At 43.9% G+C, this 60,948-nt stretch overlaps 1 protein-coding gene across 1 annotated transcript; it reads right to left on the bottom strand.

Annotated features, from left to right (window-relative positions):
• Positions 1–1,906: 1,906 nt before the first annotated feature.
• Positions 1,907–31,947, bottom strand: LOC122463695 (butyrophilin subfamily 3 member A1-like). The gene is made up of 22 exons (XM_043534876.1): positions 31,842–31,947; positions 27,792–27,812; positions 27,355–27,375; positions 26,062–26,082; positions 25,095–25,115; positions 24,658–24,678; positions 23,364–23,384; positions 22,399–22,419; positions 21,961–21,981; positions 20,666–20,686; positions 17,000–17,020; positions 16,563–16,583; positions 15,269–15,289; positions 14,306–14,326; positions 13,869–13,889; positions 12,575–12,595; positions 11,609–11,629; positions 11,172–11,192; positions 9,878–9,898; positions 8,919–8,939; positions 4,064–4,090; positions 1,907–2,965 (listed from the first exon to the last, which is right to left on the bottom strand). The coding sequence occupies exons 1-22, from the start codon at positions 31,945–31,947 to the stop codon at positions 2,436–2,438; spliced, it is 1,062 nt and encodes a 353-aa protein (XP_043390811.1). The 3' UTR covers positions 1,907–2,435.
• Between the last annotated feature and the right edge of the window lie 29,001 nt (positions 31,948–60,948).

The following is a 60,948-nucleotide window of genomic DNA, read 5'->3' as shown; positions in this document are numbered from 1 at the left end:
GACCCCGGTCATTGGCAGGCAGGATCAAAGCGGGGACCTCTGGAGCTTAGTGCATGAGCCTCTACTGCATGAGCTAAAAGCCAACTGGCTGTTAGCTAAGGCTGTAGAGTAGACTCCTTCCCTCTCTCTCTCTCTCTCTCTCTCTCTCTCTCAGTGGTCTTGATGCCACTAGATAGGACAGAACACCACACCCAGAAGGTGCACTTCATCTCTTGCAATTCACCTGTGAAAGACCGTGGGCTTACTAGTTAACATAGGGGGAGAGGGGTGGGAGCTTGAGTCCTAGGCATCTGGTAGTAGACATCAGGTGACTGTATTAAGTCATCAGCACCTTGGCCTTGTAATTGTGGTGCTTGTTCTCTGAGGGTGAGTTGCAAAACTAGAGAGTTCAGGAGTCTTTAGGGGTGACCAGCTTTGACTGTTTGCTACCCAGGTGGGAAGGAGGGAAGGCTCTGACCTCTGCCTGGATGAGGAGGTGATCAGGTCACGAGAGTGGTACATTGGGGACAACTCAAATTTCCAGCCCTAGGCTGAAGCTAGGATTCAGCATATGTATGGAGGCATGTGTAGATCCAGAGACTGTCTGGGAGAGTACCATGTGACCCAGGAGATCACATATCATGGTGCAACTTGTATTGTGTAAGTGAAGCTAGCTGTCCCTGAGGACAAGGAATTTGGGGGATGCCACTGCTGTGCTGGGTGGCAGCTCTGTGAGTTCCTCCTGGGTTGACAGGGTTTCCATTTGGAGGGCTGTACAGCACTAAAGGACTTTAAACCTTCATCCTGCAGATCATATGGATGCAGTCATGTTTGTCTCTTCAGCTATGTTGCCATCACCCACCACTGATGGAGGTGCGTAGTGTGCATGTAGCTACATGCCACAGTGACATGCACACTGCATCCAGAATGCGCTGTGTAGCTACACACGTCAGAGAAGGGCTCTGGCAGTGGGAAAAGGCTTCAGCGGCACTTTCATTGTCACAAGAAAAGGCTCAGGGGAAGGGGTGGGAGACACCTTTCCCCACTGCCTTCTGACTGCCAGAGCCTCACCCTGCTGCCAAACTTGGATTCTTTCCTTGTGGTGAAGAAGTGCTCCAGCAGCAGGGAGCTGGCAGAGCTTTTCCCTGCTAAAAATAGCAGTGTGGACAAGGTGGCCTGGCTTGGGCAAGTAGAGAGCTGTGTAGAGTATGTACTTGGATATATACCCTCACCCTTCAGGTGTGGCTTTACTCCATGTGCCTAAGCCATGCCTCATTAGTTACACTGCTATTTATACCTGTCCTAGGAGGACTAGGTGTGCGTGAACAAAACACAGTGCAAAAGAAGGGGGCAGTGCAGACACATCCATAGTTCAAACATCCTCTATATCAGAAGGGGAACAGGACAGCTACCCCACCTCCTCTGTGCTGCATTTACCTGTGAAGGGTGAAATTGCTTTCAAAGGCTCCTGACTGCTGCTGGCGGTAGTTGAGCTCCTGTTATCCCTGCTCGCAGGGGGTGAGGTGTACACAGAAAGACCTATTCAGTTGAATATAGACCCAGATTATAGTTATTAATCAGACATTAAACTGGTCCATTTATTGTACAGAAATATGTTGAAATTAAATTAGTAATAAACTTGATGTTATTTTGTTTCCAAAGACAATACTAACCAATGATGACATGAGACAGTGTTGGGCTTTCCTCAGTAAAATCCTCAATGTCTATGTCAGAAACTTCATCTTCTTTAATGGCTATGCAGATATCAGTATTTGCCAAGAGGCCAAACACTTATTTGGTGGAAAACATACAGATAAGATGGCACCACAAACAGTAAACAGCTCATCTTTTTTTCCTTCCCTAAAGAAGGATCAGTATAAATTGGTATGGATTAATATTATGAGATGCCAAATAACTAGGCTCAATCAAATTTTATTAATAAAAAATTATTAATCAAAGATTAACACAGCATGATAAAGAAAGGAAAAGTCAATTTGTTACCAACCCATCCTGAAGACAGCAGTGAAGCTGGTCAAATTTTCTCAAGTTTGTGTGCATTCCCCACCTATATTTATACCTGACTCGAAGATTGGTTGTACAATTTAGCACAGATCCATTAGCATAATATATCATTCACTTACTCTTAGCTGCTAATATACCTTATCCAGATAAACTAGTAGTTAGTAATACAAAAAAAAATCCTAGTTTATAGCTCTGTTTGCGAGAGCTCAGTTGTAGATTCCAGTACAGTTCCATGTGTTACACGGGGAGCCACCCCTGCAGCATTAGCAATGTATGTAACTAAAATTTCACAGGCAATGTTTTTCCACTTTGTCTTTCTTCTGGCTGCAAAACATTCTATTGCTTTGGTTCAGTTTGGTCAACCGTGCTATAATGTGTCAGGGGGCTTTAAATTAGACTGGTCAACAAAACTGAGCCTCACTGCCATTATAAATTTATTCCTCTTCTTTAATTGAACAAATTTTCATTGCTGTTTCTTTGTGGGAATTTTTAAAGAATGGATAAACAGCACCTGAGAATGAACAATCGTTAAATGTGAACAACAGAGACATGTCAGTTACATTGAAAAATGTCACCTGCCCTTCTTTGTAACTAAGGTAAACTCCAATTTTCTTGGGCTTCTTCTGCACTATGACCCGGGTCCATGGATCTGTTTTTGCCCAATAATCTCTCCCACTCAGACCCAGAGCCCAGAATCCCTCTTTAGGGGACAGGGAAAGTTTTCCTTGTCTCTGTATGGATTTTCTGGCCACGCCCAGGTCCCAGTCAGTGCTGCTCCTGACATCCACCTCCCAGTAGTGCTTTCCAGAGGAGAATCCTTCAGAGCCCAACACACAGACAGTCGAATCGAACCTCTCTGGGTTATATGAAACTTGTTGAGGTTGGGCTTCATGTTTCAAACTCTTCTTATCCCCAGCAATGGAGAGGTTGGGGTGGGCTGTTCCTGCATCAAGAGTGATGTCATCTGAAAAGAGAGACTGGGTTTTCAAAAGCACTGGTCTAATGTCAGTCTGAGTGGGGATAAGAGGATGTTTACAGGGTGGGCTCCATCCTGCACTCCCTTCAAGGTGAGAGTTTTGCCTGATTAAGGCCTGCTTGACAATGTTTTTGTTCTATGGAAATATTTCAGATATATGAGAGTTGTGTGAGGTTCACACAAAACTGAAAGTGATTCTGAATTATTTGGGTGGCATTCACAAGGGGAGATATAAGCAAATAAGTTCAACATTTAGGTGACATTAAAATTCACAGAATGCTGCCTAACTCTGCATGTCTCTAAATTACCTAGGAATCTAGGCATTGCCTAGCAGTTTGGTACCTAACTCATGCTCAAGCCCCAGCCGGATTCACAAACAAGGTGCTCCCCTGCCTCTATGGCCTGATCCAGTAGATTTGCTCAGATGAGGAGATGGCACTCTTAAATATGCTTTATATTTAGCCCTTGCTTAAATGCCCTGCAGGCCTGGGGCCTTGGAAAAGACATTAATCTCCATACAGACAATCAGACTGTAGAGAAGAAAATTATTGTACCTGTTATGTTGGATCACTGTACTTCCCTATTGTCTTCATTACTGTACTATAAATGTTATAATGGACTATTTTACTAATGAAAATAATGTTTTGCCTAGGGACTATTCCCCTCTTTGACACGGACTCATTGAATGAGCTTGTTCAGTGCTTTTACACTGATCCAAATCCTGAGACCCTGACTTGGCATTTCCTCAGTCCTTACCCAGATCTAACTCTAAATGAGCGCTGACTCTGATCTCACATCTGTGTAAATTAGGAGAGACTCTACATAGATCTATGAACTTACACTGGTGTGAAAGTGGGAGGTGGCCAGCATTAGTTCCTGATATATATCAGGAACTAATGCTGGCCACCTCCCACTTTCACACCAGTGTAAGTATATATATATATATAAAAGAAAAGATGGTGTAAAAACTGAGCATGGCTCTCAGGATTTGTTCTCAGGATAACAGCGTTCTATGATATGCTTCTAGTTTCGTTGTGTGTTAACAAAATGATTTCTTAATCCTGGAAGAAATGTGGAGTTTGTTACCCGTTTCATTGCGAGCCTTTCTCCATTCTGGAATAAAAGTGAGAGAAAACAGACATTGAATTAAAAGAAACCCATACTAAACATTTTCCTGAATCTGGAAATATGATATTAAAATGCACACAAAAAATCTCCCTAGAATGCACACACAGACAGATGTGGTTCACCATACGTACATGTGGGCTTTGCTGAACTCCTGTGATTAGAAACCTGAACAGCGGTCTTGGTCTGCCTAAGAACTGCTTTGTCTGTCTTGCACCTCAAGATAACGCCTCATCTCATCATGTAACCCACTCTTTTTTTGGGTGTGACTCATAGACTTTAAGGTCAGAAGGGATCATCATGACCATCTCGTCTGACGTCCTGCACATTGCAGGCCACCGGATCTCAGCCACCTACTCTTGTAATAGACCCCTAACACCTGGCTGAATTACTGAAGTCCTCAAATCAGTTTAAATTCTTCAAGTTACACATAATCCACCATTTATATTAGTTTAAACCTGCAAGTGACCCATGCCCAGGCCCCATACTTCATAGGAAGGGCGGGGGGTGAGGGGGACTCAAGAAAACAAAAAAGATGGTTTCTGCCAATCTGACCTGGGGGTAAGTTGCTTCCCAATCCCAAACATGGCAATCAGTGAGATCCTGAGCATGGGGGCAAAACCCATCAGCCAGACACCTGGGAAAAAATTCTCTGTAGTAACTCAGAGCCCTCCCCATCTAGTGATAACTGACTGTTGGAGATATTTGCTATTACCAGGTAGAGACTGGCTGCATGTCATTGAAGATAGTCTCATCATACCATCCCCTCCAAAGCTTATCAAGCTCAGTATTGAAGTCAGTTAAGTTTTTTACACCCACTGCTCCCCTTGGAAGGCTGCTCCAGAGCTTCACACCTCTGATGGTTAGAAACCTTCATCTAATTACACATCTAAACTTGTTGATTGCCAGTTTATATCCGTTGTTTTCTTGTGTCCATGTGGGTGCTTAAATTTAAAAAACTCTTCTCCCTCCCTGGTATTTATCTCTCTGATATATTTATAGAGAGCAATCATATCCCCCCTCAGACTTCTTTTGGTTAGGCTAAACAAGACACGCTCTTTCAGTCTCCTCTCATAAGGTAGGTTTTCCGTTCCTTGGATCATCCTACTAGCCCTTCTCTGCATCTGTTTCAGTTTAAATTCATTTTTCTTAAACCAGAATTGAACACACTATTACAGATGATGTCTCACCAGTGCCTTGTATAACGGTACTAGAAATGCATTAGCCTTTTTCACGGCTGTAACACATTGATGGCTCATAGTCATCCTGTGATCAACCAGTACACCCAGATCTTTCTCCTCCTCTGTCACTTCCCCATCTTAGAGCCAAAATTATTTTTCTTAGTACCTAAAAGCATGACCTTTCACTTTGCATTATTAAGTTTCATCCCATTTCTATTACTCCAGTTTACAGGTCATCCAGATCTTCATGTATGATATTCTGGTTGTCCATTGTATTGGCAATACCTCCCAACTTTGTGTCATTCACACAATTTTATTAGCACACTCCCACTTTTTGTGCCAAGGTCAGTAATAAAAATCTTAAATAAGATTGGTTCCAGGACTGATCCCTGAGGAACTCCACTAGTAACCTCCCTCCAGCCTGACAGTTCACTTTTCAGTATGACCCATTGTAGTCTCCCCTTTAACCAGATACTTATCCACCTTTCAATTGTCATATTAATCCCCATCATCTCCAAATTAACTAATAATTTCCCATGTGGAACTATATCAGATGCTTTACTGAAATACAGGTAGATAAGATCTACTGCATTTTCTTTGTCTAAAAAGTCAGTTATCTTCTCAAAGAAGAAGATCAGGTTCGCCTGGCATGGTCAACCTTTTGTAAAAATATGTTGTATTTTACCCCAATTACTGTTTTCCTCTATGTCCTTAACTACATCTCTTTCAAAATTTGTTCAAGACCTTGCATAGAATTGAGGTCAAACTAACCGGCTTGTAATTTCCCAGATCACTTCTCTCCCCACCCCCCGTTCTTAAATAGGATATATATTTGCAGTTCTCCAGTCATAGGGTATGACCCCTGAGTTTACAGATTCATTAAAACTCCTTGCTATTGGTCTTGCAATTTCATGCACTAGTTCCTTTAATATTCTTGGAAGGAGTATATCTCCACCCCATTCTCAGTGTTTAGCAGTCCCAGTTATTCTTTCCTTGCTTTTTTCTTTATTTATATGGCTTTAGAGCATTTTACTGTTAGTTTTAATTCCCTTTGCAAGGTCCAACTCTGCTTGGCTTTTAGTAGTTCTCACTTTATTCCTACACTTTCTGACCTCCAAGGTGTAGCTTTCCTTGCTGATCCATCCCATCTTCCACTCCTTGTAGGCTTTCTGCTGTATCTTAATCCCCTGTTTGAGATGGTTTCTCATCCAGCTTGATCTACAACCCTTTCCTATGAATTTTTTCCCCTTGCTTCGGATGCAGCCTTCAGATAGTTTCTGCAACTATAACTTAAAGCCTCCGGAACATTCAGATCCTTGAGTTCTTCAGTCCAGTCCACTTAGAATCACAGAAGAAGATCAGCATTGGAAGAGACCACAGGAGGTCATCTAGTCCAAACCCTGGCTCAAAGTAGGGCCAACCCCAACTTCCCTAATTAATTCCCTTATTTTTTTTAAGTTATCCCTTTTGAAATTAAGGACCCTACTTACAGATCTATTTTTGTTTATCCTTCCATTTAAACTGAATTAGCTCATGTTCACTCAAATCAAGGCTGCTGTCCTCTACAACCATTTCTTCTATGTGGGCCTCACTACTCACCAATACCAAATCTAAAATGATATCACCTCTTGTTAGTTTAGCAACTATTTCGTGAATAAATTTGTCACCTATCACATCCAGGAAAATCTGGCTCCTACTATTATTAGTAGTACATGTCCTCCAATCTATACGTGGGAAGTTCAAGTCTCCCATAATCACACAATTCCCGGTAGTATTTATTTCATTAAACCATTAAAGAGGTCTCTATCCATAACTAGATCAAATCTTAGTGGTCTGTAGCACACCCTAAGCACTATACGAGGGGTACCTCTGGTATTTCCGTCCAAAAATTGATTTTGGCCCAAACAGGCTCTGTCTTATCCATTCCATCACTTCTAATTTCTTTATAGTCTACCTCATCATTAATATAGAGTGCAACTCCATCAGATTTGCCATTATTTCTGTCTTTCTTGAGCAGCACATACCCTTCAATACCTGTACTCCAGCCATGAATACTATATTACCATGTTTCTTTTATGCCGATAATATTTTGTTTCACTTCCTGCACAGTAGGTCTAGTTCCTCAATTTTGTTACCAAGACTACTTGCTTTGGTATACAAACATCTTAATTGTTGCTGCTTGGCTTTGCCCACCTTTCTCGCCTTATTGGATTCAGTCATTCTACTGCCAATATCAACTATTTGAAAAGTATCAGGACTATCAAAGAGAACTTACGAATTTCCTTTTGGAATTGGCCTGCAAGAGAAAAGTGTGATTTCAATTAGAAATTGGATGAACACTTCTAACATTCCCTCACTCAAGGAGATTTGCTTGCAGAACTGGCCAGTGAGAGATGCCAGTTTTCTTATTCATCCCCTTTCCTACACACACCACACCTGACCCATCAGCCAGATCTTCCTTTCCAGAATTAAACAAAGCAAAGGCCCTGGGCTCGTACAAAACTGGAGACCCAGCTCACACTCCACTAACTTGTGGTTACAAATGCCCATCTCCCAGCTACCCATTGCAACAGACAGCTCATCTACACTGGCTTGAACCCTGAGTCTCTTGACGGAATGATTGTGATACCAACAACCAACCAATAATTTGCGATCAGTCTGATTAACACTAAACTCAAAAATCAAAGCAATCAAAGCAAACCTACCATTCTGCGTCTCAATTTGTTGAAATTCGTAGAGTTCCTGTTCCATAGAGGTGTACAGCATATAAAAGAGATAATGTATGTATCTTCTTCAAATGATTTCCATAATTAATAACACACACCAGATAAGGAAACAGGTTTAATCCTCAAAAAATAAGCACCATAACTATCTTATGCTCCCCTCCTGAACACACTGAAAGTTAATGGACGAGGAGGCACGGCTTTATTATTGTGTATGTGGAAAAGGATACTTAAAATATGTCCTTCAATTTGAGGCCAGAGAGAAAATATGTACAAATATTCTAGGCTAGTTAAATAACTTTCTATGAGCAAGAGCCCTCAGTGGTTCCATTTTGGGGTTGAAAAGCAATCCGATGGGTAACAATCTCGCCGTGGATTGAGGGGAATCAATGAAATGAAGAATTAGGTGCTTTTATTGAACAACAGTCTTCGATAGGGGGAAAAAAACAGCTGAGAAATCTTACAGAAAGATTACCCTTTAATCTACAGAGTTCACCTGCAAAAGAAGAGTGTGATTTCAGTTAGAAATTGGATGAACACTTCTTACCTTCCCTCACTCAAGGAGATCTCCTTGAAGAACTCACCAGTGACAGATGCCAGTTTTCTCATTCGTCCCCTTTCCTACACACCACACCTGACCCATCAGCCAGATCTAGTAACAGCTCAGAAGCTTGCTTTCCAGGATTAAACAGAGCAAGGGCCCTGGGCTCGCGCAAAACTGGAGACCCAGCTCACTCTCCACTAACTCGTGGTTACAAATGCCCATCTCCCAGCCACCCACTGCAACAGACAGCTCATCTACACTGGCTTGAACCCTGAGTCTCTTGACGGAATGATTGTGATACCAACAACCAACCAATAATTTGCGATCAGTCTGATTAACACTAAACTCAAAAATCAAAGCAAACCTACCATTCTGCGTCTCAAGCGCCTCTGAAAAAGTAAAAAAAACCCAGAACATTATTTCAAAATAATGCAAGGCTTTCAATATGCAAACTTGTAGCCAAATTAAAAGTAAGGAACAGAGTCCCTGCCCTCCTTCACTTCCTTTGTGAAACACACCGTATGTCTACAAAGTACCTGGGAGGTGTGATTCAGCACTATGAAATCCAACGTCAAGGGATGTATTGGATGTATGAGACAGGAAAGAGTAGACAAATGTTCTGACATGACGTGAGAGGGCGATATATCTACAATATTTTAATAATGAAAAGGTAGTCTAGAAAACTGATTCTATCACAAATTTTATATTGTATTCATCTCTATAGTGGCTCGATTGAAGAGAAATGGGAGGACTCAGACAGCAACGGGAAGAATGAGACCATGGCACATTGGTAAGAAGATTAAAGGGGAAAGATGGAGAAAACATAAGAATGTGAGAGAAAATTGAAACATGTTTTTTTTTTCCAGAATAAATAATAGAAAAAGGAAAATGAAGGAAAAGGGAAAGGTCTGTTCAGAGTCTAAGCGGAGTTCCCTTTTGCTGTTGCACGTCTTGAAGTTGAATTTGTAAGAGAGGCCCCTGATTTTAAGAGCGTATTTTTGTGACCTTATATGTCCAGATATCCTGTCTCTCCTGTTGAGTGAATTGGGAGTTAGGAGTGCTCAACAACTCTGAAAACCAGACCCACACTCTCTGAGGGTGGGGCTGCAAAATCAAGGGAAAGTATAACAAAAAATGTGATTCCCTAGCCAGTAAAAATTCGTGTTTCAGCTCAGAAAGGACAAAGTTTGACAAACAAATCATAATTTTCTTCCATTACAGAGGGTTTTTTCTTAGTTTTGTTCTTGTTATATATTTATACGTAGATGTATTTCATATCATTTGTTGGGGGCCGGAGAAGCGACTGGACAATCTCATCAGTACTTACTATTCTTTTCTTCCAGTTGCCCTGAGAAAGAAAATCAATATTTCAGCATTCACAAAGAGGCTCCATCCCACCTTGGAGATGTGCAAAGAGCTTACATGAAAATGCGAGGAAATGCAGAAAAGGTCAGTCGCAACAGTGTTGTTCATTTCTTCAGAAATGGACAAAGGATGCAACTGCCGTTCTCAGCTCAAGATCCTCCTACATATGCACACAAGCCGCCTCTAAACCAGGGCCTCTTCTTACGCCACTCACCGAGGAGGTGGGAGGCCCCGTTAGTTCCCCTCTGCCTGAGGTGGATCACGGATTTCAACTTGGATTTCCCACCACTCACCAGAGTGCCCTAATCACCGGCCTGAAGGTTATTAGAGAGATCTGGAGTAGTGGCTAAAAAACGCCCAAGGACGCTCAGGATAGGAGTGGGGAGGAGGAGCGATGAAAGGTTCTGCTTTCATCTTTCCCTCCTATTTTGAGCCGGCTCTTCAGACAGATTTCCCCGCCTTTTGGGCTACAGCATCTTGAGGGATGCGATAAACCAGTTCTCGATACCAACAGATCCCAGGGGTATTCCAGAAGGCAGGTTATATGAATCCCGAGCCACGACCCTTTTTCCTTGCCAAACCCCTCACACTGGGGAAGAAGAAGGGGCAAATGGAGACATATAGACTGGCTCAACACACAGAATGTTTCCCCACTGCAAGGGCATTCCCCTAGAACTCCCATCCTTTATTTATTTATTTTTTTCCCCGTGGGAGGGAATTTGTGTAGCAAGAGCAGTATGAAGAAGCTACAGTGTGGCTGAGAACACGAAACAAAGTATTTGTTGAAATTCGTAGAGTTCCTGTTCCATAGAGGTGTACAGCATATAAAAGAGATAATGTATGTATCTTCTTCAAATGATTTCCATAATTAATAACACACACCAGATAAGGAAACAGGTTTAATCCTCAAAAAATAAGCACCATAACTATCTTATGCTCCCCTCCTGAACACACTGAAAGTTAATGGACGAGGAGGCACGGCTTTATTATTGTGTATGTGGAAAAGGATACTTAAAATATGTCCTTCAATTTGAGGCCAGAGAGAAAATATGTACAAATATTCTAGGCTAGTTAAATAACTTTCTATGAGCAAGAGCCCTCAGTGGTTCCATTTTGGGGTTGAAAAGCAATCCGATGGGTAACAATCTCGCCGTGGATTGAGGGGAATCAATGAAATGAAGAATTAGGTGCTTTTATTGAACAACAGTCTTCGATAGGGGGAAAAAAACAGCTGAGAAATCTTACAGAAAGATTACCCTTTAATCTACAGAGTTCACCTGCAAAAGAAGAGTGTGATTTCAGTTAGAAATTGGATGAACACTTCTTACCTTCCCTCACTCAAGGAGATCTCCTTGAAGAACTCACCAGTGACAGATGCCAGTTTTCTCATTCGTCCCCTTTCCTACACACCACACCTGACCCATCAGCCAGATCTAGTAACAGCTCAGAAGCTTGCTTTCCAGGATTAAACAGAGCAAGGGCCCTGGGCTCGCGCAAAACTGGAGACCCAGCTCACTCTCCACTAACTCGTGGTTACAAATGCCCATCTCCCAGCCACCCACTGCAACAGACAGCTCATCTACACTGGCTTGAACCCTGAGTCTCTTGACGGAATGATTGTGATACCAACAACCAACCAATAATTTGCGATCAGTCTGATTAACACTAAACTCAAAAATCAAAGCAAACCTACCATTCTGCGTCTCAAGCGCCTCTGAAAAAGTAAAAAAAAAAAAAAAACCAGAACATTTTTTCAAAATAACGCAAGTCTTTCAATATGCAAACCTGTAGCCAAATTAAAAGTAAGGAACAGAGTCCCTGCCCTCCTTCACTTCCTTTGTGAAACACACCGTATGTCTACAAAGTGCGTGGGAGGTGTGATTCAGCACTGTGAAATCCAACGTCAAGGGATGTATTGGATGTATGAGACAGGAAAGAGTAGACAAATGTTCTGACATGACGTGAGAGGGCGATATATCTACAATATTTTAATAATGAAAAGGTAGTCTAGAAAACTGATTCTATCACAAATTTTATATTGTATTCATCTCTATAGTGGCTCGATTGAAGAGAAATGGGAGGACTCAGACAGCAACGGGAAGAATGAGACCATGGCACATTGGTAAGAAGACTAAAGGGGAAAGATGGAGAAAACATAAGAATGTGAGAGAAAATTGAAACATGTTTTTTTTTTCCAGAATAAATAATAGAAAAAGGAAAATGAAGGAAAAGGGAAAGGTCTGTTCAGAGTCTAAGCGGAGTTCCCTTTTGCTGTTGCACATCTTGAAGTTGAATTTGTAAGAGAGGCCCCTGATTTTAAGAGCGTATTTTTGTGACCTTATATGTCCAGATATCCTGTCTCTCCTGTTGAGTGAATTGGGAGTTAGGAGTGCTCAACAACTCTGAAAACCAGACCCACACTCTCTGAGGGTGGGGCTGCAAAATCAAGGGAAAGTATAACAAAAAATGTGATTCCCTAGCCAGTAAAAATTCGTGTTTCAGCTCAGAAAGGACAAAGTTTGACAAACAAATCATAATTTTCTTCCATTACAGAGGGTTTTTTCTTAGTTTTGTTCTTGTTATATATTTATACGTAGATGTATTTCATATCATTTGTTGGGGGCCGGAGAAGCGACTGGACAATCTCATCAGTACTTACTATTCTTTTCTTCCAGTTGCCCTGAGAAAGAAAATCAATATTTCAGCATTCACAAAGAGGCTCCATCCCACCTTGGAGATGTGCAAAGAGCTTACATGAAAATGCGAGGAAATGCAGAAAAGGTCAGTCGCAACAGTGTTGTTCATTTCTTCAGAAATGGACAAAGGATGCAACTGCCGTTCTCAGCTCAAGATCCTCCTACATATGCACACAAGCCGCCTCTAAACCAGGGCCTCTTCTTACGCCACTCACCGAGGAGGTGGGAGGCCCCGTTAGTTCCCCTCTGCCTGAGGTGGATCACGGATTTCAACTTGGATTTCCCACCACTCACCAGAGTGCCCTAATCACCGGCCTGAAGGTTATTAGAGAGATCTGGAGTAGTGGCTAAAAAACGCCCAAGGACGCTCAGGATAGGAGTGGGGAGGAGGAGCGATGAAAGGTTCTGCTTTCATCTTTCCCTCCTATTTTGAGCCGGCTCTTCAGACAGATTTCCCCGCCTTTTGGGCTACAGCATCTTGAGGGATGCGATAAACCAGTTCTCGATACCAACAGATCCCAGGGGTATTCCAGAAGGCAGGTTATATGAATCCCGAGCCACGACCCTTTTTCCTTGCCAAACCCCTCACACTGGGGAAGAAGAAGGGGCAAATGGAGACATATAGACTGGCTCAACACACAGAATGTTTCCCCACTGCAAGGGCATTCCCCTAGAACTCCCATCCTTTATTTATTTATTTTTTTCCCCGTGGGAGGGAATTTGTGTAGCAAGAGCAGTATGAAGAAGCTACAGTGTGGCTGAGAACACGAAACAAAGTATTTGTTGAAATTCGTAGAGTTCCTGTTCCATAGAGGTGTACAGCATATAAAAGAGATAATGTATGTATCTTCTTCAAATGATTTCCATAATTAATAACACACACCAGATAAGGAAACAGGTTTAATCCTCAAAAAATAAGCACCATAACTATCTTATGCTCCCCTCCTGAACACACTGAAAGTTAATGGACGAGGAGGCACGGCTTTATTATTGTGTATGTGGAAAAGGATACTTAAAATATGTCCTTCAATTTGAGGCCAGAGAGAAAATATGTACAAATATTCTAGGCTAGTTAAATAACTTTCTATGAGCAAGAGCCCTCAGTGGTTCCATTTTGGGGTTGAAAAGCAATCCGATGGGTAACAATCTCGCCGTGGATTGAGGGGAATCAATGAAATGAAGAATTAGGTGCTTTTATTGAACAACAGTCTTCGATAGGGGGAAAAAAACAGCTGAGAAATCTTACAGAAAGATTACCCTTTAATCTACAGAGTTCACCTGCAAAAGAAGAGTGTGATTTCAGTTAGAAATTGGATGAACACTTCTTACCTTCCCTCACTCAAGGAGATCTCCTTGAAGAACTCACCAGTGACAGATGCCAGTTTTCTCATTCGTCCCCTTTCCTACACACCACACCTGACCCATCAGCCAGATCTAGTAACAGCTCAGAAGCTTGCTTTCCAGGATTAAACAGAGCAAGGGCCCTGGGCTCGCGCAAAACTGGAGACCCAGCTCACTCTCCACTAACTCGTGGTTACAAATGCCCATCTCCCAGCCACCCACTGCAACAGACAGCTCATCTACACTGGCTTGAACCCTGAGTCTCTTGACGGAATGATTGTGATACCAACAACCAACCAATAATTTGCGATCAGTCTGATTAACACTAAACTCAAAAATCAAAGCAAACCTACCACTCTGCGTCTCAAGCGCCTCTGAAAAAGTAAAAAAAAAAAAAAACCAGAACATTTTTTCAAAATAACGCAAGTCTTTCAATATGCAAACCTGTAGCCAAATTAAAAGTAAGGAACAGAGTCCCTGCCCTCCTTCACTTCCTTTGTGAAACACACCGTATGTCTACAAAGTGCGTGGGAGGTGTGATTCAGCACTGTGAAATCCAACGTCAAGGGATGTATTGGATGTATGAGACAGGAAAGAGTAGACAAATGTTCTGACATGACGTGAGAGGGCGATATATCTACAATATTTTAATAATGAAAAGGTAGTCTAGAAAACTGATTCTATCACAAATTTTATATTGTATTCATCTCTATAGTGGCTCGATTGAAGAGAAATGGGAGGACTCAGACAGCAACGGGAAGAATGAGACCATGGCACATTGGTAAGAAGACTAAAGGGGAAAGATGGAGAAAACATAAGAATGTGAGAGAAAATTGAAACATGTTTTTTTTTTCCAGAATAATAATAGAAAAAGGAAAATGAAGGAAAAGGGAAAGGTCTGTTCAGAGTCTAAGCGGAGTTCCCTTTTGCTGTTGCACATCTTGAAGTTGAATTTGTAAGAGAGGCCCCTGATTTAAGAGCGTATTTTTGTGACCTTATATGTCCAGATATCCTGTCTCTCCTGTTGAGTGAATTGGGAGTTAGGAGTGCTCAACAACTCTGAAAACCAGACCCACACTCTCTGAGGGTGGGGCTGCAAAATCAAGGGAAAGTATAACAAAAAATGTGATTCCCTAGCCAGTAAAAATTCGTGTTTCAGCTCAGAAAGGACAAAGTTTGACAAACAAATCATAATTTTCTTCCATTACAGAGGGTTTTTTCTTAGTTTTGTTCTTGTTATATATTTATACGTAGATGTATTTCATATCATTTGTTGGGGGCCGGAGAAGCGACTGGACAATCTCATCAGTACTTACTATTCTTTTCTTCCAGTTGCCCTGAGAAAGAAAATCAATATTTCAGCATTCACAAAGAGGCTCCATCCCACCTTGGAGATGTGCAAAGAGCTTACATGAAAATGCGAGGAAATGCAGAAAAGGTCAGTCGCAACAGTGTTGTTCATTTCTTCAGAAATGGACAAAGGATGCAACTGCCGTTCTCAGCTCAAGATCCTCCTACATATGCACACAAGCCGCCTCTAAACCAGGGCCTCTTCTTACGCCACTCACCGAGGAGGTGGGAGCCCCCGTTAGTTCCCCTCTGCCTGAGGTGGATCACGGATTTCAACTTGGATTTCCCACCACTCACCAGAGTGCCCTAATCACCGGCCTGAAGGTTATTAGAGAGATCTGGAGTAGTGGCTAAAAAACGCCCAAGGACGCTCAGGATAGGAGTGGGGAGGAGGAGCGATGAAAGGTTCTGCTTTCATCTTTCCCTCCTATTTTGAGCCGGCTCTTCAGACAGATTTCCCCGCCTTTTGGGCTACAGCATCTTGAGGGATGCGATAAACCAGTTCTCGATACCAACAGATCCCAGGGGTATTCCAGAAGGCAGGTTATATGAATCCCGAGCCACGACCCTTTTTCCTTGCCAAACCCCTCACACTGGGGAAGAAGAAGGGGCAAATGGAGACATATAGACTGGCTCAACACACAGAATGTTTCCCCACTGCAAGGGCATTCCCCTAGAACTCCCATCCTTTATTTATTTATTTTTTTCCCCGTGGGAGGGAATTTGTGTAGCAAGAGCAGTATGAAGAAGCTACAGTGTGGCTGAGAACACGAAACAAAGTATTTGTTGAAATTCGTAGAGTTCCTGTTCCATAGAGGTGTACAGCATATAAAAGAGATAATGTATGTATCTTCTTCAAATGATTTCCATAATTAATAACACACACCAGATAAGGAAACAGGTTTAATCCTCAAAAAATAAGCACCATAACTATCTTATGCTCCCCTCCTGAACACACTGAAAGTTAATGGACGAGGAGGCACGGCTTTATTATTGTGTATGTGGAAAAGGATACTTAAAATATGTCCTTCAATTTGAGGCCAGAGAGAAAATATGTACAAATATTCTAGGCTAGTTAAATAACTTTCTATGAGCAAGAGCCCTCAGTGGTTCCATTTTGGGGTTGAAAAGCAATCCGATGGGTAACAATCTCGCCGTGGATTGAGGGGAATCAATGAAATGAAGAATTAGGTGCTTTTATTGAACAACAGTCTTCGATAGGGGGAAAAAAACAGCTGAGAAATCTTACAGAAAGATTACCCTTTAATCTACAGAGTTCACCTGCAAAAGAAGAGTGTGATTTCAGTTAGAAATTGGATGAACACTTCTTACCTTCCCTCACTCAAGGAGATCTCCTTGAAGAACTCACCAGTGACAGATGCCAGTTTTCTCATTCGTCCCCTTTCCTACACACCACACCTGACCCATCAGCCAGATCTAGTAACAGCTCAGAAGCTTGCTTTCCAGGATTAAACAGAGCAAGGGCCCTGGGCTCGCGCAAAACTGGAGACCCAGCTCACTCTCCACTAACTCGTGGTTACAAATGCCCATCTCCCAGCCACCCACTGCAACAGACAGCTCATCTACACTGGCTTGAACCCTGAGTCTCTTGACGGAATGATTGTGATACCAACAACCAACCAATAATTTGCGATCAGTCTGATTAACACTAAACTCAAAAATCAAAGCAAACCTACCATTCTGCGTCTCAAGCGCCTCTGAAAAAGTAAAAAAAAAAAAAAAACCAGAACATTTTTTCAAAATAACGCAAGTCTTTCAATATGCAAACCTGTAGCCAAATTAAAAGTAAGGAACAGAGTCCCTGCCCTCCTTCACTTCCTTTGTGAAACACACCGTATGTCTACAAAGTGCGTGGGAGGTGTGATTCAGCACTGTGAAATCCAACGTCAAGGGATGTATTGGATGTATGAGACAGGAAAGAGTAGACAAATGTTCTGACATGACGTGAGAGGGCGATATATCTACAATATTTTAATAATGAAAAGGTAGTCTAGAAAACTGATTCTATCACAAATTTTATATTGTATTCATCTCTATAGTGGCTCGATTGAAGAGAAATGGGAGGACTCAGACAGCAACGGGAAGAATGAGACCATGGCACATTGGTAAGAAGATTAAAGGGGAAAGATGGAGAAAACATAAGAATGTGAGAGAAAATTGAAACATGTTTTTTTTTTTCCAGAATAAATAATAGAAAAAGGAAAATGAAGGAAAAGGGAAAGGTCTGTTCAGAGTCTAAGCGGAGTTCCCTTTTGCTGTTGCACGTCTTGAAGTTGAATTTGTAAGAGAGGCCCCTGATTTTAAGAGCGTATTTTTGTGACCTTATATGTCCAGATATCCTGTCTCTCCTGTTGAGTGAATTGGGAGTTAGGAGTGCTCAACAACTCTGAAAACCAGACCCACACTCTCTGAGGGTGGGGCTGCAAAATCAAGGGAAAGTATAACAAAAAATGTGATTCCCTAGCCAGTAAAAATTCGTGTTTCAGCTCAGAAAGGACAAAGTTTGACAAACAAATCATAATTTTCTTCCATTACAGAGGGTTTTTTCTTAGTTTTGTTCTTGTTATATATTTATACGTAGATGTATTTCATATCATTTGTTGGGGGCCGGAGAAGCGACTGGACAATCTCATCAGTACTTACTATTCTTTTCTTCCAGTTGCCCTGAGAAAGAAAATCAATATTTCAGCATTCACAAAGAGGCTCCATCCCACCTTGGAGATGTGCAAAGAGCTTACATGAAAATGCGAGGAAATGCAGAAAAGGTCAGTCGCAACAGTGTTGTTCATTTCTTCAGAAATGGACAAAGGATGCAACTGCCGTTCTCAGCTCAAGATCCTCCTACATATGCACACAAGCCGCCTCTAAACCAGGGCCTCTTCTTACGCCACTCACCGAGGAGGTGGGAGGCCCCGTTAGTTCCCCTCTGCCTGAGGTGGATCACGGATTTCAACTTGGATTTCCCACCACTCACCAGAGTGCCCTAATCACCGGCCTGAAGGTTATTAGAGAGATCTGGAGTAGTGGCTAAAAAAACGCCCAAGGACGCTCAGGATAGGAGTGGGGAGGAGGAGCGATGAAAGGTTCTGCTTTCATCTTTCCCTCCTATTTTGAGCCGGCTCTTCAGACAGATTTCCCCGCCTTTTGGGCTACAGCATCTTGAGGGATGCGATAAACCAGTTCTCGATACCAACAGATCCCAGGGGTATTCCAGAAGGCAGGTTATATGAATCCCGAGCCACGACCCTTTTTCCTTGCCAAACCCCTCACACTGGGGAAGAAGAAGGGGCAAATGGAGACATATAGACTGGCTCAACACACAGAATGTTTCCCCACTGCAAGGGCATTCCCCTAGAACTCCCATCCTTTATTTATTTATTTTTTCCCCGTGGGAGGGAATTTGTGTAGCAAGAGCAGTATGAAGAAGCTACAGTGTGGCTGAGAACACGAAACAAAGTATTTGTTGAAATTCGTAGAGTTCCTGTTCCATAGAGGTGTACAGCATATAAAAGAGATAATGTATGTATCTTCTTCAAATGATTTCCATAATTAATAACACACACCAGATAAGGAAACAGGTTTAATCCTCAAAAAATAAGCACCATAACTATCTTATGCTCCCCTCCTGAACACACTGAAAGTTAATGGACGAGGAGGCACGGCTTTATTATTGTGTATGTGGAAAAGGATACTTAAAATATGTCCTTCAATTTGAGGCCAGAGAGAAAATATGTACAAATATTCTAGGCTAGTTAAATAACTTTCTATGAGCAAGAGCCCTCAGTGGTTCCATTTTGGGGTTGAAAAGCAATCCGATGGGTAACAATCTCGCCGTGGATTGAGGGGAATCAATGAAATGAAGAATTAGGTGCTTTTATTGAACAACAGTCTTCGATAGGGGGAAAAAAACAGCTGAGAAATCTTACAGAAAGATTACCCTTTAATCTACAGAGTTCACCTGCAAAAGAAGAGTGTGATTTCAGTTAGAAATTGGATGAACACTTCTTACCTTCCCTCACTCAAGGAGATCTCCTTGAAGAACTCACCAGTGACAGATGCCAGTTTTCTCATTCGTCCCCTTTCCTACACACCACACCTGACCCATCAGCCAGATCTAGTAACAGCTCAGAAGCTTGCTTTCCAGGATTAAACAGAGCAAGGGCCCTGGGCTCGCGCAAAACTGGAGACCCAGCTCACTCTCCACTAACTCGTGGTTACAAATGCCCATCTCCCAGCCACCCACTGCAACAGACAGCTCATCTACACTGGCTTGAACCCTGAGTCTCTTGACGGAATGATTGTGATACCAACAACCAACCAATAATTTGCGATCAGTCTGATTAACACTAAACTCAAAAATCAAAGCAAACCTACCATTTCTGCGTCTCAAGCGCCTCTGAAAAAGTAAAAAAAAAAAAAAAAACCAGAACATTTTTTCAAAATAACGCAAGTCTTTCAATATGCAAACCTGTAGCCAAATTAAAAGTAAGGAACAGAGTCCCTGCCCTCCTTCACTTCCTTTGTGAAACACACCGTATGTCTACAAAGTGCGTGGGAGGTGTGATTCAGCACTGTGAAATCCAACGTCAAGGGATGTATTGGATGTATGAGACAGGAAAGAGTAGACAAATGTTCTGACATGACGTGAGAGGGCGATATATCTACAATATTTTAATAATGAAAAGGTAGTCTAGAAAACTGATTCTATCACAAATTTTATATTGTATTCATCTCTATAGTGGCTCGATTGAAGAGAAATGGGAGGACTCAGACAGCAACGGGAAGAATGAGACCATGGCACATTGGTAAGAAGACTAAAGGGGAAAGATGGAGAAAACATAAGAATGTGAGAGAAAATTGAAACATGTTTTTTTTTTCCAGAATAAATAATAGAAAAAGGAAAATGAAGGAAAAGGGAAAGGTCTGTTCAGAGTCTAAGCGGAGTTCCCTTTTGCTGTTGCACATCTTGAAGTTGAATTTGTAAGAGAGGCCCCTGATTTTAAGAGCGTATTTTTGTGACCTTATATGTCCAGATATCCTGTCTCTCCTGTTGAGTGAATTGGGAGTTAGGAGTGCTCAACAACTCTGAAAACCAGACCCACACTCTCTGAGGGTGGGGCTGCAAAATCAAGGGAAAGTATAACAAAAAATGTGATTCCCTAGCCAGTAAAAATTCGTGTTTCAGCTCAGAAAGGACAAAGTTTGACAAACAAATCATAATTTTCTTCCATTACAGAGGGTTTTTTCTTAGTTTTGTTCTTGTTATATATTTATACGTAGATGTATTTCATATCATTTGTTGGGGGCCGGAGAAGCGACTGGACAATCTCATCAGTACTTACTATTCTTTTCTTCCAGTTGCCCTGAGAAAGAAAATCAATATTTCAGCATTCACAAAGAGGCTCCATCCCACCTTGGAGATGTGCAAAGAGCTTACATGAAAATGCGAGGAAATGCAGAAAAGGTCAGTCGCAACAGTGTTGTTCATTTCTTCAGAAATGGACAAAGGATGCAACTGCCGTTCTCAGCTCAAGATCCTCCTACATATGCACACAAGCCGCCTCTAAACCAGGGCCTCTTCTTACGCCACTCACCGAGGAGGTGGGAGGCCCCGTTAGTTCCCCTCTGCCTGAGGTGGATCACGGATTTCAACTTGGATTTCCCACCACTCACCAGAGTGCCCTAATCACCGGCCTGAAGGTTATTAGAGAGATCTGGAGTAGTGGCTAAAAAACGCCCAAGGACGCTCAGGATAGGAGTGGGGAGGAGGAGCGATGAAAGGTTCTGCTTTCATCTTTCCCTCCTATTTTGAGCCGGCTCTTCAGACAGATTTCCCCGCCTTTTGGGCTACAGCATCTTGAGGGATGCGATAAACCAGTTCTCGATACCAACAGATCCCAGGGGTATTCCAGAAGGCAGGTTATATGAATCCCGAGCCACGACCCTTTTTCCTTGCCAAACCCCTCACACTGGGGAAGAAGAAGGGGCAAATGGAGACATATAGACTGGCTCAACACACAGAATGTTTCCCCACTGCAAGGGCATTCCCCTAGAACTCCCATCCTTTATTTATTTATTTTTTTTCCCCGTGGGAGGGAATTTGTGTAGCAAGAGCAGTATGAAGAAGCTACAGTGTGGCTGAGAACACGAAACAAAGTATTTGTTGAAATTCGTAGAGTTCCTGTTCCATAGAGGTGTACAGCATATAAAAGAGATAATGTATGTATCTTCTTCAAATGATTTCCATAATTAATAACACACACCAGATAAGGAAACAGGTTTAATCCTCAAAAAATAAGCACCATAACTATCTTATGCTCCCCTCCTGAACACACTGAAAGTTAATGGACGAGGAGGCACGGCTTTATTATTGTGTATGTGGAAAAGGATACTTAAAATATGTCCTTCAATTTGAGGCCAGAGAGAAAATATGTACAAATATTCTAGGCTAGTTAAATAACTTTCTATGAGCAAGAGCCCTCAGTGGTTCCATTTTGGGGTTGAAAAGCAATCCGATGGGTAACAATCTCGCCATGGATTGAGGGGAATCAATGAAATGAAGAATTAGGTGCTTTTATTGAACAACAGTCTTCGATAGGGGGGAAAAAACAGCTGAGAAATCTTACAGAAAGATTACCCTTTAATCTACAGAGTTCACCTGCAAAAGAAGAGTGTGATTTCAGTTAGAAATTGGATGAACACTTCTTACCTTCCCTCACTCAAGGAGATCTCCTTGAAGAACTCACCAGTGACAGATGCCAGTTTTCCTCATTCGTCCCCTTTCCTACACACCACACCTGACCCATCAGCCAGATCTAGTAACAGCTCAGAAGCTTGCTTTCCAGGATTAAACAGAGCAAGGGCCCTGGGCTCGCGCAAAACTGGAGACCCAGCTCACTCTCCACTAACTCGTGGTTACAAATGCCCATCTCCCAGCCACCCACTGCAACAGACAGCTCATCTACACTGGCTTGAACCCTGAGTCTCTTGACGGAATGATTGTGATACCAACAACCAACCAATAATTTGCGATCAGTCTGATTAACACTAAACTCAAAAATCAAAGCAAACCTACCATTCTGCGTCTCAAGCGCCTCTGAAAAAGTAAAAAAAAAAAAAAACCAGAACATTTTTTCAAAATAACGCAAGTCTTTCAATATGCAAACCTGTAGCCAAATTAAAAGTAAGGAACAGAGTCCCTGCCCTCCTTCACTTCCTTTGTGAAACACACCGTATGTCTACAAAGTGCGTGGGAGGTGTGATTCAGCACTGTGAAATCCAACGTCAAGGGATGTATTGGATGTATGAGACAGGAAAGAGTAGACAAATGTTCTGACATGACGTGAGAGGGCGATATATCTACAATATTTTAATAATGAAAAGGTAGTCTAGAAAACTGATTCTATCACAAATTTTATATTGTATTCATCTCTATAGTGGCTCGATTGAAGAGAAATGGGAGGACTCAGACAGCAACGGGAAGAATGAGACCATGGCACATTGGTAAGAAGACTAAAGGGGAAAGATGGAGAAAACATAAGAATGTGAGAGAAAATTGAAACATGTTTTTTTTTTCCAGAATAAATAATAGAAAAAGGAAAATGAAGGAAAAGGGAAAGGTCTGTTCAGAGTCTAAGCGGAGTTCCCTTTTGCTGTTGCACATCTTGAAGTTGAATTTGTAAGAGAGGCCCCTGATTTTAAGAGCGTATTTTTGTGACCTTATATGTCCAGATATCCTGTCTCTCCTGTTGAGTGAATTGGGAGTTAGGAGTGCTCAACAACTCTGAAAACCAGACCCACACTCTCTGAGGGTGGGGCTGCAAAATCAAGGGAAAGTATAACAAAAAATGTGATTCCCTAGCCAGTAAAAATTCGTGTTTCAGCTCAGAAAGGACAAAGTTTGACAAACAAATCATAATTTTCTTCCATTACAGAGGGTTTTTTCTTAGTTTTGTTCTTGTTATATATTTATACGTAGATGTATTTCATATCATTTGTTGGGGGCCGGAGAAGCGACTGGACAATCTCATCAGTACTTACTATTCTTTTCTTCCAGTTGCCCTGAGAAAGAAAATCAATATTTCAGCATTCACAAAGAGGCTCCATCCCACCTTGGAGATGTGCAAAGAGCTTACATGAAAATGCGAGGAAATGCAGAAAAGGTCAGTCGCAACAGTGTTGTTCATTTCTTCAGAAATGGACAAAGGATGCAACTGCCGTTCTCAGCTCAAGATCCTCCTACATATGCACACAAGCCGCCTCTAAACCAGGGCCTCTTCTTACGCCACTCACCGAGGAGGTGGGAGGCCCCGTTAGTTCCCCTCTGCCTGAGGTGGATCACGGATTTCAACTTGGATTTCCCACCACTCACCAGAGTGCCCTAATCACCGGCCTGAAGGTTATTAGAGAGATCTGGAGTAGTGGCTAAAAAACGCCCAAGGACGCTCAGGATAGGAGTGGGGAGGAGGAGCGATGAAAGGTTCTGCTTTCATCTTTCCCTCCTATTTTGAGCCGGCTCTTCAGACAGATTTCCCCGCCTTTTGGGCTACAGCATCTTGAGGGATGCGATAAACCAGTTCTCGATACCAACAGATCCCAGGGGTATTCCAGAAGGCAGGTTATATGAATCCCGAGCCACGACCCTTTTTCCTTGCCAAACCCCTCACACTGGGGAAGAAGAAGGGGCAAATGGAGACATATAGACTGGCTCAACACACAGAATGTTTCCCCACTGCAAGGGCATTCCCCTAGAACTCCCATCCTTTATTTATTTATTTTTTTCCCCGTGGGAGGGAATTTGTGTAGCAAGAGCAGTATGAAGAAGCTACAGTGTGGCTGAGAACACGAAACAAAGTATTTGTTGAAATTCGTAGAGTTCCTGTTCCATAGAGGTGTACAGCATATAAAAGAGATAATGTATGTATCTTCTTCAAATGATTTCCATAATTAATAACACACACCAGATAAGGAAACAGGTTTAATCCTCAAAAAATAAGCACCATAACTATCTTATGCTCCCCTCCTGAACACACTGAAAGTTAATGGACGAGGAGGCACGGCTTTATTATTGTGTATGTGGAAAAGGATACTTAAAATATGTCCTTCAATTTGAGGCCAGAGAGAAAATATGTACAAATATTCTAGGCTAGTTAAATAACTTTCTATGAGCAAGAGCCCTCAGTGGTTCCATTTTGGGGTTGAAAAGCAATCCGATGGGTAACAATCTCGCCGTGGATTGAGGGGAATCAATGAAATGAAGAATTAGGTGCTTTTATTGAACAACAGTCTTCGATAGGGGGAAAAAAACAGCTGAGAAATCTTACAGAAAGATTACCCTTTAATCTACAGAGTTCACCTGCAAAAGAAGAGTGTGATTTCAGTTAGAAATTGGATGAACACTTCTTACCTTCCCTCACTCAAGGAGATCTCCTTGAAGAACTCACCAGTGACAGATGCCAGTTTTCTCATTCGTCCCCTTTCCTACACACCACACCTGACCCATCAGCCAGATCTAGTAACAGCTCAGAAGCTTGCTTTCCAGGATTAAACAGAGCAAGGGCCCTGGGCTCGCGCAAAACTGGAGACCCAGCTCACTCTCCACTAACTCGTGGTTACAAATGCCCATCTCCCAGCCACCCACTGCAACAGACAGCTCATCTACACTGGCTTGAACCCTGAGTCTCTTGACGGAATGATTGTGATACCAACAACCAACCAATAATTTGCGATCAGTCTGATTAACACTAAACTCAAAAATCAAAGCAAACCTACCATTCTGCGTCTCAAGCGCCTCTGAAAAAGTAAAAAAAAAAAAAAAACCAGAACATTTTTTCAAAATAACGCAAGTCTTTCAATATGCAAACCTGTAGCCAAATTAAAAGTAAGGAACAGAGTCCCTGCCCTCCTTCACTTCCTTTGTGAAACACACCGTATGTCTACAAAGTGCGTGGGAGGTGTGATTCAGCACTGTGAAATCCAACGTCAAGGGATGTATTGGATGTATGAGACAGGAAAGAGTAGACAAATGTTCTGACATGACGTGAGAGGGCGATATATCTACAATATTTTAATAATGAAAAGGTAGTCTAGAAAACTGATTCTATCACAAATTTTATATTGTATTCATCTCTATAGTGGCTCGATTGAAGAGAAATGGGAGGACTCAGACAGCAACGGGAAGAATGAGACCATGGCACATTGGTAAGAAGATTAAAGGGGAAAGATGGAGAAAACATAAGAATGTGAGAGAAAATTGAAACATGTTTTTTTTTTTCCAGAATAAATAATAGAAAAAGGAAAATGAAGGAAAAGGGAAAGGTCTGTTCAGAGTCTAAGCGGAGTTCCCTTTTGCTGTTGCACGTCTTGAAGTTGAATTTGTAAGAGAGGCCCCTGATTTTAAGAGCGTATTTTTGTGACCTTATATGTCCAGATATCCTGTCTCTCCTGTTGAGTGAATTGGGAGTTAGGAGTGCTCAACAACTCTGAAAACCAGACCCACACTCTCTGAGGGTGGGGCTGCAAAATCAAGGGAAAGTATAACAAAAAATGTGATTCCCTAGCCAGTAAAAATTCGTGTTTCAGCTCAGAAAGGACAAAGTTTGACAAACAAATCATAATTTTCTTCCATTACAGAGGGTTTTTTCTTAGTTTTGTTCTTGTTATATATTTATACGTAGATGTATTTCATATCATTTGTTGGGGGCCGGAGAAGCGACTGGACAATCTCATCAGTACTTACTATTCTTTTCTTCCAGTTGCCCTGAGAAAGAAAATCAATATTTCAGCATTCACAAAGAGGCTCCATCCCACCTTGGAGATGTGCAAAGAGCTTACATGAAAATGCGAGGAAATGCAGAAAAGGTCAGTCGCAACAGTGTTGTTCATTTCTTCAGAAATGGACAAAGGATGCAACTGCCGTTCTCAGCTCAAGATCCTCCTACATATGCACACAAGCCGCCTCTAAACCAGGGCCTCTTCTTACGCCACTCACCGAGGAGGTGGGAGGCCCCGTTAGTTCCCCTCTGCCTGAGGTGGATCACGGATTTCAACTTGGATTTCCCACCACTCACCAGAGTGCCCTAATCACCGGCCTGAAGGTTATTAGAGAGATCTGGAGTAGTGGCTAAAAAACGCCCAAGGACGCTCAGGATAGGAGTGGGGAGGAGGAGCGATGAAAGGTTCTGCTTTCATCTTTCCCTCCTATTTTGAGCCGGCTCTTCAGACAGATTTCCCCGCCTTTTGGGCTACAGCATCTTGAGGGATGCGATAAACCAGTTCTCGATACCAACAGATCCCAGGGGTATTCCAGAAGGCAGGTTATATGAATCCCGAGCCACGACCCTTTTTCCTTGCCAAACCCCTCACACTGGGGAAGAAGAAGGGGCAAATGGAGACATATAGACTGGCTCAACACACAGAATGTTTCCCCACTGCAAGGGCATTCCCCTAGAACTCCCATCCTTTATTTATTTATTTTTTCCCCGTGGGAGGGAATTTGTGTAGCAAGAGCAGTATGAAGAAGCTACAGTGTGGCTGAGAACACGAAACAAAGTATTTGTTGAAATTCGTAGAGTTCCTGTTCCATAGAGGTGTACAGCATATAAAAGAGATAATGTATGTATCTTCTTCAAATGATTTCCATAATTAATAACACACACCAGATAAGGAAACAGGTTTAATCCTCAAAAAATAAGCACCATAACTATCTTATGCTCCCCTCCTGAACACACTGAAAGTTAATGGACGAGGAGGCACGGCTTTATTATTGTGTATGTGGAAAAGGATACTTAAAATATGTCCTTCAATTTGAGGCCAGAGAGAAAATATGTACAAATATTCTAGGCTAGTTAAATAACTTTCTATGAGCAAGAGCCCTCAGTGGTTCCATTTTGGGGTTGAAAAGCAATCCGATGGGTAACAATCTCGCCGTGGATTGAGGGGAATCAATGAAATGAAGAATTAGGTGCTTTTATTGAACAACAGTCTTCGATAGGGGGAAAAAAACAGCTGAGAAATCTTACAGAAAGATTACCCTTTAATCTACAGAGTTCACCTGCAAAAGAAGAGTGTGATTTCAGTTAGAAATTGGATGAACACTTCTTACCTTCCCTCACTCAAGGAGATCTCCTTGAAGAACTCACCAGTGACAGATGCCAGTTTTCTCATTCGTCCCCTTTCCTACACACCACACCTGACCCATCAGCCAGATCTAGTAACAGCTCAGAAGCTTGCTTTCCAGGATTAAACAGAGCAAGGGCCCTGGGCTCGCGCAAAACTGGAGACCCAGCTCACTCTCCACTAACTCGTGGTTACAAATGCCCATCTCCCAGCCACCCACTGCAACAGACAGCTCATCTACACTGGCTTGAACCCTGAGTCTCTTGACGGAATGATTGTGATACCAACAGCCAACCAATAATTTGCGATCAGTCTGATTAACACTAAACTCAAAAATCAAAGCAAACCTACCATTCTGCGTCTCAAGCGCCTCTGAAAAAGTAAAAAAAACCCAGAACATTATTTTAAATAATGCAAGTCTTTCAATATGCAAACCTGTAGCCAAATTAAAAGTAAGGAACAGAGTCCCTGCCCTCCTTCACTTCCTTTGTGAAACACACCGTATGTCTACAAAGTACCTGGGAGGTGTGATTCAGCACTATGAAATCTAACATCAAGGGATGTATTGGATGTATGAGACAGGAAAGAGTAGACAAATGTTCTGACATGACGTGAGATGGCGAAATATCTACAATATTTTAATAATGAAAAGGTAGTCTAGAAAATGGACAAAGGATGCAACTGCCGTTCTCAGCTCAAGATCCTCCTACATATACACACTAGTTGATTTGTGTCCCCCAATTTATTCCTGTTTGAGTTTGACTTCCAACTCAAAATGTGAATAATTTCTACCTCTATATCCTTCTTCCCATTTTCTATCTTGCCATTACTCCTAAATTCTCTATTATCCTAATTAAAAACTGACTTAAGTATTTGTTTAGGTGTTGGACCATCTTTAGATGATCTTTATTCTGTACCCCATTCTCAGTGTTTAGTAGTTCCATTTCTTTCCTTGCTTTTTTCTTATTTGTATGTCTTTATAGTATTTTGCAATTAGTTTTAATTCGTTTTGCAAGATCCAACTCTGTTTGGCTTTTGGCAGTTCTCACTTTACCCCTACACTTTCTGACCTCCAAGGTGTCCCTGCTGATCCATCCCATTTTCTATTCCTTGTAGGCTTTCTGCTTTCTCTTAGTCCCCTCTTTGAGTTGCTTTCTCATCGAGCTTGATCTGCAACTCTTCCCTATGAATTTTTCCCCTTGGCTCAGGATGCAGGCCGATGACAGAACAAGGAGTAATGGTCTCAAGTTGCAGCAGAGGAGATCTAGGTTGGATATTAGGAAAAACTATTTATTTCACAATGAGGGTGGTGAAGCACTGGAATGGGTTATCTCGGGAGGTGGTGGAATCTCCAACCTTAGAGGTTTTTAAGGTCCAGCTTCACAGAGCCCTGGCTGGGATGATGTAGTTGGGTTTGGTCCTGTTTCGAGCAGGGGGTTGTCTAGATGCCTCCTGAGGTCTCTTCCAACACTAATCTTCTATTATTCTATGATTACTCAAACAAAGGTTGCTGTCCTCTACAACCACTTCTTCTATGAGGTCCTTGATACTCACAAATACCAAGTATAAAATGACGTCACCTCTTTTTAGTTTAGCAGCTATTTGTTGAAGAAATTAATCAGCTATCACATCCAGGAAAATCTGGCTCCTACTATTATTAGTAGTACTTGTCCTCCAATCTATATATGGGAACTTAAAGTCTCCCAGAATCACAAAATTGCCAGTCATATTTATTTAATTAAAATCATTATAGAGGTCTCTATTCATATCCAGATCAGAACCTCTTTTAATCAGTTGTGCCAAGAAGTCTAATTTCCTCCCTACTCTGGTGGAGTCCATCACATGAGAACAGTCCTCTGTCCCTGAATGCCTCCCAGTGGTCAAACATACCAAACCTTCCTTATAGCACCACTGCGTGACACAATCTTGTCTTGCCTTTGCTCTCCTCCTCTAGGGACAAGTAGTATCCCACTGAAGATGACCTGAGCCTCCCTTTCTTTAAGTGTCTTCCCCAGTCTTCAATAGTCTCCCTTGATGAATTCAAGCATCTATCAGTATCATTTTTTCCCATGTGAAGGACAATAAGTGGATTCATTCCTGGTCCTGTTAGGCTTCTGATCAGCCTCAGGTCCACATCCCATATCTTAGCTCCTAATAGATAGCACACCCTTCTGTTCTCCGGATCAGCTCTGGTGACAGGCATGTCCTTCTTAAGTTGGGAGTCACCAATCATTTAGACCCTCCTTTTCCTGGTGATAGTGTGATTCTCTTCATGTCCTTTCTGGATGCATATCCTCTTGTCTTTGATTCTCTCATGCAATCTTCTGCAAGTTATCCTGTATCCTCCTGGGGCTTCGAACTCTCTGTATCTTCATTGGCTCTTCCCCTCTTTTTATAGGACTGGCCCATCTTCTCTTCTTCCCTGCCCTTCCGCCTTAAGTTATGGCCTGCTACACTCCTTCTTCATTTCCTAACTCAGCAAACCTAGTCCTGAGCTCTATTTCTCCTTCACTAGCTGGTCTCTTCCTGGTTCTCGTAGTCACATGCTTTCACTCACCACTTTGCTCACTCAGCAATCTCCCCTCAAGAGATCTTCAGTCCAGCTTGCATATGCAAGTCTTGACTTTTCCCTTCAGCTTCCTCTTGCCTTTGCTGCATCATCTGCTCGAATCCCCTTTGAAACTCAACCATAGTTTCCACCTGCATCGCCAAGCCTCGGATCTTTTCTTCCATCAGCTCTATCAGGTGGCACTTCATACAAACAAAGCTCTTTTGAGATACCGGCTCCAGTATAATGTATATGTATAATGTACATCCTGCAGCTTCCATATCTTTATTAAAACAATGAGGAGTCCAGTGGCACGTTAAAGACTAATAGATTTATTTGCGCATAAGCTTTTGTGGGTAAAAAAGCCACTTCTTTAGATGCATGGAGTGAAAATTATAGATACAGGCATAAATATACTGGCACATGAAGAGAAAGAAGTTACCTTACAAGTGGAGAACCAGTGTTGACAAGGCCAATTCAGTCAGGGTGGATTTGGTCCACTCCCAATAATTGATGAGGAGGTGTCAATACCCAAAGAGGGAAAATTGCTTTTGTAGTGAGCCAGTGACTCCCAGTCCCTGTTGAAGCCCAAATTAACGGTATTAAGTTTGCAAATGAATTGTATCTCTGCAGCTTCTCTTTGAAGTCTGTTTTTGAAGTTTTTTTGTTGAAGGATGGCTACTTTTAAATCTGTTATTGAGTGTCCAGGGAAATTGAAGTGTTCTCCTACTGGCTTTTGTATGTTACCATTCCTGATGTCTGATTTATTCTTTTATGTAGAGACTATCTGGTTTGGCCAATGTACATGGCAGAGGGGTATTGCTGGCACATGATGGAATATATCATCTTAGTAGATGTGCAGGTGAATGAGCCCCTGATGGTGTGGCTGATGTGGTTGGGTCCTCTGATGGTGTCACTAGAGTAGATATGGGGACAGAGTTGGCAACGGGGTTTGTTGCAGGGATTGGTTCCTGTGTTAGGAACCATAAACTCACTGAACATTAAATCCCACCAAATGAGGGTAAATCCATCCTCATCATTGTATCCACTCATTATACTCCACACCTGAACATAGCCATTATATGAACAACATACCTCCATATCTCAATGTCTGTACTGTGACCCGTTAACCTTTTACCTCCAATCGGGGAGATTGCAGATTATGTATTCCTTACGCCACCCGCTAAACTGTATTTCGCACCCCTTGATAATCTGTACCTTATTCCCTGATAACCAGAAACTTCTATGTTTAAACTCTGTGGAAAGGGGCGGGACACTCATAACTCCAGGGAACTTCCTTACCTCTGATCTACCTAGCAAGGTTACACCAGCAGGGCGTTGTCTGCTGGGTCCCCAGGACACTCTGGGATTGGGTTTAAGGCTGCAACCCAATTACCGTCCCTCTTGAGGGACCTTACAGCTGCTTCAGAGACCCAGGGACTGAGGCTGAACTCTGGAGACTCTGGAGGTACTGTGATGACAGGGTAAGGTGATTTGGAAGCTCTTTTAGCTTCCAAATCACTTCACCCTGTCATCACAGTACCTCCCCTTCAGTTGCTGCTAGTAACCTCATCAGATCTATCTGTGAGCTGGAGTGCTCCTGCCTGGCTACTAAATATATTCCCAATGCATATTATAACCCTGACTGGGGTAGCAGCTTTGTCCTTAACTATACTGTTAAAAAGGGCACACACACAAAACACAGAATCAAATCTCACAGTCAGCCTGAAATTAGGAGAAAACTTGTTAGCAGATTTCAAAATATATTAAGCAGTTGAAAGATCTTAAAATATACTGAAGCGCTCGTTACACTATTGCCTACATCTGGATGGGAAGCATACTGAACTATTTACTGTGTATGTGCATATACCAGGTGTTGGCAACCTTTGGCTCCTGGACCATCAGGGTAAGCCACTGGAACGCTGGGACAGTACATTTATCTGGATTGTCCACAGGCATGGCTGCTCGCAACTCCCACTGGCTGTGGTTCGCCATTCCTGGCCAATGGGTGCGAACTGTGGACAGTGGGAGCTGCGAGCAGCCATGCCTGTGGTCGCTCCAGGTAAACAAACCATCCCAGCCCATCAGCAGCTTACCCTGATGGGCCAGGAGCCAAAGGTTGCCGACCCCTGGCATATACAAACAAACACAATAGTAACAGTCTCTCCTGGGAATGGTGAAACTTAGCTCCTTGGTTTGATAGCCTCAGAAAGGAAGGGGGTGGGGGGCTATGGCATCACACAGATTACTGCAGCCGTGTCTGCTCATGCCCCTCCATAGCGAAGAGTTGACTGAAAAGGAGAGAAACTGAGAAAAGATAACCCCCTCCTCCTCGGAACCTCAGATGCTCTGGCCTGCTGTGAGGTGGGGCTGCCTTTTTCCAGACTGTGCACAACTCACATAGGGCCTTGCCTCAGGACCAGACTGGACAAGCCTCTCCCTGGCTCAGGGGCTGCTGGGAACCTCCCAGTCGGGGCTAGTCATGGCTCCCTGTCTGGCAGATCTGAGGGCAATATGGGAGGGGTTACTGGGGTCCCACATTTCAGCCTCTCCTGGCTGCCCCACTCACTCCCCTCTCTGTGCCTGTCTCTAGCTCCCTCACAGAGGGGCCCTGATCCCCCAGGCCCCACCTGCGGCCCCCAATTCTGCTGCTTGGTTCGCAGCAGAAAAGATAAGCCTTGTAAACAGATTCTGTCTAGATTTTTATCTTGTATTAATTGTTATATTATCTCCAAGGATGAGAAGTGAGAGGACTAAAACAGCGGCAGAGAGAGAACATGGCATGTGGAGAGTTTAAAGGGAAATAATGAAGAAAACACTGGAATGTGTGGAAAAAGTAAAAACAGGGTTTGTAGAACAAATAAGAGAATTATGAAAACAAAGGAAATGGAAAGGTCTATTCAGACTCAAAGGTAACCACCCTTTTGCTGTTGCACATCTGGGTCTTAAATTTTCAATAGCAGCTTCTGAGTTTCAGTATGTAATTTGAGCCCTCTTGAGTCTAGAGAACCTGTATGTCCTCCGCACTTCACTTGGAGTTGTGGGTGCTCAGCCACTTTGAAAGTCTAAAGCTGGAGATGCAAAATCAATGGCAATTAAAAAAATACATCGATATATGATCCCTAGGCAGTAAACATATTTCTGAGCTGAGGGAGGAAGGAGGCAGAAGAATATATATTTTCCCCGTTATAGTGGCATGTGTTGATATCTTTCTTCCTTGCTTGCTTTCTTTGCATATTTCAAAAAGTAGGTAGTATGGATGCCAAGCTTTTTTCTGTCCACACCCCTGGCACTGAGATATAGGGGCATGTATAGCATCTGTACACCATAGAAAAATTCCATATGATGTGGGACATTGTCAAAAGTCTTATTAAAATCCAGAGATATCTGTTCTACTACTTACAATTTACAGATTAGTAGGATCTTCCCACAAAAGGTTTGTATGGAAATCTGACCATGAGTCATCAGCATGATGTTGCAAAACTACCAGAAACACTGCCAGTTCTTGAACACTATATTTCTGATAACAGTTTGAACCCTCAGTCTCTCGAAGGAACAATGTTATGTATTTCAAGTTTATCCAAAAACATAAGAAATAAAATTAATTTCAAAATTATACTCCTAATTCAATACACACTAACATTCCAGTTTAAAGTAATGAACTGATTCCCTGTCCTGCTCCACTTCCTTTGTGACAGACTGCACAATGGCAGAAGACACCACCCACATTTTTCTGGTTTAGAATGTTCCACAAACCCATATACTCACAGATACAAGGACACGTGAAAACTTGCAGTCTGAATGCATGGCTCTCTAGCTACCCTTGCTGACAGATAGCCCTTGCTTGACTATTGCCAACTGTTGTATTTTAAAGCAGCTTCCCCACAACTAACTGTCTTTTTTACATTCCCATCAGCTGTGTTTTTCTTAGTAGATCAAGACTACAGTAGAGAAACTGTCCCTAAAACTCTTCCAATCACATGAAATGACAGATACTAACTCAAATGATACTAACTCGAAAAAGATTCTGGTGCTCTCAAACCAGCATGTTTTCTCCAAAACCACATCTTAAGACTCATATATCCTGATCCAGCTAACCAGACTCACAGAAGTAACCCCAGTAGGAGTTCCATATGAAAAAGGAGACCTCATGTGTGAAACCTCAAGATTTGACTAGCATTTGTATCATGAGACTTCTAATGAAATCTGCCCTCTTCAGTACCATTTACATCGAAACAGAGAATTGTAGGACTGGAAGGGACCTCGGGAGGTCACCCAGTCCAGTCCCCTGCACTCACGGCAGAACTAAGCATTATCTAGACCATCCCTGACAGGTGTTTGTCTAACCTGCTCTTAAAAATCTCTATTGATGGAGATTCCACAACTTCCCTATGCAATTTATTCCAGTGGTTAACCACCTTGTCAGTTAGGAAGTGTCTTCTAATGTCCAACCGAAACCTCCCTTGCTGCAATTTAAGCCCATTGTTTTTTATCCTATCCTCAGAGGTGAAGGAGAACAATCTTTCTCCTCCTCTTTGCAACAACCTTTTATGTTCTTGAAAATGTTCATCATGTCCCCTGTCAAGGTTCCTTCCCCACTCCGAACTTTAGGGTACAGATGTGGGGACCTGCATGAAAGACCCCCTAAGCTTATTCTTACCAGCTTAGGTTAAAAACTTCCCCAAGGTACAAACTTTGCCTTGTCCTTGAACCCTATGCTGCCACCACCAAGTGTCTTAAACAAAGAACAGGGAAAGAGCCCACTTGGAGACATCTTCCCCCCAAAATATCCCCCCAAGCCCTACACCCCCTTTCCTGGGGAAGGCTTGATAAAAATCCTCACCAATAGGTACAGGTGAACACAGACCCAAACACTTGGATCTTAAGAACAATGAAAAATCAATCAGGTTCTTAAAAGAAGAATTTTAATTAAAGAAAAGGCAAAAGAAACATCTCTGTAAAATCAGGATGGTAAATACCTTACAGGGTAATCAGATTCAAAACATAGAGAATCCCTCTAGGCAAAACCTTAAGTTACAAAAAGCCCCCAAAACAGGAGTATACATTCCATTCAGCACAACTATTTTACCAGCCATTAAACAAAAGAAATCTAATGCATTTCTAGCTAGATTACTTACTAACTTTTTACAGGAGTTCTGAGCTTCATTCCTGATCTGTTCCTGGCAAAAGCATCACACAGACAGACAGACCCTTTGTTCCGCCCCCGCCCCTCCAGGCTTTGAAAGTGTCATTGGTCATTTGGGTCAGGTGCCAGCCAGGTTATCTGAGCTTCTTAACCCTTTACAGGTGAAAGCGCTTTGCTTCTGGCCAGGAGGGATTTAAAGGTGGTTACCCTTCCCTGGTTGCCCCAGCCCGCGCAGCAGTTCCCATTGGCCGGGAACGGTGAACTGCGGCCACTGGGAGCTGCGAGTGGCAGTACCTGCTGATGCTCAGGTAAACAAAGCGTCTCGCAGCCTGCCAGGGGCTTACCCTGAATAAGCTGCGGCCCAAGGTTGAGAACCCCTGTGCCAGGCCTTGATTTTTTAGATGAAGCAGGTAATCCAAAATGGCCTATAAGGAAGAATGTGAGGGGGAAATGACCCGCTCAGCTGCCCAGTGTGAAAATCTCGTTCACTTCACCAGGTACGTCTGTCTGGTCGAGGGCTTCTGACTCCCGGGAAGGACCTGTTGCACCCTTTCTGAACAGGACTGTTCCTCCAGATTCAGCCACACAGCATCCACACTGTGCAGTTGAGCGACGCGAGTCTGGGGTGCAACAGGCGACCGTGATCTTGGGACAGCGGGTCCAGACATTTTGGCAGGGGCTACAGGGGGAGCGCTGTCAACTCAGCAGTGTGCTGAACCAATGTTGGTGCAGCCACGCTGGAGCAATCATGATGACCTGAGCCTTGTCTTGCTTGATCTTCAGCAGGACCTTGTTGACAAGAGGGAGAGGGAATGCGTACATCAGCCGGCCCCTGCCGTACCCAGGGCAGAAGGAAGGCATCAGAGAGGGAACCTTTGCCCTAACCCTGCCTGGAATAGAACCTGTGACACTTCCTGTTCCATCTGGTGGTGAACAGAGACACTTGGAGAATTGCCCACCTCTGGAAGATTGCGGAAGTTACCTCTGGGTGGAGTGCCCACTCATGGTGAGACGAGAAGTCTCTGCTCAATCGATCTGCCAGCGAGTTCCTGGCCCCCAGGAGATGATTCTCTTCCAGATGGTTGATCCATGGTTGATGCAAAAGTCCCAGAGACAGAGCGCCTCCTGGCAGAGATTTGAGGCTTGCGATCCCCCTTGCCTGTTGATGTAGAACATCAAGGCTGTGTTGTCTGTCAAAACTCTGACCACTCTGCCTGACTGGTCGGGGAGAAAGACCGCACACACCCTGCAGAGCACTCTGAGCTCTTTGACATTTATGTGTAACACCATCTCCTCTGGGGACCATGTACCTTGGGTCTGGAGATTGCCAAGGTGGGCCCCTCAACCAAGATCTGAGGCATCCAAGACCAGCTTGATCAAATGGGGAGCGTTGTGGAATGGAAAGCCTTCTAGAACATTCTTTGGATCGGACCACCAACTGAGAAAGGTACGTACCATCACCGGGATAGTCAAGACCCTTTCCTAATGCTGTCTTGACTGGGAGTAGACAGTCGCCAGCCATTGCTGTAGAGGTTGCATCCTGAGCCTGGCATGGCATACCACATATCTGCATGCCACCATATGACCCAGAAGGCGGAGACACACCCTGGCCATCGTCAGGGGAAACACAGAGACCTTTGCAATGAGATTCGCTAATGACCGGAATCTTTCCAGAGGCAGGAACACCCTGGCCGAGGTCGAGTCGAGGACCGCTTCAATGAACTCTATCCCCTGTATTGGAACTAATGTAGATTTAGTGTTGTTTACCAACAGGCCGAGGCAATGACACATGGTAAGCAGCAGCGTGATGTCCCTTCAGACCTTGGACCTGGAGCTGCCGTTGACTATCCAGTCATTCAGGTACAGATACAGCAGGACATCCCGCTGCTGAAGGTAAACTGCTACCACTGATATACCTTTGGTGACCACCCATGAAGCCATAGCCAGGCCGAACTGGAGGTCCACAAACTGATAGTTGTTGAGACCTACCATGAAATGGAGGAAAAGTCTGTGTCCCTCAAAGATGGCAATGTGGAAGTATGCATCCTTGAGATTGAGGGTGGCGTACCATTCTCCCGTATCCAGGGAGGGGATGATAGAGGCCAGAGAGACCATGCAGAACTTCAGTTTCACTAAGTAGCGGTTCAGGCCCCATAGGTCCAAAATAGGTCAGAGCCCGCCATTAGCCTTTGGAATTAAAAAATACTGGGATTAAAAGCCCTGGTTCCTGTACTGCGCAGGACCCTCCTCCACTGCACCTATCTGCAGTAATCCCTCTACTTCTTGCATGAGAAGACTCGCGTGAGAAGGGTCTCCCAAGAGGGATGGGGAGGAGGGGTGGGAAGGCAGACCAGAAGCCAACCAAAAGGTGTAACCATGCACCACCGTACTGAGAGCCCATTGGTCCAATGTCATGGCCTACCAAGCTGGAAGGAAGGGCAACAAGCAGTGGGCAAACAAAAGGGAGGAAGGATCTGGGGAACAGTCTGGTATGTTGACCTTGGGCATACCCTCAAAATGGGCGTTTGCCCGATGATTTGGAACAGGTCAAGCCTGATTGGGTGGTAGACTGGGGCTGTTGACCCAGATGCCTCTTAAAGCCATCTGGGGTGGCTCCTGATGGGAGTGGCTCCCTTGACCCTGGGAAGGATGTGGTTTGAACCACTTGCAGGACGGGTTGGGGACATATAGCCCCAATGTCTTCAGGGTCATACAAAAATCCTTAAGTCCATGGAGTTTAGTGTCAGTCTGCTCTGCATATAGGGCGTGCCCATTGAATGGGAGATCTTGCATCAACCGATGAGCCCTCCAAGGAGAATCTTGAGAGAAGCAGCCAAGAAGCCCGTTGCATAGAGACAGCTGATGCCATGGTAAGATTGGCAGTATCAGCCATATCCGATGCTGCCTGAAGCACAGCACTAGCCACTGTGGAGCCTTCATCCAAGATCGCCCGGAATTCCTTCCTTGAGGCCTCGTGGAGGGCGAACTCAAACTTGGAGATGGCCTGCCACATATTGAAGTCAGACCGGCCTAAGAAGGCTTGATGATTGGCCACCCGCAGATGGAGACTGGAGGATGAATAAACCTTTTGTCCAAATGAGTCAAATCTCCTAGAGTCTTTATTCTTAGGGGTGGCACCTGGTTGACCCTGTTTCTCCCCGTGGTTTGCTGCCTCCACCACCAGGGAATTGGGAGCTGGGTGGGTATATAAATACTCATGCCCATTAGAGGGGATGAAGTACTTACATTCTGCCCTTTTTGAGATAGGGGGAAGGGAGGATGGCTTCTGCCATAGAGCATTTGTAATTTTTGCAACCCCCTCATGTAAGGCAGAACAACCCTGGCAGGGGCCACCAGGCAAAGAACATCAAAGAGGGCTCCTTTGGCTGTTCTGCCTGCAGGCTGAGATTGGCAGCCACGCTCTTCAGAATCTCTTGATGAGCTTTCACGTCATCCTGGCAGACCAGTGAGGGAGCTTCCATTATGGCCTGATCTGGCGAGGACGAGGAGGATGCGCAAGATAAGAGGTCCTCCCCTACCATTGGTGGCACAGTGGCCTGCTCGCCCACCTCCTCTGGGGCTGGTGGGGTACCCATTGTCCAGGCCTCCAGTTCTGGAGAGCGGGAGAGGGAGGCTGATGGTCTCTCTCAATCCCCGGTTACCGAGTGGGCTACTTGGGAGGGCTGGGTGAACCCCCACGGAATCCAGGGGTACCTTTGTGTGGGCCACAGAGTTTGAGGCAACAGGCCCGTTTGCAGCACCAATGATGCAGACTGCACCACCTCTACTGGAGCTTCTACTGCAGGTAGGTAACCTTGCTCTGAGCCCAGGCTGGCAGAGTGATTGCTGCCTTGCAACCAAGAGTAGGTTGAGCAATGACTCCTCTCCTACCAGTGCTGGCCACTCCTAACTGAGGTGGACCTGCATGACCCCAAGGAACGCCTGGAGCGGGGTCTTGGTGACAGGCAGTGGTCAGCAGATCTGCAATAGCCATGGGCCGGCGATCAATGCTGAGCACTCGACAACCAGTGCTGAGACACAGAGTAGGACTGAGAGGAAGAATAGGCTTGGACCCATGCAGATGAGTGCCGTGGCAGAGTCAGCCTGGGAGAACAGCTCCAGTCTGGGGAACGGTACCAGCGGCCAATCGATCTGTCCCTTAAGCAGTACTGGGGTCACGGAGAGTCTCTGCTTTCTCTCTGGTACTCTTGCCAGGGGGCGTATGCCTCACAAGGTGTCAAGGTATCCTCCCCCACACTCTGAACTCTGGGTTACAGATGTGAGGACCCACATGAAAGACCCCCTAAGCTTATATTCTACCAGCTTAAGTTAAAACTTTTCCAAGACACAATTTTCCCTGCCTTAAACTGATATTGCTGCCACCACCAAGTGATTTACCAAAATTCAGGGAAGGGTCACTTGGAATCCCTATCCCACAATATATCTCCCCAAGTCCCTTCACCCCCTTTCCTGGGGAGGCTTGAGGATAAAAATACCAATCAATTGACTTAACAATGTGAGCACAGACCAAACCCTCTGTCTTCAGGACACTGAAATCAATCAGATTCTTAAAAGAAGAACTTTTATAAAAAGAAAAGAGTAAAAACATCATACCTGCAAAATCAGGATGGAAGGTAACTTTATAGGGTAATAAAAAGATGTAAAACACAAAGGATTCCCCTCTGGACTCAACTTTAACATTACAAAAACAGGAATGAAACTACCTCTCTAGCATAGGGAAATTCACAAGCCAAAACAAGAGATAACCTAATGCAGTTCCTTGCCCTACTCACAGTTTTGTGGTTTTAGATGGTTAATTTCAGGTATATTTTTAGGAGTTATTGTACTTCCTGACTTCTCCTCTCAGTCTGGAGCAGGAACAACAACAGAACACAAAACAATCCTCCCCCCCAGATTTTGAAAGTATCTGCTTTCCTTATTGGTCTTTCTGGTCAGATGCCAACTCAGTCATTTGAACTGCTTAACCCCTTACAGGTAAGGCAATGCGGTACAGCTGCCAAGGAGGGATTTTATGCTACTGAATGGCTGGCATACATAAAGGTTGTTACCCTTCCTCCTATATTTATGACACAAGGTCTGAATCCCGTCACCGGTGAGCCACACCTTGAGCCTCTCTGCTCTGCTGTCAAGTCCAGGGACCATGCTGGGCTGAGGAACTTCTGCCTATCCTGGTCAGAAGTATGTTGGCTGCTAGGGGGTGATTGTTGGCGTGACATCCCCTGTGATGGGGCGCGCTGCCTCGGTGGGGATCATGGTGGTCCGAGAGCGGGTTTACCCCTAGACTGGGGCCCCCTGGTGTTTGGCATGGGTGGTACCGGTAAAATCATAATGTCCTGCACCACTTGTAAGGTCTCTGGCATGGATGGCACACGGAGCTGGCGAGGACCCCCGCCGCTGTCTAGGGTGCCTGTGGGGAATGGGGATGGGCTTCATTGCTTAGCCTCAGCAGGGGCCCTGAAGCCTGGCTGAGGTGGAGAAATGCCTGGTGTAGGGCCTTGATCTCCGCCAGGCTTGTCCTTTCCCTTACGGGAAACTGGAGATCTTCCTCTCCCAATCTTCTTAGGCTTTTTCATCAGAGCCATGGAAAGGGACTGGTGCTGGCTGTTGGACGGTACCCACAGTGTGCTGCACACTGAAGTTACGGTGCTTAGTGCCAAATGGGAGCACTGATCCAGTGTCGGGGCGAGGGCGGACTCCATAAGGAGGGCTTTCAGGTGAATGTCTGTCCTTTTTTGTCCTGAGCCTGAAGGACTTCCGAATTCTACACTTATTGCTAATGTGACCTTCACCCAAGCACTGTAAACAGCTAGTGTGTGGGTCGCTAATGGGCATGCGTCTCTTGCAGCGATCACACAGCTTAAAGCCTGGGGATCGGGGCATGACCCATCCTGAGGCAAAGTCCCAAAGGGGGACCTAACAAGTCTCTAAATACTAGGGAGAACCAACAACAGAGGGAAACTTATCTACCAAAACTATTCTAAATGAGAAGCAACAGCTTTAGTTGCAGCAGCACAGTTCCAGCACCATCACTGGCTGCAAAAAGGAACGGAGGGTGGGGGGAGCTGGCAGCTCCCTATATACCATGGTATATGTGCGCTACTGCAGAGGGTGCCAGACCCAGACCCCTATGGATGCTGCTGAGGGGAAAAGCTTCTGGCACCGTTGCATGTGATGAGCACACACACCTAAGTTGAATGGAAATGAGCAATCGCTTGAAGAAGAACTGATCTATCTTGATTTTTATACTACATTCATCACTATATTGGCTTGCTGGATGAGAAATGGGAGCGATGAAGAGTGAGAACATGGCACATAGGTCACAGGATTAAAGGGGAAAGCTGCAGAAAACATTAGAATGTGTGACAAAGTTGAAACATGTTTTGCAGAAGAAAATAACAGAAATAGTAAAACTAAGTAAAATGGAAAGGTATACTCAGAGTCTAAGCTCTGTACCATTTTTCTGTTGCAAATCTTGAAGTTGAATTTTTAACAGTGGCCACTGATTTGCAAAGCATACAGTTGAGACCCTATGTGTCCAGAGATCCTGTATCTCTTGTCAACTTAATAGAGAGTTGGGGGTGGTCAACAACTTTGAAAATGAGACTCACACTCTCTGAAGGTGGAGATGCAAAATCAATGCCTTGTATAACAAAAAATGTGATCCCCAGGCAGTGGGGAATCTTTCTGTGGTGTACAGCCAGTATAGACATCTCCATTTTCCCCTCCTTCTTCCCCAGTGTAAGGGGAATGGTCAGAAAAAAAAAGGGGCTCAGCTTGGCATTCATAGAACCTGCCTTCTGCAATACCCATGGAATTTATTAGTATAGAGAATGGTTTAGTGCATCCTTCAGGATGCTGTTTCCTGCAAGGTGGGAACATTGGACTGAAGAACTGACTCAAAATTGGAGGGAATGATGAAAACAGAACCTTTCACGCTTTCTCCTCTCAACCCCTACCCTGAGCATCCTTGAGTTGGGACTGAACCAAAACAGGTGATGTTTGAAATCCTAACCCTGATATGGATTCATATTTTGCAAATTATCTCATCATTATCTTATCATATATTTACCCTTAGCCAGCTCCTAGAAAGAGCGAGGGAATACAAACTCCCACTGTGCATTGCTTTCGTCGACTATGAAAAGGCCTTTGATATCGTCGAGTTTAATGCAATATTAAAGGCGCTCACAGAGCAGGGCATTAACACGCAGTACATCAGTTTGTTGAAGGAAGCGAATACTGGATGTACAACAGATATTACTCTCCTCGAAACTCCCCTCCACATCCCAATTGAGAAAGCCGTGAAGCAAGGAGATACGATTTCACCAAAACTATTCACCACCTGCCTCAAAATGGTTATGAACAAGATCAATTGGAGGAGGGGTGTCAACATAAACAGAGAACGATTATCTCATCTCAGATTCGCAGACAACATCGTGCTAATTGCTGAAAGCACCAACCAACTGCAGAGCATGCTACTAAGACTAGACAAGAAAAGCAGTCAGGTCAGCCTGAAAATGAACCGCTGCAAAACGAAATACATGTGATCAGATGTCTTACGAAAAGCCCAAATAACGGTAACAGGAGAAGAAATCGAAGAAGTGGAACAGTACATATATTTGGACGAAGAAGTTAATATGCACCAAGACCTGAACGGAGAACTCTCGCAAAGGATTCGGGTAGGATGGTGTGCGTTTAATTCCATCAAGGACGTCCTCAAAGGAAAAATCGACAAGACCGCACATACAAATATCTTCAATTCAACAGTGCTGCCAGCCATGCTGTATGGCAGTGAAATGTGGGCATTGACGAAGAGAGAAGAGCAGCGGTTGTCAGTAGCCGAAAGGGCAATGGAACGAGCTATGTTGGGAATTTCCCTTCTGGATCATATCCCAAATGAAATTATCAGAGAAGACAGCGGTGTGGAAGATATTGTCGTGGAAAGCAGACATAACAAGATGCGATGGGTGGGCCACACAGCACGGCTCACGGACAATAGGTGGACTGCAATCATTGCTGAGTGGTACCCGCGAGAATAGAAAAGACTGGTCGGCCTCCAAGAAGATGGGAAGATGACATTGTTAAACGTTTCGGACGAACGTGGAGAAGAAAGGCAAGAGTGCAAGAAGAATGGCGGAAGTGTTGTGATCGGCACAGTCTTAAGGACAGCTGAAGACCGATCGATCCAGGTGATCCAGATGATCTCATCATTATAATAAGATGGACAAAGACCCTGGATGGAAGCTCAAACTAACTATAACATATGAGTTATTTAAAAAAAAATCATTTTCCTCCTGAAATTTGACATACTTAGAAGCCTCAGAAATATTTGGCATATTTTCTAAAATTCATGAACCAGATACTTTTGGTGGAAGCATATTACAAACTCTGCAGGTATAACCAATGCAGTCTTTAAGCTTTTTAAACTAAAGAGGTAAAGACAATCACTGAATATTATTACTATTTATGTGTATAATGCTACCACCTATAGCACTGCGATCAGTGCCCTGCTTTGCAAGACTCTGTCCATACACATAGTAAGAGGAAGTCCCTGCCCCTAGAGCTCCCAGTCCCCATTGTTAAGGCAGAAACAGGGTGGGAGAAAGGAAGAGCTATTAGTCCAACTTCATAGGTGTCAGTAAATTGTCAGGATTCCATTCAAATTTCATGGAATTCAGTGAGAGTGGAGGACACTTAGCCTCTCACAGGGTCAAACCCAAACAATAACTCCTCTCTTTTCAATCAAAGGATTTGGTAAGATATCATATACATGGCAAAAAAGTGGTGTAAGAAATAAATACTTACCTTTCCATATCTATTGTTCTTCAAGAAGCGTTGCACATATCCATTCCACTGTAGGTATGTGTGCACCTCTTACACAGATGTCAGAGATTATTTTTCCCTCACCAGCACCTATCATGGTGACTTGAGCACCTTCTTTTGCCAAGCACCACTGAAGGCTGGTGTAAGAGGGCGGAGCCACCCCCTTCATCCTTCAGGTCTTTCGTTCTGGTCTGAATCCCACATAGAGAGGAAGGTGGGTGTGTCGTGGAATGCAAATGTGCAACACATCTCGAAGCACAATAGTAATGGAAAGGTAGGTAAATATCTCTTCTTCTTTGAGTCATTGCACATGTCACTTCTACTATAGGTAACTCACAAGCATACAGCTATGGAAGTGGATTCGGAGTCTATCTGAACAGTGATTGCAAAATGCACCTGGCTATTTCTGGGTGTAACAACCACTAATATTGATCAGTGAAGGATTTGCTCAGCTTATCTGCCAGTGTGTTCTGTTTTTGCAGAAGGTAAGAAACTTCAAGGTAAATGAAATGGATTATACAGAAGTCCCAGAGGCAAACTGCCTCCTGGCAGAGTTGGTTTGACTGTGCCCCTCCTTGCCTGTTTATATAGAACATGGTGGCCAAACTGTCTGTCATCATCAAAATATTTTTTCCCCACTATGTGGGGAAGAAAGGGTGAGCAGACTAGACATGCTGCTCCTTAACCTCCTAACATTTAAGATGTCCAAAGATCTTACGTCTTCAGGGACCCAATGTAAGCCCACTCGTGTCAACCTAGAGATCATGGGAAAAGCATAGAGAAAAAAGTCTCAATAGCCATTTTGGTAAAGGAATAGTGAAAAGAGAGACAAGGGGAATGAATCATGAACCATAGGCCTTGCTGGAGCACTAGGAATAACTGAGAGTGTGAACCAAAGCCCATGAATCACAGTAGGCCTGACCTTGGAAAAATAGCAATGCACCAGCTATTAGTGAACACCAAGCAATCACATTCCTGATCTGAGAGAATGGTACAGGAATGCCCAGAGATCTCAAGTAGTGGCATAAATGCATTCCTAGGTGATGGAACAGGGACACACAGACCCCAAGTAAGATAAGGAGGGGATGACAGGATAATGGATGGAGCTCATTTGTTCAAATGAGCAGGCACACACTACAGTACAGTAATGGAAAAATTATTGAGTGTAATATGTAACTTGTTTGTATCAATGTATAAAAGGAGAATTCATAGGAAGGGCACATTTGTATTCCCTAATGGGATGGCATTATGGTGCACTGAATGAGTGGGTACCTTGTCATGGGCATATATGTGTTAGTATATCTGTAGCTTATATCAGGCACCAGGACCATGCTTTGTTGACAATAAACCTGGCTGAGTGCCCTCACCAGTGACTGAAACTGAGGTTTTACATCAGGAATAACATCAAGGTCTGCTGAATCCGCTGTTTGTGCAGCTAACACCAGAGCTCCAACAACAGCAGCACTGAGCAGCCTTAATGGTATTTCTGTAGCAATGACATTCCACAGCACTAAACAAATGGGTGACACCAAATGCTGACTGGGTAAGTGGCAAGCTGCCCACTCTCTGGGTCATGACCTATGATGGCAGAAAACTCCAAGCTACAAAGTCATAGAATCATAGAATATTAGGGTTGGAAGAGACATGAGGAGGTCATCTAGTCCCATCCCCTGCTCAAAGCAGGACCAACCCCAACTAAATCATCCCAGCCAGGGCTTTGTCAAGCTGGGCCTTAAAAAACCTCTAAGAATGGAGATTCCACCACCTCCCATTCCAGTGCTTTATCACCCTCCTAATGAAATAGTGTTTCCTAATATCCAACCTAGACCTCCCCCACTGCAATGTGAGACCATTGTTCCTTGTTCTTTCATCTGCCACCACGGAGAACAGCCAAGCTCCATCCTCTTTGGAAACCCTTTCAGGTAGTTGAAGGCTGCTATCAAATCCCCCCTCACTCTTCTCTTCTGAACACTAAATAAGACCAGTTCCTTCAGCCTCTCCTCGTAAGTTATGTGCCCAAGGCCCCTAATCATTTTCATTGCCCTCTGCTGGACTCTCTCCAATTTGTCCACATCCTCTCTGTAGTTGGGGGACCAAAACTGGATGTAATACTCTAGGTGTGGCCTCACAAGTGCCAAATAGGGCATGTAGGAGTGAAATCAGGAAGGCTAAATCACACCTGGAGTTGCAGCTAGCAAGAGATGTTAAGAGTAACAAGAAGGGTTTCTTCAGATATGTTAGCAACAAGAAGAAAGTCAAGGAAAGTGTGGGCCCCTTAACTGAATGAGGGAGGCAATCTAGTGACAGAGGGTGTGGAAGAAGCTAATGTACTGAATGTTTTTTTTGCCTCTGTCTTCACAAACAAGGTCAGCTCCTAGACTACTGCACTAGGCAGCACAGCATGGGGAGGAGGTGACCATCCCTCTGTGGAGAAAGAAGTGGTTCGGGACTATTTAGAAGAGCTGGACGTGCACAAGTCCATGGGGCTGGATGCGTTGCATCCGAGAGTGCTAAAGGATTTGGTGGATGTTATTGCAGAGCCATTGGCCATTATCTTTGAAAACTCATGGTGATTGGGGGAAGTCCCAGACCACTGGAAAAAGGCTAATGTAGTGCCCATCTTTAAAAAAGGGAAGAAGGAGGTTCCTGGGAACTACAGGCCAGTCAGCCTCACCTCAGTCCCTGGAAAAATCATGGAGCAGGTCCTCAAGGAATCAATTTTGAAGCACTTAGAGGAGAGGAAAGTGATCAGGAAGAGTCAACATGGATTCACCAAGGGCAAGTCATGCCTGACTAATCTAATTGCCTTCCATGACGAGATAACTGGTTCTGTGGAAGAAGGGAAAGCAGTGGACATGTTGTTCCTTGACTTTAGCAAAGCTTTTGACACTGTCTCCCACAGTATTCTTGCCGGCAAGTTAAAGAAGTATGGGCTGTATGAATGGACTATAAGGTGGGTAGAAAGTTGGCTAGATTGTCGGGCTCAATGGGTAGAGATCAATGGCTCCATGTCTAGTTGGCAGCCGGCATCAAGCAGAGTGCCCCAAGGGTTGGTCCTGGGGCCGGTTTTGTTCAATATCTTCATTAATGATCTGGATGATGGTGTGGCCTGCACCCTCAGCAAGTTTGCAGATGACACTAAACTGGGAGGAGAGGTAAATACGCTGGAGGGTAGAGATAGGATACAGAGGGACCTAGACAAATTAGAGGTTTGGGCCAAAAGAAATCTGATGAGGTTCAACAAGGACAAGTGCAGAGTCCTGCACTTAGGACGGAAGAATCCCATGCACTGCTACACTAGGGACTGAGTGGCTAGGCAGCAGTTCTGCAAAAAGAACCTAGGGGTGACAGTGGACGAGAAGCTGTATATGAGTCAACAGTGTGCTCTTGTTGCCAAGAAGGCTAATGGCATTTTGGGATGTATAAGTAGGGTCATTGCCAGCAGATTGAGGGACATGATCGTTCCCCTCTATTCGACATTGGTGAGGCCTCATCTGGAGTACTGTGTCCAGTTTTGGGCCCCACACTACAAGAAGGATGTGAAAAAATTAGAAAGAGTCCAGTGGAGGGCAACAAAAATGATTAGGGGGCTGGAGCACATGACTTATGAGGGACCTGGGATTGTTTAGACTGCAGAAGAGAAGAATGAGGGGGAAATGATAGCTGCTTTCAACTACCTGAAAGGGGGTTCCAAAGAGGATGGCTCTAGACTGTTCTCAGTGGTAGTAGACGACAGAACAAGGAGTAATGGTCTCAAGTTGTAGTGGGGGAGGTTTAGTTTGGATATTAGGAAAAGCTTTTTCACTAGGAGGGTGGTGAAGCACTGGAATGGGTTATCTAGGGAGGTGGTGGAATCTCCTTCTTTAGAGGTTTTTAAGGTCAGGCTTGACAAAGCCCTGGCTGGGATGATTTAGTTTGAGATTGTTCCTGCTTTGAGCAGGGGGTTGGACTAGATGACCTCCTGAGGTCCTTTCCAACCCTGATATTCTATGATTCTAACTGAAAGTCCTGGAATAGTCAAGGAATTTTGATGTGATTGGAATAACAGAGGCTTGGTGGGATAACTCACATGACTGGAGTACTGTCATGGATGGTAGTAAACTGTTCAGGAAGGACAGGCAGGGCAGAAAAGGTGGGGGAGTTGCACTGTATGTAAGGGAGCAGTATGACTGCTCAGAGCTCCGGTATGAAACTGCAGAAAAACCTGAGAGTCTAGGATTAAGTTTAGAAGTGTGAGCAACAAGGATTATGTCGTGGTGGGAGTCTGCTATAGACCACCAGACCAGGGAGATCAGGTGGATGAGGCTTTCTTCCAGCAACTAACAGAATTTCATAGATCACAGGCCCTGGTTCTCATGGGAGACTTCAATCACCCTGATATCTGCTGGGAGAGCAACACATCAGTGCACAGGCAATCCAGGAAGTTTTTGGAAAGTGTAGGGGACAATTTCCTGGTGCAAGTGCTGGAGGAACCAACTCGGCCAAGAGCTCTTCTTGACCTGCTGCTCACAAACTGGGAAGAATTAGTAGGGGAAGCAAAAGTGGATGGGAACCTGGGAGACAGTGACCATGAGATGGTCGAGTTCAGGATCCTAACAGAAGGAAGAAAGGAGAGCAGCAGAATACAGACCCTGGACTTCAGAAAAGCAGACTTTGACTCCCTCAGGGAACAGATGGGCAGGATCCCCTGGGAGAATAACATAAGGGGGGATAACAGGAAAGCAGGCTGTATTTTAAAGAATCATTATTGAGGCTGCAGGAACAAACCATCCCGATGTGTAGAAAGAATAGTAAATAAGGCAGGAGACCAGCTTGGCTTAACAGTGAAATCCTTGCTGATCTTAAACACAAAAAAGAAGCTTACAAGAAGTGGAAGATTGGACAAATGAGCGGGGAGGAGTATAAAAATATTGCTCAGGCATGCAGGAGTGAAATCAGGAAGGCCAAATCACATTTGGAGTTGCAGCTAGCAAGGGATGTTAAGAGTAACAAGAAGAAAGTCAAGGAAAGTGTGGGCCCCTTACTGAATGAGGGAGGCAACCTAGTGACAGAGGATGTGGAAAAAGCTAATGTACTCCATGCTTTTTTTGCCTCTGTCTTCACAAACAAGGTCAGCTCCCAGACTGCTGCACTGGGCAGCAGAGCATGGGGAGGAGGTGACCAGCCCTCTGTGGAGAAAGAAGTGGTTCGGGACTATTTAGAAAAGCTGGATGAGCACAAGTCTATGGGGCCGGATGTGGTGCATCCAAGGGTGCTAAAGGAGTTGGTGGATGTGATTGCAGAGCCATTGGCCATTATCTTTGAAAACTCATGGCGATTGGGGGTGGTCCCAGATGACTGGAAAAAGGCTAATGTAGTGCCCATCTTTAAAAAAGGTAAGAAGCAGGATCCAGGGAACTACAGGCCAGTCAGCCTCACCTCAGTCCCTGGAAAAATCATGGAGCAGGTCCTCAAGGAATCAATTTTGAAGCACTTAGAGGAGAGGAAAGTGATCAGGAAGAGTCAGCATGGATTCACCAAGGGCAAGTCATGCCTGACTAACCTAACTGCCTTCTATGATGAGATAACTGGCTCTGGGTTGAGTGGAAAGCAGTGGACATGTTATTCCTTGACTTTAGCAAAGCTTTTGATACGGTCTCCCACAGTATTCTTGCCAGCAAGTTAAAGAAGTATGGGCTGGATGAATGGACTATAAGGTGGATAGAAAGCTGGCTAAATCATCAGGCTCAACGGGTAGTGATCAATGGCTCCATGGGAGGATGGCTTCATGCAGAGGATGGATCTAGACTGTTCTCAATGACACCAGATGACAGAACAAGGAGTAATAGTCTCAAGTTGCAGTGGGTGAGGTCTCAGTTGGATATTAGGAGAAACTTTTTCACTAGGAGGGTGGTGAAGCACTGGAATGGGTTACCTAGGGAGGTGGTGGAATCTCCTTTCGTAGAGGTTTTTAAGGTCAGGTTTGACAAAGCCCTGTCTGGGATGATTTAGTTCTGATATTCTATGATTCTACGATTCTATGGTCAGGGCCAGGACTGGACCATAGGTGCCATGTCTTTTCCTCAACTCTGCTCCGGTTATCTTGCAAGAAATCCTCGAAATCCAGAGCCATTTGTTGAAGTTACCAAAGATTGTGATACCCACAAAATACCAGTAATGTGTGCTCAGTCTGATTAACAATGAATTAAAAAAATAAATGTAAACCTACTCTTCTGCTTCTCAAGTGTCTCTGAGAAATATAGAAATAACATTTGTTAGAAAATAATACAAATCTTTCAATATGTATAGCCTGTGCATGTGGCATACCATTTATCTCCTCAAAACAATTTCCCAAATTAATAACACACAGCATATCTTGAAAAAATATTAGATCCTAAAAAGGGAGCACCAGAAATAGCTTATGCCTACCTCCTGCATACATTGAAAGTGAAAATTAATTGAAGTGGTGGTATGGCATTTTTACTTTATATACTGTAAAGGGATATTGAAAATGAGTCCCTCAATTTCAGGTTAGAAAGTAAATAAGTACATATATTCTAGGTTGGTTAAATAATGTTCTGTTTGTCAAAATTTCTGTTATGGGGTTTAAAAGCAATCTGATAGATAATGAACTCTCCTTGGATTCAGGGTAGTGAAATGTAGAAATATCTGTTTTTATTTAAGAATGTTTTTCAAAAGGAATAAACAGTTGAGAAATCAAAGAGAAGTTACCACTTTCCCTCAGGAGTTCTCATGAACAGTGTGATTTCAGTAAAAATTGGGTGAACACACTTTACCTTACCTCATGCCGCGAGATCTGCCTGTACACCTCCCCCGTCACAGGTGCCATTTTTCTCATCCATCCCCTTTCCTACACACCACACTTGATCCATCAGCCGGAGCTCGTAAGAGCTCTGAATCTTGCATTCCAGCCCTAAACAAAGCAAAGTCCCTGGGCTCGCACAAAACTGGAGACCCAGTCCACCCCGCACTGACTCCTGGTTTGAAATGCATGTCTACCAGCCACCATTGCCACAGACACCTTATTGTCAATTTCTTGAACCCGTACTTTGTTGAGGGAACGATTGTCAAACCCACAAAGTAATAAAAGTCTTTCAATATGCGAAAGAGTAGCCAAATTTCAAGGAAGGGACTGACTCCCTACCATGCTCCATTTCCTTTTTGGCACTCCAGGTACATCTTTATAGCAGTTGGGAAGTGTGATTCCCAGATTTGGTGGATGAACAAACAACAGTTCTGCTCCAGTGTGTGTGCCTGAAAAGAGTGTGGTGGCAGTGGTCAGTGGTGGGGGCTTGGGCTATCTGCCCAAATAGCTACACAGTGGGTAGGGTGGCGTTGTCTTTGGGTGACTAGCCTGAGTTGCTGTTTCTGCCATCGTATCCACACTGCTCCTTTTTAGCATGCTCCTTGGAGCAAGAGAAATAACTGCAAATGTTTACCCCCTTTTTGGCTTCTGTGGGCTGTCTGAATAAAGGCTTATTTTTTAAGGGATTGTTTGATGAATGCATTGATGGCTCTGCAATTCACACAGTGCCTGCTTCTGTATGAGTGAAATGGTTCACAATCTAGCTTAATCATTTTCTGCTGGAGATCACAAAATGACAATCTAATCAGCAATCATACACAATGTGAATTTGACTAACAACATCTTTCTGTGGAGTGTGAATACTGCTAAAGCACAGTTAAAAGTGAGGTGTCAGAGGGTCAAAGTCCAAAATTAATTTGATGTATCTTGTGCTTCAACACTGTGAAATCCAACATTAAGGCAAGCATTTGATATATGAGACAGGACAGAGTACTCAGATGTTCTGACATCTATGTGAGGGTGATACATGTATACAGTATCTTAATAATGAAAAGATAGCCTTGAAAACTGATCTAAAACTAAAAACTGAATCGAAGTGGTGTGTGAGGTACTTCAATAACATCTTCATATCATGGGTTCACTCAGGTTGTATAACTTCAGAGAGTGGAACCGTATACAGAAAGTGGCTCTATGTGTGACTGATTACCTTCATCTAGCCATGGATAAATGTCCTTCTTGCATTTTTAAAAATGTATCATCAGCATTTGATAGGAACCCCGGGCTTGTCAGACTGGATCGGATCAGAGGTCCATCCTGTGGCCAGCATGAGATGCTTCAGAGGAAGGTGCAAGAAAGAAACACTTCAGGAGGCAGATGTGGAATAAATATGTCCAAAAGGGAATTTTCTTCCCAACTTTATCAGTGAGAGGTTGGCTTTTTCCCTGAAGCAAGAGGGTTCATACCGTGTGTACACCTTTATCTTATTTAATGTAACTGTGAGCATACTTATTAAGCAGTGGCCCTAAGTTTCTTCATAGCGCAGACCATGTCTTCATGGAGATATTATCCCATGGACACCTCTCCTCAATAGCAATCAAATAACAGCCATGCAACAATCACAGTAATTGCTCACATGGAAAACTAATTTTAGGGATCTAATTTAATATATTTTAGCTATTTTCAGTGGGATTTAGCAGCTGGAAACAAAGAGGCGACTCAGAGTCAAGTGGCCAGTCCACCAGCTAGTGCTCCAGGGACCACTGTTTGAGAAGTATAATTATTCCGATGAGTATATACTCCTTTCCTAGAAACCAACTAAGCTTTTTCCCTCATCATATTTTGTGGCAGTGGCTACAACAGTGGCATGCTGAATGCCTCACGTGCACTCAGTTTAGCCAGAGGATCCAAGTAGTTTGCTGACTGGCTGTCCAGCCCCCTACACATATTTTCTTCATTGTTGTGGGGAGAGCTGCAACATATAAGTGCTCTGCTACAGGCAGGATTTTGGAGTCTCCTGTATAGCTTCTCTGTTGCCTGTCCCCTCCTGCAGGAGAATACCAGTAATTCCTCAGCTTTAAGGGCCTGTTGTTCCTGCACAGTCTAGGAGGCAGCAGAGAGGTCTGATTCACCACACACTGGGTTGGGGCACAAGGAATTTTCAATTTTCCAATTCTGACATTACGTAGATTCAGCAATATACAATGTTAGGGCACAATCTCTATTTATGTGAGGAGCCCCAGTAGTAGTGTAACAGCCTAATCACATGAGTAAAGAAATCTCTGGATTAATTTTTCAATCTCTGTTATGCAGGTGTACATTTAAAGAAATGAATGCATATTGCCGCTCCCACTATAGAATGTCTTGATGAAAGTTTAATTAGGTTTTGTTTGTGTATTTGTTTTCATGATTGGGATAATAATACTTGTCCACCTATACCATGGGAGGAATGTGAAGATTAATTAATGTCTGTGCAGTGCTTTGTTTAAGTCCCCATAAAATGTAAATATTTTTATAACATATGCAAATAACCTATATATACAAACTAGCTGAAAACCCATGCTCTTGCTGTTTTACAGGTGTAATTCGTTGGCTGAGGACTAAAACAGGCTGTGATCCCAGTGATGATTGAACCTGGTGATATTCTGAACAAAAAGAGCTCTGTCAAACTTACATGTAGCAATTTCCATCATGTCACTCAGTCTCAACAGATATTCTACGCTTCAGAGTGACACACAGGCAGAATGACAATTCTGGAGTCCTCTCATATGTTATTATATATATTTGTCAAGGTTCCTTCCCCACTTTGAACTCTAGGATACAGATGTGGGGACCTGCAGGAAAACCTCCTAAGCTTACTTTTACCAGCTTAGGTTAAAACTACCCCAAGGTACAAACTATCTTACCCCTTGCCCTTGGTTTTCCACTGCCACCACCAAACATCTCTCTGGGTTCCTGAGAAAACATTGTTTGGAAACATCTTTCCCCCCCAAAATCCTCCCAACCCTTGCACCCCACTTCCTGGGAAAGGTTTGGTAAAAATCCTCACCAATTTGCATAGGTGACCACAGACCCAAGCCCTTGGATCTTAGAACAATGAAAAAAGCATTCAGTTCTTGAAAAGAAACATTTTAATAGAAGAAAGAGTAAAAGAAAAGGATCACCTCTGTAAGATCAGGATGGTAAATACCTTACAGGGTAATTAGATTCAAAACATAGAGAATCCCTCTAGGCAAAACCTTAGGTTACAAAAAGACACACAGACAGGAATATTCATTCTATTCAGCACAACTTATTTTCTCAGCCATTTAAAGAAATCATAATCTAACGCATATCTAGCTAGATTACTTACTAAGTTCTAAGACTCCATTCCTGTTCTGTCCCCGTCAAAAGCCTCACCCAGACAGACACAGACCCCTTTGATGTTCTCCCTCTTCCCAGCTTTTGAAAGTATCTTGTCTCCTCATTGGTCATTTTGGTCAGGTGCCAGTGAGGTTATCCTAGCTTCTTAATGCTTTACAGGTGAAAGGGTTTTTCCTCTGGCCAGGAGGGATTTTAAAGTTGTGTACCCTTCCCTTTATATTTATGACACACCCCCTAAATCACAGCTAGGGTGAAACACTGGCTGGGATTTCTTCCTGGAACTCTAGGAAAAACAGAATTAATAAGACACATGCACCTCCAAATATACTACTAACGGTATAAAGACTAACAATATTTTCCACATCTCAAGGATGATTTTAACCAGTTGATTCTGGGAAACTTTCACGGGAGAGTGCATCAGCCACTTTGTTAGAAGCTCCTGTGATATGTTGGATATCAAAATCAAAATCTTGGAGAGCTAAACTCCACCGAATACATTTTTTGTTATTTCCCGTGGCGGTATGAAGCCACTGTAGCGCAGCATGGTTGGTTTGCAGGTGGAAATGCCATCCCCAAACATATGGGCGTAGCTTTTCCAGGGCGTAGACAATGGCGTAACATTCTTTTTCACTGACTGACCAGTTGCTTTCCCTCTCAGACAGGCTTTTGCTGAGAAACACTACAGGGTGGAATTCTTGATCCGGTCCTTTCTGCATTAAAACTGCTCCCACACTACGGTCGGACGCATCTGTGGTTACTAGGAACGGTTTGTCAAAGTCTGGGGCCCTTAGTACAGGGTCAGACATGAGTGTCGCTTTAAGCTGGTTAAAGGCCTTCTGACACTCTTCGGTCCACTGAACGGCATTTGGCTGTTTCTTTTTGGTTAGGTCTATCAGTGGGGCGGCGATTTGGCTGTATTGTGGTACAAATTGTCTGTAATAACCAGCCAAGCCTAAGAAGGATTGAACCTGTTTCTTTGACTTTGGGACAGGCCACTTTTGGATAGCATCCACTTTGGCCTGTAGGGGGTTGATAGTTCCTTGACCCACCTGGTGTCCAAGGTAAGTCACTCTGTTTAGGCCTATTTGACACTTCTTAGCCTTAACAGTTAGTCCTGCCTCCCTTATGCGCTCAAAGCCTTTTTGTAGATGTTCCAGGTATTCTACCCAGGAATCCGAAAAGATGGCCACATTGTCAAGGTAGGCGACTGCATATTCTCCCAATACCGCTAGGAGACCATCTACAAGTCTTTGGAAGGTGGCGGGTGCATTCTGCAGCCCGAAAGAGTACATTAAATTCATACAGCCCGACATGTGTGGTGAAGGCTGACCTTACCTTGGCGGATTCATCTAGCGGTACCTGCCAGTACCCCTTGGTTAAGTCCAAGGTAGAGATGAACTGGGCCCGTCCCAGTTTCTCTAATAGTTCATCTGTGCATGGCATTGGATAGTTGTCTGGGCGAGTTACTTTTTTGCGTGGACTACCGTAAGCTAAATGCTGTATCTCCCCATCTGGTTTGGGAACTAGAACCACTGGAGATGCCCATGCACTGCCAGAGTGGCGGATTACCCCCAGCTGTATCCTATCCTGGATCTCCCGTTCTATAGCAGTTTTAGCTTGAGGAGACACCCGGAAAGGTTGGACTTTAATTGGGTGAGCATTACCTGTGTCAATGGAGTGGTATGCCTGTTCAGTCTGTCCTGGGGTAGCTGAGAACACCGGCGCGTAGCTAGTGCACAGCTCCTGGATCTGCTGTCACTGCATACGCCCAAGGGTCATGGAGAGGTTCACCTCTTCCACACCACCAGCACTTTTCCCTTCATAGTAGACACCTTCAGGCCACTCAGCGTCGTCTCCTCCCTGGGCTGTAAACTGACAAACCTTTAATTCTCTGGAATAAAAGGGCTTTAGAGAATTAATATGGTACACCTTAGGCTTTCGGTTGGAGGTGGGGAAGGCTGTGAGATAATTAACAGCTCCCAGGCGCTCCTGAACCATGAATGGGGAGTGGCTGGAGAGGGGCTTTGACCTGATCTTGGGGTTTTCCCACTGTTTGGCATACTTCACAAGACCGGACATAGGTAGAAACATCCTTGTCCATTCCCTCCCAGTGGAATGACCCCCCCAAACGGTCTTTGGTCCTGTTCACCCCAGCATGGCCACTAGGGTGATCATGGGCTAAGCTCAAGAGCTTGGCCCAGTATTTAGTTGGAACTACCAACTGTCTCTGAGGATGCCAGTCTTCCTGGTGTCCACCAGAAAGAGTTTCCTTGTATAAAAGTCCTCTTTCTACAATAAACCTGGATCGATTAGAAGAGCTGAGAGGCGTTGGTTTGCTCCGTGCTGCCATCCAAGCTCTTTGGAGGCTTTCATCTGCTTCCTGTTCGGTCTGGAACTGTTCCCTTGATGCTGGAGACATCAGTTCCTCATTGGATTGTGGACCTATGCTTGGTCCCTCTGGAAGCGATGTAGGGGATGGGTCTGTTTCTGTTGACTGAACCGCTCTCCACGGGGACACTATGCTGGGGTTCAGGCTCCATCTGAGCCTCTTGTGTAGGGTTATGGGCTGCTATCGGTTCAGGTTCGATGGGGCCCTCTGGTGTTGGGGTTGCAAGTACTGGATTCAGTGCTGGCAATGGGTCTGGTGCTGGTTGTTCCGCCAGTTCCGGTTCTGGGACTGGCTCTGTCTGGGTCTCTGGGACTGGATCCACTACTGCTCTTGCAGACCTTGGCCTGGGGTCCGGGTCCATCACCTCCGACCAGGTCCTGGTAGAAGTTTCCGGAACAGCGCTAGGCGTGACGGCTGGTTTAGTCTGGCTGCGGGTGACCATTGCCACCCTTTTGGCTCACTTCACATGTTTGGCCAAGTCTTCCCCCAACAGCATGGGGATGGGATAATCATCATAGACTGCAAAAGTCCACGTTCCTGACCAGCCCTGGTACTGGACAGGCAACTTGGCTGTAGGTAAATTGAAAGAGTTGGACTGGAAGGGTTGAATCGTCACTTGGATCTCCGGGTTGATTAAATTGGGGTCCACTAAGGAAGCATGGATAGCTGACACTTGTGCTCCGGTGTCCCTCCACGTGGTGACCTTCTTTCCGCCCACACTCACAGTTTCCCTCCTCTCCAAGGGTATCTGGGAGGTATCTGGGCCTGAGGACCTCTGGTGTGATTCCGGTGCAATGAACTGTAATCTATTGGGGTTCTTGGGGCAGCTGACCTTTACATGCCCCGGCTCGTTACATTTAAAACATCGTCCAGCTCACGGGTCACTGGGGCGAGGTAGGTTGCTGGAGAACAGTGTGGCGGGATGATAAGGTGTCTGGAGGGTTCCTTGGGGGGTAGGTGGGGCCTTGGGCGGCCCCCGGTAATAGGGGGTGGTCTGAGCTTGTCCCTTCTTGTATCCGCTCCTACTGCGATCAGTTTTTTTTTCTTGTCTGCCACCTCCACCCATCTGGCTCCAATCTCCCCTGCCTCGATTACAGTTTTGGGCTTCCCATCTAGGATGTATCTTTCTATTTCCTCAGGAACACCCTCTGGGAACTGTTCCATTTGCATTAGGACGGGCAAATCTACTGGAGACCCACCATTTGCTCCTGATATCCAGGCATCCCAATGTTTCACAATGTGGTAGGCATGTCGGGTAAATGACACGTCTGGTTTCCAAATTAGGGCTCTAAATTGCCGACGGGAATGCTCAGGTGTTAGCCCCATTCTGACTCTCGCCTTGGTTTTAAACAGTTCATACTTGTTCATGTGTTCCTTCGGCATTTCAGCCGCCACCTCAGCTAAGGGTCCACTGAGCTGTGGACTCAGCTCTACATGTATTGGTCTGTAGAGATGCTGTACCCAAGGCAGGCCCTTTCGAAGTTTTCTAAGAAGGCCTCAGTATCATTGCCTGCCTTGTAGGTGGGGAACTTTCTGGGATGGGAAGTGGTACCTGGAGAAGGATTGCTAGCGTTTGTTGGTATATTCTGCTGAGCCCTTGCCTTCTCCATCTCCAGTGTATGCTTCCTGCCTTTTTCCTTCTCCTCCTCCACATGCTTCCTCTCTTTTTCTTTCTCCTCCAGTTCTTTGGCCCTTGCCTCCAGTTCTTTTTCCTTTGCCTCCATAGCTCTCCTGTGAGCAGCTTCTAGGGCTTTTTCTGATTCTTTCACTGCCTTCAATTTTGCTAACTCCAATTTTTGTGGTGCCTTGGTGTCTGTCATCTTTACCTCTCTGTTTTTAACCAACTTTACACCCAAGGGTTAGAACTAAAACAAAGAAAACTTGGCTTGTAAAATTTTGTTGTGCTGTAATAGGATACCTATTCTCTGATAGTGATTGTCAGCCTACAGAAAAATTAAAAAACCCACAAACCCAACAACAATAAAAAAAAATTTAAAATAAAAGCCAAACACTCTAATACCTTTGTCTCCAGGCAAAGAGGTAGAAAACCTCTAGTTGCTCTTAGGAGAACAAAAAAACTTCAGGTTTGTGAAGACTTGTGAATTTCCCTGCAGGAGGTTAACTACTCTGCCTTTAGGAAGAGAAACTGCAGCTCACAAAGACAATTCACTTTTGTCTCTGCTCTGGCCCCAAAGCAAAGCAAAAAACCTCCAACTATTTCCAATTGGGAACTTGCTTTCTAGCAGCCCAAAGGAAGAAAAAAATCCCTTTTAAAATCTGTTTCTGGTTCAAAAAATCTCAAATTGATCTCAAAATGATTTCAAGTTGATCCCACCACTCTGCCACCATGTGAATGTTCCTTCCCCACTCTGAACGCTAGGGTACAGATGTGGGGACCTGCATGAAAACCTCCTAAGCTTACTTTTACCAGCTTAGGTTAAAACTTCCCCAAGGTACAAACTATTTTACCCTTTGCCCTTGGACTTCCGCTACCACTACCAAACATCTAAATGGTTACTGGGGAAGAGCTGTTTGGAAACATCTTTCCCCCCAAATCCTTGCACCCCACTTCCTGGGGAAGGTTGGGTAAAAAGCCTCACCAATTTGCATAGGTGACCACAGACCCAAGCCCTTGGATCCTAAGAACAATAAAAAAGCATTCAGTTTCTGAAAAGGAGAATTTTAATCAAAGTAAAAAAGAATCACCTCTGTAAAATCAGGATGGTAAATATCTTACAGGGTAATTAGATTCAAAACATAGAGAATCCCTCTAGGCAAAACCTTAAGTTACAAAAAAGACACACAGACAAGAATATTCATTCTATTCAGCACAACTCATTTCCTCAACCATTTAAAGAAATCATAATCTAACGCATATCTAGCTAGATTACTTACTAAGTTCTAACACTCCATTCCTGTTCTGTCCCTGGCAAAAGCATAACACAGACAGACTCTTTGTTTTTCCCTCCCCCCAGCTTTTGAAAGTATCTTGTCTCCTCATTGGTCATTTTGGTCAGGTGCCAGCGAGGTTATCCTAGCTTTTTAACCCTTTACAGGTGAAAGGGTTTTTCCTCTGGCCAGGAGGGATTTTAAAGGTGTTTAGCCTTCCCTTTATATTTATGACAACACGACTTGTGCCTCAAACTCCTTTATCCTTCTTCCCAGAGCCACATAGTCTGCAGTGACCTGCTCAAAGTAATTGTTGACAATATCATTGGTGCCCACATGGAGAAGTAGGAAGGGGTAGCAGTCCGAGGTCTTGATCAGTCTCGGCAGACACTCCGTCACATCCTGGATTCTAGCTCCAGGGAAGCAGCACACTTCTCAACTCTCCCGGTCTGGTCGGCAGATGGATGACTCCATCACCCTTAGGAGGGAATCCCCGACCACCACCACCCGTCTCAAAGGACAATGAATATATAAACATGAAAGCTTTACGTTCTCACAAGAAAACTAGAGAGGATATATAATTTCTTTTACACCATGAATAAGGAAAATTATGCTTCTTTTCATATGAATAAATGAAATAATGTTGGATTAATTTTGTTAGAGAGATACAAAGTTTATCCAGACTATATATAAAATAAATTTATAAATGTTTATTCCAATTTAATTTTCAGTATGAAACAACAAATTGTTGGGATTTTCTTCTGCCATACTATAAAAATATAGTGAAGGTTTCCAAAAGTGACAGAGAGAAGCCAACACCTATTTATCCCCATCAAGATCCACTTGACCCAAGTCCATAAGACAATCACCTGCAAACTCAATCATGTGAAGCATGGATAGCACATGAAACAGAAATAAGTGTACACACTAAAATACACAATTGCATGTATATACAGATCAAAAGAATAAAGAACACACTAACACTTAAGAAAACAAAGAAAATCAGGAGTGAAGGCACTCTATGAATAAGCTTGCTGGACTGTAAAGAAAAGATGGCGTCCTTCCAGTTACTATTAGCCAAGGGGGACACTATACATGACTTCACTCCTAGGACTAGTCCTATATGAGTATGAATTTGGCAGGATTGCTTCACGGTACTGCTGTCTCCGACGTCACATTTTTCCTGATTTTATTGGCAGTGAGATTATTTATGTATTTATTTATTCAAATACGTTATGAAGGCATGGTCAGAATTTTACCAGTAGCAGGTGGCCAACAAAACACTGCATGAGGAGACTGATAGCAGACTTACTCATAGAAATACTAATATTACAAGTGAAATTATCATCTTTTTTCCCCTCAGCCCTAGCCTCCCGCCTGTCAATAATGAAAAATGAGTGAAGGGTAAGTGTAGGGGAAGGGTATTTGGGTAGCCAGATGCATATATTTTTGTCATATTTGAATGAAAATGTCTATATTCAGAAAGAATCTTCTTTCCCCTTATCTCCTTTATTTGTCAACCGGATTAGA

The sequence above is a fragment of the Chelonia mydas genome, chromosome 23, assembly GCF_015237465.2.
Source record: "Chelonia mydas isolate rCheMyd1 chromosome 23, rCheMyd1.pri.v2, whole genome shotgun sequence".
NCBI classification, from domain to species: domain Eukaryota; kingdom Metazoa; phylum Chordata; order Testudines; family Cheloniidae; genus Chelonia; species Chelonia mydas.
The sequence above is the reverse complement of the archived record's forward strand: the minus strand, read 5'-3'. Positions and strand labels throughout refer to the sequence as shown.

What these genes read in the sequence shown, in the direction of transcription:
- LOC122463695 (XM_043534876.1), bottom strand. Translation starts at nt 31,947, where the DNA reads ATGCCTGTGGACAATCCAGATAAATGTACTGTCCCAGCGTTCCAGTGG. An exon ending in GCAACTGGAAGAAAAGAATA is followed by an intron (nt 25,116 to 26,061) that starts GTAAGTACTGAT and finishes TTACTTTTTCAG; the next exon opens with AGGCGCTTGAGACGCAGAAT. An exon ending in GCAACTGGAAGAAAAGAATA is followed by an intron (nt 17,021 to 20,665) that starts GTAAGTACTGAT and finishes TTACTTTTTCAG; the next exon opens with AGGCGCTTGAGACGCAGAAT.